At 42.9% G+C, this 65,848-nt stretch overlaps 3 protein-coding genes across 5 annotated transcripts in view; all 3 read right to left on the bottom strand.

The window, feature by feature from the left end:
- The window catches only part of pitpnab (phosphatidylinositol transfer protein, alpha b), a 24,891-nt gene extending 10,280 nt beyond the window's left edge, over window positions 1-14,611 (bottom strand). The window contains exons 1-2 of the mRNA XM_034099947.1: window positions 14,382-14,611; window positions 6,176-6,206 (exon numbers count right to left, since the gene is read on the bottom strand). Of these exons, the coding sequence (XP_033955838.1) occupies window positions 6,176-6,206; window positions 14,382-14,398 (48 nt within the window). The 5' untranslated portion in view covers window positions 14,399-14,611. The remainder of the gene's footprint in view (window positions 1-6,175; window positions 6,207-14,381) is intronic.
- A 2,940-nt stretch (window positions 14,612-17,551) lies between these two features.
- On the bottom strand, window positions 17,552-27,687 carry slc43a2b (solute carrier family 43 member 2b). 3 transcript variants are annotated; one of them, XM_034099133.2, is made up of 15 exons: window positions 27,646-27,687; window positions 26,444-26,740; window positions 24,517-24,811; window positions 24,315-24,370; window positions 24,113-24,189; window positions 22,310-22,402; window positions 22,092-22,225; window positions 21,384-21,574; window positions 21,139-21,282; window positions 20,933-20,950; window positions 20,194-20,326; window positions 19,938-20,070; window positions 19,419-19,492; window positions 19,158-19,281; window positions 17,552-19,075 (listed from the first exon to the last, which is right to left on the bottom strand). In XM_034099133.2, exons 2-15 carry the CDS (start codon window positions 26,601-26,603, stop codon window positions 18,914-18,916), a joined length of 1,794 nt encoding a protein of 597 aa, XP_033955024.1. In that variant the 5' UTR covers window positions 26,604-26,740; window positions 27,646-27,687; the 3' UTR covers window positions 17,552-18,913. The 3 variants fall into 3 exon arrangements, with proteins under 3 accessions (XP_033955024.1, XP_033955025.1, XP_033955027.1); XM_034099134.2 differs by lacking the exon at window positions 27,646-27,687 and adding an exon at window positions 27,075-27,276; XM_034099136.2 differs by lacking the exon at window positions 20,933-20,950.
- Window positions 27,688-29,470: 1,783 nt separating this feature from the next.
- On the bottom strand, window positions 29,471-60,722 carry LOC117458707 (ferroxidase HEPHL1-like). The gene is made up of 20 exons (XM_034099331.2): window positions 60,341-60,722; window positions 58,255-58,499; window positions 53,381-53,593; window positions 52,481-52,699; window positions 51,936-52,190; window positions 51,165-51,330; window positions 50,232-50,368; window positions 49,984-50,115; window positions 49,173-49,378; window positions 48,509-48,653; window positions 48,204-48,416; window positions 44,109-44,331; window positions 43,853-43,992; window positions 38,480-38,605; window positions 38,251-38,357; window positions 37,894-38,128; window positions 37,258-37,397; window positions 36,430-36,583; window positions 36,299-36,313; window positions 29,471-29,895 (listed from the first exon to the last, which is right to left on the bottom strand). The coding sequence occupies exons 1-20, from the start codon at window positions 60,511-60,513 to the stop codon at window positions 29,816-29,818; spliced, it is 3,324 nt and encodes a 1,107-aa protein (XP_033955222.1). The 5' UTR covers window positions 60,514-60,722; the 3' UTR covers window positions 29,471-29,815.
- Between the last annotated feature and the right edge of the window lie 5,126 nt (window positions 60,723-65,848).

A 65,848-nucleotide genomic window follows, 5' to 3' on the forward strand; every position in this document is an offset into this window, starting at 1 on the left:
CTAGTCCATGCATTTGTTACTTCTAGGCTGGATTATTGTAACTCTTTCTTATCAGGGTGTACCAAGAAGTCAGTCAAGTCGCTTCAGCTGATTCAAAATGCTGCAGCTTGTGTACTAACCAGAGTTAGGAAAAGGGACCACATTACTCCTGTTCTGGCTGCCTTACACTGGCTCCCTATAGAACACAGGATATCATTTAAAATTCTTCTTCTCGCCTACAAAGCCCTTAATGGGCAGGCGCCATCTTATCTTAAAGAACTCATTATACCCTACTGTCCTACTAGGGCATTGCGTTCCAATAATGCAGGGCTGTTGGTTGTTCCGAGAGTCTCTAAAAGTACAATGGGAGCCAGAGCCTTTTCTTATCAAGCTCCACATTTGTGGAGTCAGCTTCCAGTTTGTGTTCGGGCGGCAGACACCCTATCCGTTTTTAAGAGTGCGCTTAAGACCTTGCTTTTTGATAAAGCTTATAGTTAGGGCTGATTAGATTCAGCCCCTAGTTTTGCTGATATAGGCTTAGTTTGTCGGGGGACATCTTACTTCTTCCCTCTCTCTGTCTATACCTGTGTACTCTCATGTTCCGATTAACCCAGCTTCCCCAAATGTCTTTCTTTTTGGTGTCTATATACACCGGGATCTGGAGTCATGGATGATCCTGCGGTCCTGTGTCCTGGATCTTGAGTCCTGGATGGATATCCTCGTGGATTCAACTTCCTATTATACACGCATGCATTTCCAAACATTTGGACTACCTATGTTGCAAATGTATTATCTTTTCAATTTACACACGGCATCTATTGCACGTCTGTCCGTCCTGGGAGAGGGATCCCTCCTCTGTTGCTCTCCCTGAGGTTTCTCCCAGTTTTCCCTTTAAACTGTGGGTTTTCTCCGGAAGTTTTTCCTTGTACGATGTGAGGGTCTAAGGACAGAGGGTGTCGTATTGTCATACTGATATTCTGTACACACTGTGAAGACCACTGAGACAAATGTAACATTTGTGATATTGGGCTATATAAATAAAGATTGATTGATTGATTGATTGATTGATTGATTGAACTTGCTCGATCTTCATTTATTGCGTTGGATTGTTTGAATTTAGAAAGAAATCTAAAATAACTTTACATGAATATTTTGGATTGCCGATTGTTTTCCTATTCAACTCCTCTGTAGCTACAATATTTACTCGAGATTTGCAAGTGTTTTAGATGTCGGTAATTCTAGATAAATCACTATTGACTTCTATATTTCAATTAGGGGTTACTGAATTGCGACCTGATCCTAGATGCATGTGCACTGGGCAGGATGCTTACACTTCAATAGTCCCATCCTTTATTAAATGGCAACTGCTCGCTGTGTTCAGAGCAACAGTGACGGACAGTTACTGTATCTTAGGTCTCTTGGATAAAAGGCCACCTTTCAAAGACAGCTCATTTTGGCCATGACCTTTTGACCCTTTGTTTGCATTTTAAAGGTTACTCCTCCACAGCAACATCAATGAAAGATAAACACGGTGATATGTGGACAGGTGAAGCTGCTGACGCTGAAAAGACCAGAACTGTGCCAACTGGTTTAAATGACCTTTGCATAATGTGAACACTGAGAGGTAAAAGGCCTCTGAATTGAATGACTAGAACAGAGAGACTGTTGCTCAAAGTCAGCTGCAGACATCGCCACTGCCAAATAAACAAAAGGGGTGTAGTAACAGCAGAGCCTCTTGGGTCACGGTGTTGGACAAACATAATTCAACCTTGCCTTGTGAGGTGAGTGCTTATTCCGTTATACAAGAACTTCTCTGTTTGGTGAAAAAATAAATAGAGATCTGATAAAGCTCCCGGGAGGAAGTTCACACACAGGAAATTAAATTTGGAATACTTTCCAAGGGTTTTCAACAGCCGGAAGAGCCCTGTTACATGTAGCGTAATCCAAACAAAACCTTTCTTCAAAGATAATAATCTGTAGTCATTCCTAGTGAAGATACAACTGCTTCTTCAATGAATCAGATTTAAATCAGTGAATGTTTTGAAAAGAAAGAAAATCAAATCCATAATAAATTGAACAAAACACCCCAATTGTGATTTTGCAGCAAATAACTGAAGGCCGCTGCTTCAGAGCATGTAGCGAGGGAAACGGAGAATAAGAAGCTCTGGAGGGACAGAGGACTGAGGGGTCAGAAGTGGTTCATGATACAGGGGACGTTTCTCAACTGTATTCAGGCTTCTCAGCACACATTTAAGTCTAATACATCTCTTAGGTATGTTTTCAAGCCTCTCATCATGTCATAGCATGCTGACTGTCACACAACCTCAGGCCTCCTGCCTTCTTATGTAGAGACATGATTAGGATAAAGGCTACAAACACACAAAGTTAATGAGAATAACATGAGTGGCTCAACAGACTGCTTGAGGACATGGAAGTACAAGACACAAAATGTATTTGCTGCAGTTGCTGTGTCTCCTGCAAACCGGTTGTTGTGTCTTTTTTTTAACATTTATATTTTATCAAACATTTTCAAAGACAAAAACATACGGACAAGGACATGGCTGACACACATCACAAATAGGACAGGACAATAACATGAAGGGTGGGGGGGTAGGGGAATTTCAGTGTCAGTTACATTTTATGTATGCATATGGCGTTGTATTTATACACGATTTGCTTCATAATATAGATATACTTCATTGTTTCCTCATTATTATTATAAAACAAAAATGTATAATGGATAAATAAATAGATAAATTGTCAAATAAATAAATATATATATATATATATCTCTCTCTTCCTTTTCTGATTAATTCACCTATTCATCCATTTCCCATTTAATTTCACTTCATTATTATTACCATTCTTTTTCTGTTTCTTCATAGCTTATTTCTCTTTATTTATTAATATTATTATAATTAGTATATTTATTATTGGCAGCCAAGATGGTTTGAGTCCAGAGGCCTGTACTACGAAGCCGGATTTTCGCTTAGCGAGCTAACTTCAGGGAAATCTCTGGGTTGTAACCTGGTTCTGGTCTGTCTTGCAGTAGGCGGGATCCTGGAAGGTTGCCAAAGGACCTGTGAAGGATCCCACACGGGCAACGTTTTGCAACCCATGTTGTGTACTTTGTTTTGGTGCTAATAAACGCCTTTGTTCAACCCAAACCCTGCTCTTTCCGTCCCTCTTTGAACCCTGTGTGAGCGGAGAGGCTCACAGTATCATATATTTCCTTATCTGAGTCAGCTTCTTGAGCCGTATCTGGCCGTGCAACACTCAGTGTCACATACTGTATGCAGAAGTATTATTTTAAGCAACACATTAAGTTGACGAAACACTCGAGTCAAATGTAATTAAAGTCAGATCCACCCAGGGCCGTCCCTCCCTACAGAAGATCACGTAGACTGCGTGGGGCCTCACCTCGCGGAGGGGGCCTCATCTTGCGGAGGGGGCCTCACCTCGCGGAGGGGGCCTCATCTTGCGGAGGGGGCCTCATCATGCGGAGGGGGCCTCACCTGAGTACCTATGCGTTTATGCGGCGCAATTAGTGTGGCGCGGCATGGTTTCGCCACTGCGAGGCTCCAGTAGCTCCCCGTCCCCCGTCGACGCTCGCGAAACAGAGGGCCTCATCATCTAACTTTGCGTGGGGCCTCAAGGATCCACTCGTGTCTAACGGCCCGTCTACACTACAGGCATCGAAAAATGCTTTTAACGCTTCGCCCATTCATTTGAATGGGGTGACGTAGAAGATTTTGAATCTTCGCCGAACTGCATTGTGGGGAGCATGGCATGGCTTTGCAAGCATCGTGAGCATCAAAAGTTGAGCAATGTTCAACTTTTGATGCTCCCGATGCTTTCGAAGCTGGCATCAGCCAATCAAATCCCGTTTATGCAAATCCCGCCAGTACAAGCGCTAGCCAATCAAACCGCGTGCAAGCTGGGAGAGCCAGACTGCAGTTCATTTCCTCATATTCCAAACGAGAAATTACGGTAGCAAATCACCCGGTTCTTTACGACCAGAACTATTTACCGGGATACAAACCGGAGGAACCAGGCATGGAGGGAGGTGGCAGAGACAGTGGGTGAAACTGGTAGGTTTTTGCCTGTTTGGGGATTTTATATCCAGTTTACTTCGTTTTAACATTGCTATTGCTTTGTATGTCGGGGGCGGGAAATTCATGTGATTGGTTGTTGGTCGCGTTGCTCGCAAAAAATCGCCAAGCTTCAGACACTCCCAGTATCAAGTTTTTTTGGTGCCTGTAGTGTAGACGGGCCATTAGACGGGGCAGTGATATCACAAACCTGTTAATGTACGCATTCAAATACTTTTTTTTTTACCAGCTGTATTCACCTTGCAGGTGCAGCTCTGTGGCTTTTATCCTGGATAAAGTGTTTAAGTCATGGATGTTTAAAGTCTTCATAATTTGTCTAATAATATAGTTCACTTTTCATTCAGGAAGTATGACGCTGCGCTGTCAGTGCGCTTCTCCATGTTTGTGATTGGTCAAATGTTGCTAACCCCGCCCCTTTTATGTGAATGTGCACATAACTAGATAGGGCAAAGCTGGCTTGAGTTAACGAGTTGATAACCAGTGTCGTAGGACCGCTTAGTGAGAGCGCGTTTGTTTTGGATTAGGTAAACCGGGTAACTCAAACATATCCAGGTTATGTTGAAGCCCTTATCTTATCCCAAAGCCTGTTGTCTGGCTTAACCAAATATAACAGGGAGCAAGCAGCTTCTTCCATACTTAAGATGTTTAGGAAGTCCTCCAGCCATCTATTTAAATTGAAGCAGTTTGGGCTTTCTGACTTTCCAGTTCATAAGAACAAGGCGTTTAGTTGAAAGGGCTATAAGTTTACTTGCAAATGTTGATGTTATGCCATTGAGCAAGCATGTAGCTGGATTAAGAGTATGTCTATGTTCGGGATCTCAGCGAGTGTATCTCCAACTACGTCCCATAGAGATTTTACAGCCGGGCAGGACCAAAGAAAATGTAAAAGGGTACCCACTTCCGCACAACCATGAAGAATGTTTGATCTATCCTTTTGAGTCTACAGGGTGTGATGTATGCTCTGTGAAGGATTTGTAATTGTATTACTCTAAACCGGACACACTTGGAGATTGATGTTGAGTTCGCCCAGATTCTGTCCCACTCAACTGGGGTAAGGGTGATGCCTAAATCCTGCTCCCATCTTTTCTGTGTCTGCAGATTAGTATTGGCGGTGGAGGTGAGGAGAAGTTTATATATACCTGAAATCATTCCAGCCAATCCCAGTTAGCTTTTTGTCGGTGTCGCTCCATAACCCCATACTATAGGGAATCCGGCATTATATGAGATAATATAAGTATAAATGTGTCGGTTGTCGTGTTTTTGAGAACTCACGGTTGCTGACTTCTCATAATTCAAGCCGTTTATGGTGTGTAATAGGAGATAAGGTCCTTGTTGGCTAGAGGAGTCAATATTTAGTTGTCGTATATAAACAGCACGAGTCAAAAGTCACCACTGAAAGTCAATTACTCTCATGCAATGCATAAATATGAGGGCAACAGCGAGAGGGGTTGCAGAGGGAGTCATGGAAGTAGTTTCAGGTTACTTATTTAAGATTCAGGCCTGGAGAGAAGAGCAACGTGTGGAAATTAGGATAGCAGGGGACACAGAGGGAAAAGGGGACAAAGACAGTGAAAGAAGCATCTATAAAATGATGAAGAGTTTTTCTTCACTGCTGCCTTTTTTCTATGCAATGTTTGCGAGTTAGTGCAAAATTAGGTCTAAAATAAGATAACTTTTGAAAATGTTAAGCATAGGAATAAACACATTTAAGTTGAAAGGCCATTTAAAAAATAACAGCTATAGTGATGGCAGGCCCTTCTATATATCAACCAGAGAATCAGATAACAAAACCTGAGCCTTAAGCAATGTCCACACACACACACACACACACACACACACACACACACACACACACACACACACACACACACACACACACACACACACACACACACACACACACACACACACACACACACACACACACACACACACACACACACACACACACACACACACACACACACACACACACACACACACACACACACACACACACACACACACACACACACACACACACACACACACACACACACACACACACACACACACACACACACACACACACACACACAACTTACCTCTTCCACAGAGATAGGAAGAATCACTCGACTGGAAGAGAAGGAAAGAGGAGGGACGTTACTCAAAGTCAAACTGTAACAATCTCAGACTAATTCCTTTCGAAACAGTGACGAAAACATGACATTAAGATACATATTAGCCTAAAAAAAAGGGATTGGAATTCTTCAATCCCTTTACACCTCTGGATTTAAAGGTTCAAATAAAAAAAATTCCTGTGGTCTCACTGTGTTTTTATGGCTTAACAGCTGTGCTACTTAATTAGTTATTTGCAGTATAATTCGACATGAATCATTATTTAATTTGATAATAATAATAAACTGTATATGTTAACAAGATAAGCCTGCAGAGATCCTGTGAGTGACATGGTGAGAAAATGGACCCACGCTTTTATCCATTCAGCTCCCCACAAGTCTGGACACTAATTATCTGTCATGAAGCTGTCTCTGAAGACTCGTCAGCTGAGCTGGAGAAAGCCCAAGGGAAATGTAATGAGGAAATATAAAAGCTTTACCAACACTACCTGACAATCAAACAGCAATGTTCCTTATTGGAGGAATTTAACCTCTCACAAAGGAAATACTTTCCACAATGTTTTTGTAGTATAAATGATAAGGCTACTTATCTATTTTTTACACGACACGGTTGGAGAGCAGAGTACATAGGACCCACATGTAGAAGACAGTTTCTTTAAATCAAATGTCTTTATTGGCAAAACAAGCCAAAGCAAAACACTGAAAAATATACTCTCTCTGACAATAAACAGCCAAACATCATCAAGGATTTGACAACAACTGAAAGGCAAACAGAACTTAAACACCAGCAAGAATAAGACAAGACACAGGTGGGGAGGGAGGAAAAACGATAGTTACGGCTGTAACTACGGTTCTATGAGTCCCGGATGACCGCCAGAGGCGGTGCTTTAGCACTGGATATGTCCATCGCGCGCATGCGCAGCTCGAGTACCAATAACAACAAAGTCACCTGTGACCCACGTGACACCGGCTATATCAGCCGGTATTGTCAGAGGATCTGTTCCCCGAATCTTCTCGCGAGCACACAAGAATTCTGAGTGACAGGGAACTCTGGCGGTCATCCGGGACTCATAGAACCGTAGTTACAGCCGTAACTATCGTTCTATTTCGTCCCTACTGACCGACAGAGGCGGTGCTTTAGCACTGGATGACCTATACCAACAATGTCATGAAGAATCCAAGCCCTTGCTCACCACTGGAAGCAGCGGAGCTCGGCAAAAGGACCACGCCCAAAGAATGGGGAGTGGCGACATTGACCTGATGACAACTGGAGAATGTGCCAGAAGACGCCCACGACGCCGCGGCGCAGATGGTCTCCAGGGGCACCCCTCTCAGGGCAGCCCAATATGTTGAGATGCTCCTTGTAGAGTGGCATCTCAGCCTGGTGGCAGGGGGCGGCCACTGGCCCCGTAAGCCTGTGAGATGGTATCGACAACCCAGTGGGGAAGCCACTGGTTAGAGGGCCTAACCTCCTTTGGTGCCGCCAGGGCAAACTCAAGAGTTGCTCCTCCTGCCGTATACAGGCAGTAGCCTTGATATACGCCCTTTGGGCACCCCCCGGGCACAGCAACTTCGATGTGCCGTACTCCTGAATGTCAAAGCGTGCCAGCTGGGCAGGCTGATTGAAGTGAGTTTGTGGAAGGACCCCGGGCGGGAATGCCACATTTGCCCAAAGGGCAACGCATGAGAGTCCCACCTCGGGCATGTATTGTTTATGGAGCGGACATGCAACTCCCCGACTCACTTCCCTGAGGCTATGGCAAGCAGAAATGCTGCCTTTGTGGGCAGCCACCTAAGCCCCACCTGGGCCAGGGGCTCGAAGGGAGGAGGTGATAGGGCATCCGGCAGCAAGGGCAGGTCCCAAGCCGGAGCCCTCGGGGTGCAAGGGGGACGCTGCCGTAAAGCCCCTCTCATAAAGAGGGACACCGACCTGTGGCACCCCGCCGTGGCGCCGTCGACCCGAACATGTTGGGCAGAATCGCAGCCACATAAATTCAGAGTGGAGTGAGAACGTCCACTATCTAGAAGGGACTGTTGTCTAAGCAACAATGTACATGCTGTCCCCAAGGAACACGCACATTCTTGCCCCCCAGTTGGGGTAGAAAGTGCGTGAGTGCAAGCTGCACGGCCCGAAGCTCTAGCACGTTGACCCGGCGCGCACTCTGCTGGGCAGACCACTGACCCTGAACGGTCCTGCCCTGCCGCACTGCACCCCACCCTGAGAGACATGCACCTATGGTGATGGTCTCCTGGTGCGGGAACACAGCCTTCACCGGCTACCTGCTGAACCGGAAGAGTAGAGCGGTGCTACTACTCGCCGAACAGAAAAAAGGGATGTAGCTACATCCGCATTACCGGTAGAGGGAGCGGGAGCGAGAGCACTGCCTTCACCTAGCTGGGTAAAATAAAGAAGCTAACAGTATACGCAAGACGTTAGCCGAGCGGCTGCTGCTAACGATCAAGCGAGATCAAGTCAAATAACACACATGTTTAAGACCAGATAACTCTAAAGAATAGAATAGCACAGAGCCGTAGTTACAGCAGTAACCATGGCCAGGGCTCACACGGCATCTAACCGTAGTTACAGTAGTAACTATGGCCAGTACTTACACGGCTTAGAACCGTAGTTACAGTCGTAACTCTGGCCAGTACTTGCACGGCTTGGATACTTACATAGCATAGAGCCGTAGTTACAGTAGTAACTCTGGCCAGTACTTGCACGGCTTGGAACCGTAGTTACAGTAGTAACTATGGCCAGTACTTACATGGTTTAGAACCGTAGTTACAGTAGTAACTATGGCCAGTACTTACACGGCATAGGGCCGTAGTTACAGTATTGCCTATGGCCAGTACGTGCACGGCTTGGAACCGTAGTTACAGTAGTAACTATGGCCAGTACTTACGGCTTAACCCCGTAGTTACAGTATTAACTATGGCCAGTACTTACACAGCTTGGAACCGTAGTTACAGTAGTAATTATGGCCAGTACTTACGGCTTAGAACCTTAGTTACAATAGTAACTGTGGCCGGTGCCTAAAAGTGTCAGCTAACGGCTGCCCACTAGACAATATAATATTGGGAGGATGAAATCCTCCTTAATGGCCATACATGCAGAGCACACGGCACACACAGTGAAGATTGTTCTCTGCATATCGTCCTAGTGCTAGGAGTCTAGTACTAGGAGCAGTAAATACCACGATATAGCGCTACTGCAACCATACCATGCGTTTACCGGGAGCAGCAGCGAGAGCACTGCCCTCACCGGCTGAGTTAAATAATTAAGCTTAACCGTACATGCAAGGTGTTAGCCAAGCGGCTGCTGCTAACAATCAAGCAACCAAGTCAGAACACAATGTTAAGACCAGATAATTAGCTTCTAAGAAAGAGAACAGCCCGCATAGAACCGTGTCTGGTTACAGTAGTAACCGCACATGCCGAGCACACAGCACCCGCCGTGAAGATGTTCTCTGCATATCATCCTAGTGCTAGGAGTCTAGTACTAGGAGCAGTAATACAACGAACTAGCGCTACTGCAATCAAACCCTATGCTACAGGGAGCGGGAGCACTGCCCTGAGTTAATAGTTAAGCTCAACAGCAAGGTGTTAGCCAAGCGGCTGCTGCTAACAATCAAGCGACCAAGTCAGAACACAAATGTTAAGACCAGATAATAGCTTCTAGAAAATAGAAAGTACTTACCTTACTTTCTGCATCTAAACGAAAAACGGGTTTAAAGTATGACACTCTTGGCTTTCCATACTAAATCGAATGAGGGACGCAGCCAAAGCTGGGACTCAAATGCTAATGATAGCTCGGGCACAACGCCACAAGCAGAACTTTCAAAAGAGCATAAGGGCAACTTTATGGGAGAGGAAGCGGGAACACTGTCGTCACCAGAAAGTCTAAGCCACAAACAATAAGACGGTAATCAGGACAACTTGGCTGGGAGTGGGTGTGGAAACACAGCCATCACCAGCAACAAGCTGACACAAACCTGTCTGTCGAGGCTCTGCACAGCCGGCGCAGCTCCTGGAGGACGCGTCTAACGACCCGTAGCCCCGACTGTCAGTCGCGAAGCTTCACGCGGCCAGCTGTTTGCAGAGAAATCCCTCCGATCAAACATTCAAACCTGAACGCTGTAGGCTACGAAAACGTAGCCACGGTACCCTCGCGCAGCGAGAAGATGAAAAAGGAACAGATCCTCTGACAATACCGGCTGATATAGCCGGTGTCACGTGGGTCACAGGTGACTTTGTTGTTATTGGTACTCGAGCTGCGCATGCGCGCGATGGACATATCCAGTGCTAAAGCACCGCCTCTGGCGGTCAGTAGGGACGAAATAGAACCACAGGAGCACCAGGTGAACACAATCAGGTAATCAAACAGGAGGGAAACACAGAGACAGGAAGTAACAAAACACAAAAGATAGGGGGTGAACACCTTTCAAAATAAAACAGAAAAAAAGACAGATCGCGAAACCCCAAAATAAAACACAGAAGAACACCGACAGATCGTGACCTAGACCAGACCTAGAATAATAAAAGAATAATAAGGATAATAATGTGGATTCAAAACTGAACAAAAAATCCCATTAGGTATGACATTTACATATTTCACTTGGTTGCTCTAACACTGAGTCATCAGGAGATAAAAGGTGATATATTATTTTCTATTCTGAGGAGAAGACGAGAAGATGCTTCACTGAAGCAGGAAAACAGTGAGACAAAATGCAAAAACTGAGCTAAGTTAAGGAAGGAACGTTTCTATTAAAGGTTATACCTATGAAGATATGATTTTGAATATGCTATCATTATTTATATCGACATAAGGGGCACAAATATCATATTTTTTACATCTCTGTATTAGGGTGTGATACCAAAAAAGGTTATTATTATTCAACTAGCCTAAATAGAGCTAAATGTTACAGTTACCTGCAATGTCTTAAAGATACATGTATTAGAAACGTTTTTTTTAATGATCCGATGATTCAGTTAAATTACTGACGGATAAAGGGAGGTTAATGTGTTAATGTTTCATGTAATGTATATGTGAAATGTTATCTTAAATGTAAGCTAATGTAATGTTCCTGACGCATGGTATACATTACAAACAGTTATGAAAAGGGTTGTTTAGCTTGGTCACAATTTGACAAATATATAATAATGGGGATAGAAACAGGCTGCTATAAGTTATTGATGTTGAGGGAGTGGGTTACTCAAAATAAGAAGGACTCAAATGGTAACTTTATCTCTGCCTATTAATTGCCATTCCCAGTACTGCACACACACATACAGTATCAACATGTGAGGAAAGACTACATGAAACAGCTGCTGAATACAGCAATGCCTTCTGTCTCTGACACGTGTGCACTTTGTACCACCTCACACACATACAGTGTGCAGTTTTGTTTATTGTTTTGTAACTTTGTGATGTATGCCCAAATTCAGATAATCCTGCGTCCCATTTGCCACAGAGTGTAAACTGGGTCTGAGTCGCAGCCAGACATTGGATGGGAAGCCAGATGCTGCAACCAAGGCAGAGACAGTCTGTCGTGTCAAATGGCAATATAGTTTTAAATACAGATCTCCCAAAATAAGTATTTTTATGTTGCTTAATTTGAGGTGAATGCTTCTAATTTGAAAAACACACTTGAATTTACGGTTAAATAAAACAAAGATGTAAGACACCTTAATGGTTTCTCTCTCTCTGTAAATCTCCTTGGTCTAAAGGTCTTGGCAGGAAGATCAGGTGTCTCTCTGTTGCTTCAGAAAACCCAACACCCGTTTTCTTTCCTGCATGGTTTGTCTTTTCATCTCATCCTTTCTTCAAGTAAATTCAATTTCCTTTATATAGCATAATATCACACATTTGCTTCAGGGGCATTAAAGAAAACGACACACTGTCTTTTACAAATCTCTCCAAGGTTAAGAAAACCTGTAATCTTTTGTTCTTATTCTCTTATTCTCTACATCACACTGAACAAGGTGCTGGCTAAGGTACCAATGTTCACCTGCAAAAGCTCATGATGGGGGGGCCAGGGGGGGGGGGGGGGGGCAGTGCCCCCCTAACACTGACAATTATTATTTATTTATTTTTTAAATGTATATTTTCTGGTACTCGGTTTGCCAAAAACCGCAGGATTTTGTTGCTGTAATGTGAGATTATGCAGACACCCTTATGTAAAGTAGAGATGTAACTGTTCATTGCCTGTATTTTTATATAAATATGGTGTTAGTGCAAACATTGCACTATAACTTAAGCTGAAGCTAACAGTAATAACTATAAGATCTATCTGAAATAAATAAGTGTACTGAAACAAATACCAATAACTGTATTGCATTGTTTGCACAATTACTTCATACTGTCTAGTTCTCTTTTTCGTCCTGCATTTATTGTGCCCCCCTCAGAAAATAACTGGCCCCCCAGTGGCCCCCCCAGTCAAATTGGTCTAGAACCGCCACTGAGCAGGAGTGATTTAGGTCAGTGGTTTAGGTGAGCAGTATGGAGTAAAAGAAACAGCCTGTCTGTACTACAGCAGCAAATGGGTCATCTCTATACCCCTGTGATACCATCTCAGTGTGTGTGTGTGTGTGTGTGTGTGTGTGTGTGTGTGTGTGTGTGTGTGTGTGTGTGTGTGTGTTCATGTTGAAGTTTCTCATGTGTCTGTGTGTTGACAGAATGTGTAAGTGCATTCAGCATGTCATCGTGACCACATTCATTTCAAGGCAGACTGCTGAGAGCCAGACTCCCTGTAATCACCTCAGATTGTCAGCCATGCCATCACTCTCACCCTGAGCTTAGACTATAGGGACATTCATTGATTGAAGTCTTATTGTGAGAAATCCAGAAAACTATAAGTGCTGATTGATGCACAGCCATTTATGTTCTGATCAGTTAAGCTGTTCTAGATCATTGTTATTTTTAGGTGCTGAAGCTGCCAGTAGCTCAACATGTGTGCCAATTTATGGTAGCATAGCTCTGACCTTGCCATAGAATTGCAATAAAACAATTATCATACATGCTTCTTAAAGATTCATGTATATATTTTAAATAATTTATAGAAAAGAGGGTGCAAAACCATCTGAAACTATACTGTAACACTTAAAACGTGGAGCAAACCACAGTGATTACTTTTGTACACAGGTGGGTTGCTCTGTAAGGCAAATTGACTATAGTGTACAGAGTGACAGCATGCATAAGAGCTTGAACATGAAGGAACTAACATCCCGTGTGAACTCGAAAACAATGAATAATATACGATTTTCTTTAGTTGCCGGCCAAACTCATCCCAGTTCATCTGCAATCCACCGGCCTGTCCCTTATACTAACCACCAGCTGACTGTGAGCAGGCCTCAGTCTGTTATCCTCACAGAACACTGAGGCCTGCACATGCAACGTGTTAAAGTAACGTGCTAAACTATTCCCAAATCTTTTCGTTTGCACGAACGACGCCGCTTCGTGTGCTATCCTGTCCCTTTGGCCCAGCTGTCAAATTCTCAGAAATGTCTTGACTGGTGCGTCAAAAACCTCGCCATTTGACATTTGTTTGCCAACCCTTTGCAACCACCTCCGCTGTATGCTACCTGCTCACTCCCACCTGTTCTCCACACCCAGGGATCCTAAACACTATCTCCATTCCTCCAGAGGTAAATGCCGGAATGCTCCATCAGTGGTTTCACCTTCACCGCGCATCAATAACATGGCCACAGCAGGCTCACGGGGATGGACGCTGGCACGGCACGGCGTGACTTATATCAGCCATTTCTCCCTCAGCTCCACTCCTCTAGAGCATCCGTCATTTTAGCACCCCAGCAAAGGACATTCATGTATCTGCTAAAGTAAAAGCCTCATGATTTCACGAGTGATGCAAAATGTGAAGGGCACAGCCTGCACCGGCTGCTGAGGCGACCACAGCCGCAGCTTCATCAATCTCTCGGTTTATTCGGTGAATGCATTATGGTGATGGGGTGTCATGCATGAAAAATGATGACGGACACGGAGTCCTACATATACGGTATGTCGATCACCCTGGCCTCTCTCTTGTAATTCCACTCTAGGGCAACTGGCCACAATGTCAGCGCTGCGAAACCATACGGATAAACGCACACACACACACACACACACACACACACACACACACACACACAAACACATGTACACACACACACTACTTACAATTCCTTTATGAGCATTTTTTTGGCGGTGCAGTATCTCCAAGAGGGGAGCAGCTCAATACAGGGTCTAGAAACAAGGGTCGATCCCTCCCTCCGTTAGTCTCTTGTATCTCCGCTTGCTTCTCTCCCACTTCTCCCCCTCTATGTCACTCTACCTCCACAGTCGCTTATTTCCCTCAGATTCACTTCCTGATCAGGACGCGGAGCGGCGTTGCTGTTGCGCGCAGTGGCCTTCTGCAGAGCAGACTGAGGGAAGGAGGGTCGCCAGGGGGTGCTGTGTGACTGTTGTGGTGGGTCTATAAACCACCCAATTGTATGTTCAGTTTCTCAGAGAATTATTTAAATGCTTGACAATACACATTCTGCTGATTATGAGACACCTTGTTATGACCATGTTTACAAAAACAACAACCAGACTTTGGAGAATAATTGACATCGTTTTGCCATTCTAACTTATAAAGCTATCACTACAATTAAAAGTGATCCCATGAATAAGGTAGCCTATATAATAATATAATTAATATATATTAATATTAATATAATAGCTTGATTGAACCCCAAAAGAACATTGCAGGAAAAAAAGTCTACTTATGTTTTACAAGAGTTTTAAAACAACAGCACCAACAATCTAAAAATAGATTTCAAAGCATGAATGAAGTATAATTATTCGACAAAGCAGAAGTCAAACACAAAATACACGAAATATATTTTTATTTTACATTTAAATGACAAACATCAGAAAAACCACCAACAATCACTACATGAAATAACATACTCTCTGAGTTTTGCTGGATCGTTTTTCTTCAGTGCTTCACCCTCTGCGTCATCATCACAGTCCCTCTGACGTAGCAGAATAGTTATTCGCCACCAGAGTATAAATGCTCGTGACACAGGGACCACCACCGCTGGCACAGACGCACGGTGCGTCATCTCTGTAAACCCTTCCAACAAAGTCCCTGCATCTAATGTGATTATCTTCCTCCAGAAATGCCCAAACCCACCCCTGTCCACTATAGATATCTGCCATTGATGTTTTACATACTCTACATTTCAAATACATGTATGACGTGGTGTTTCGTTAAAAAAAACGTGGAGCTCGTGCCGTCATCCTTAGACATCCACACAGGATTTTCTCGCTGCAGGTCCCTGACCACGATAGTCCACCACCTACGGGTCTGTAAAATTGTGTTGGCGCGTGATGTGATGACAGGGCATCACAGGTCCCTAATCCAGCCCCAAGTCCCGGAGATAGCGGGATGTGAGTGCGTGTGTGTGTGTGTGTGTGTGTGTGTGTGTGTGTGTGTGTGTGTGTGTGTGTGTGTGTGTGTGTGTGTGTGTGTGTGAGTCTAACATTATGTAACAGTGCACTGCTGCTGTATTTATAGCGCATCTGTATCCGTCTGCCAATATCCGCTTATCATTACTCTTCTCTTCTGGATAGGATGCTGACCTGTTACCTCCTGAAGTGTAGGCTACAATCCATCCATCCATCTATCTATCTGTCCATACCTATCTGCACGCTGCATGGAAAAGCAGCGTTTAGTTATGATGCTCCAAATATCTGGAACAAACTCCCAGAAACCTGCAGGTCCACTGCTACTACTTTAAAATCCAGACTAAAGACTTTTCTTTTTGCCGCTGCTTTTAATTGAACTATTCACATCTTAAACTGCACTGTAACTTTTATCCATGTATTTTTTCTTTTACTGTTTATTTTATTATCTTTTCTTTTTAATGACTGATTTTAAATGCCATTTTCTTAATGTTTTCCGTTTTTTTGTAAAGCACTTTGAATTGCCTTGTGTTGAAAGGGGCTATATAAATAGCCTTGCCTTGCCTTGCCTTGCCTTGCCTTGCCTTGCCTTGCCTTGCCTTGCCTTGCCTTGCCTTGCCTTGCCTTGCCTTGCCTTGCCTTGTCTTGCCTTGCCTTGCCTTGCCTTGCCTTGCCTTGCCTTGCCTTGCCTTGCCTTGCCTTGCCTTGCCTTGCCTTGCCTTGCCTTGCCTTGCCTTGCCTTGCCATAACGCTGCTCCACTACTGTCTGACTAGTGACTATATGGCAGTGGTCTCATGTTGCCCCTTTGAACTGTGTACCTGAACAAATCACAGGGGTCTGCCAGCCAGCCAGCCAACAGTTGCTTCACCATCAGCAGCAGCAGAAGCATCAGATCTCCAGGAGCCACAGTCCCTGATGTGTGTGTGACATTGTCAGATATATTCTCATGTGTGTAGGGGTATCAAATGATAACCATCTGCTGGAGTTTTTAGTGTCAAATGTCAGAACGGAGTGCTGGCAGGTCTGGTAAAACCAAATATAGTGAGAGTGTGCCGGGAACATCTGGTGGAAAAACTGCTCTGAATTACTCCAGTAATCTCACCTCTGAACAAGGTTCCTGCATGGGGACATGGAGACAGGAGACACCCTGTCCTTAAACACTGAGGTTCAAGCAAATTAGGATTTTTATATGTGGGGGATTTCTGGATAAACTTAACATCATGAAATGGTGGAATTATGCAGGAATGTGTTGATAACATAAATGAGTCTCAAGACAACATCATTGTCTATATTCCTACAGGTGTGGTTTAAATGTGTGGATAATTATTTTAATGTATATGTCAGTGTGACTAAAAAATACTGCTGTTTGTTTATCAAAAGTTGAAAAAACAATTCTGTTTTAAAAGTAAATAAGGCCTAAAAATAAGGCAAACATTTTTATTTATTCAATAGTGGTGGCTCACAATACTGGCCTCTGCTGGTTCGTAGCAGGAAGACCTACAAACTGAATCAGCAATTATCTTTTTCTTGAAGCTTTTTTTCTAAAATGTCCTATAAACTTGGCCTTCAAATACAGGCACAAATTGATCATTTTAAAAATCTAAAAGTGTCACTTGTAAAATCGGAATTTCAAATCAAAAGCTTAATTTGTTATAATATCAAGTTGCAACCTGATTTATGACTACCCAATTTAGCAGGCATTGTTTAGAATATTGTGTAAGGGGTAGTTTTAGAAGCAGAAAAACAATCATCTATAAAAAGGGTCCTGTAGATTAAAAAACAAACGAATCGCCCCAGGCCCTAGATTACTTTGTTAATAGCTTTTTCTGTGAACCGTTAAGAATATCACAGAAACAGCTTTGTATGGAAAGCAATGAAAAAAATAGAACAAAAAGGAAAAGATATCAAGTCATCTTTATTAACCCCCACACTTTTCCATTTTAAAACAGGAACACCTGCAAAACAAACATCTCTACATAATCTAGCTCTACGCGAACAACACCAAACGGGACATACTGACATATAGCCTGCACAGCACATTTTAAATACATGATGAAATGTATTGTGGAAAAATGAGTGTAAAATGAAATAAATACACATGTGAAGGTTGGAGGAGGGACTATTTTTGTAGAGAGGCATCATGAGAGAAGTGTTGAAATGAGATGATGTGTGTGGAATTTAAAGAGGTTAACAGGGTATAAAGTGCTGAAAAGTAGGTAGAAATACTGACTCAAGATAAGGCATCTGAATGATAAACCTAAAGAAGAAATGGAAAACTATTTTTACTGATATGTGTAAAAATGTTCGTCTCTCTTACATGGACGTTTATTTAAAAGGCATCCTGGTAAACTTAACTTAAAAAAAGAAAACTAAATAAAGCAGGCAATAAAATAAATACTCTAAACATACAATAACATTTTGCATTCAGCAAAACATACCACAGTTTGTTTAAAGTCCTTCTTACAGAATACAGCCCATAAAATACTGACATTCCTCCTATTCTCAAGTATACTCTAAGCCACAGTAGTGTTTTACTATAATTAGATGCATTAATGATGAGTCTCTTTTGTATTCGCCCGAGAAACATCAACCTCTCCATGCTGTCGCTTATTGATGCCATTTAGTCCACACTTATCTCACACCATCTCTCCAAAAAAATCCAGCTGATGAAAAGACAGGTTATGGAATTTACAATCAGGATGATTTAAAGTCAACATATACAAAAAAAAAAGATTCATAAAATTGGAATCACTCACAAATAATGGTGACAACAAGCTGTCTTGTTGGTGTCACAGGGGGATATTCAGGAGCTTAAAAAAACTCTGGTTCATTTTTTCGCTCATATAGGGAAAATGAAAGCACTGTTATGTGGAACAGAGGTTCACTAATGTGCCGCTCAGAGAAGAGGGAATACAAAGAAAAGTCAGAGGATTGGGGGGAATACAGAGGGATTATGCCTCTTTCCTTTCACAGTCTTTCCTCTTGTTTCTTCTTTTTTCCCTCCACGTTTCACTGTCCTCCAAAGCGACTGTCCAACTGAATTGTTAGTTTGACGACTGCGGCATCTCTTTATCTTCATGGGAATAACAGATGTGTCAGTCTGTTTGTATGTGTACTTGTTGTAGAATATGCAATTGGTCGACATTTTATATTCTAGAAGTTAAGATTTGTAGTTGTGCTTTTGCATGTGAATGTATGCACGTATTACTGGGCTGCAAATGTTTCTCAGTAAAAATCATCTGCTGTCCTTTGCTTTTCTCTAGACGTAGGCCTCGGGTATGTCGCTGCCGTTGATCCTTAAGTAGATCTTGGCGTTGTCCTCTCTCTGCAGCTGCTCTTTGTGCAGCGTCCGTCTGTACCACATCAGGTAGAGAGGCAGCAAGAAGCCCAGCATGCTGATAACAAGGAGTCCAATGTTGACCTGTGGGACAAAATCAGAATTAGCCATGCCTGAAGGTTTCATTTGTGAGAGTCTGAGAGTGTGTTTGCGTGTCCATTCATACCCAGAAGGGGTCTCCCTCCAGGGGTCCCATCATCCACAGAAACAGGGGTTGCTGCAGTAAAGAAAACACAGCACTGACCAGGGACTGCATACCCGTTAGACTGCCAAACTGAGAGGAGGGGTACCTGCAGAGATAGAAGCGAGGACATTTTGTTTTTTAGTTTAAAGCTACATCCGTATACAGAAAAAAAAGTGATGATGATGAATTTGTGTTTTGTGTGTGTCTGTGTGTGTCTGTGTGTGTGTGTATTATGAGACTTACACAGCAGCATAGAGGCCACCAACAGCAGAGTGAATGAATCCTCTCACCACAGTGTGTAAAACGAATGAGACAATCTGAGGAAAGAATACATGGTATAGGGATCAATATTTATTATCCTTCAGTAAAAAGGTTGAGGAGGGTCTTTAAGGAATAGTTCAACCCTTTGCATTTGAGAGGGAGAGGAGAGGCTAGAACCAGGTAGCTTAGCTTAGCAAGAAGACAGGAAACATCTAGGACTGGTTCAAAGGTAACAGAATTTAAGTACATACTAAACAGATCCAGACTGGTTTCCCATTTGCTGTTACATTCACAAAATACTAAACTGAATTAAAACACTTAAAATATTCAAATACTAATATTTCTAAATGTTTGCAAGTCTGAAGCCCATTTGGATTTGGTGTTTCTCTGACAGTTTTTCGTATTCGGCATTGTGGGGAACGGTATTTCGATCTCTCTGTCTGTACACACAAACTGAAAGATTGACAATAAAGTTGACTTTGACTAAAGTGTATCACTCACCTGCACGGGGAGATTGGGTATCAGACTGGTAATCCCGAACCCTACTAGAAGGACGTTTGTGAGGACGAAAGCTCGCAGGGCATTGGTCACCTTCTGTGTCTTTTTGTCTCTTCGCTTTTTCGTCTTCTCCCCGCTAATGTTCAAAATGAGAAAGAACAAAAGAGAAATCAGAAAATTAGGCGTGATACAGGGTTCATTTTGTGGTTCATGGAGAAGTTTCTGGACCATGGAGAGAGTTCAGGAACAAGTGACTCACTTGCTGCAGGGCTCCTTTTCGTCCACTCCTTCATCGCACTCCTTTAGCTTCCAGTCCATAATCTGACCAATCACAGGAGTGGTCATCAGGCAAAGCAGCTGCATAATACCGAAGATGGAGGAGTACAGACCCACTGAGAGAGGGTAAGAATGAGGACAAACAGGTTTTAAAAAAAGAGTGCAATGAATGATAAAAAGTCAGAAAAGATTAAGTTGAGGTTATCGAGGTAATGGTTGAAATATGACTAGTTTATGATGTCTACAGGACCTTGTTCTACCTGGTTAATCACTATGATGGTACAGTTAATCATTAGTCATAGGTGCTGGAGCCATATGAAATGAAACAACAGTGGATATGGAGAAAACAGCTTCCTAAAAGTCAATACGATGCCATTATGAGGGGATTTATGGCCAGGGGAGTAATGATAAATGAAAACGAGTCATGTGAAACTCATAGGATGAATGCTTTTTGCTGTTGCTTCGGGGAAAGCTAGTTAATGAGTAGAACAAATGGTAGTTTCAGATTAAAGATGAATGACAGCTGAAGGACTGGGTTATTGACATGGGCAACAGGCAAGGGCAAATGAAAAAACAAACTAGCTATGAGAAAAGCAAGAGAGTAGTGGATTTATTATTGTGATGCAAACCTACACAATTCTAGAGGTTAAGTTCTAATTATAGTCAGTTTATTAGTAACAATCTGCTAATCTACTGATACAACTATACGCTTTTAGTCTTACCGACTTCCATTCTTTCCACTGAAAATACAAATAAAACCATTGAAGTCCAGATGCATTTATGACATGAATAAGAACCATATAGCATATGTCATAAGGCAAAGAAAAAACATGATTCAAGATAAAGAAAAATCAAACAAAAACGTTTTCTCGTACATCGAAACACAAAGACATAGAGAGATACTCAAACCATAAGCAGAGCCACATACCTGTGTTGAGGTCTCCATCACTGAGTGACTCCAGGACGCTGTTCATGGCTCCCATGTAGAACAAGAGACGGAGCTGAGTGACACACATGGTCACCAGACTGAGCATGAACATCGTGCTGGTGATGGTTTTCAAGAAGGACTGGGCTGCCGAGGAGAAATGGAAAAAACACAATTGTTAACAATACGCAATCGAGTGAGATGCACAAAATATGGGGCAAACATTGCGTTGATTTCTGAACTCTTACACTCGTCTTTGCTTTGCAGTTCCAGGTCCGTGGTAGAGAGGCAGAGCTTGTTTCCGTCAGTTATGGCCAGTTCCTTCTGCTTGATGCTGTTGCTCACGCTGAGACGCCGGCCCACGGTGGTCACCTGTTTGTAGAACTGCTTCCCTGTGATTTTATGGTCGAAGCCCAGCCAGCTGAACTTAATCTTCACACTGAGAAAGCAGAGGAGAAGGGGATGAAGAGGAATAAGATGAGAGAAGAGGACAGTGTGAGAGCGAGGACAGAGGAGAGTCGAGTAGGAAATGGAGGAAAAGGAAAGAAAAAAGTTAATATCATAAAGACAAAATGGTGACATGCATGAATCACTCAACTGGAAACGTTTTATGCTGAACACGGTCTGATTTTGATTTACAAGGATTTAAAAAGGAGTTAATCATCAGCAGACTTTAACCTGGCAGCATTACACTGCACATCTTACATCATTATTTGTCAAACAGTGTCAATGATGTCGAGAACTCCATATTTTAGCCTGCTGTCACTTATGTCCGACTATTTTTGTTATACTTAAACAAATAGAGACTTGCCAATGTTTAAGTTCAATGCATAATGTTACCATAGATGGCACCTACACACAGTAGAATTGGTGACACATTTTTGCAAATGTTCGTGTTTTTAAGGGAGCGTTTATGTTCTCGACTTTCTTCAGTCAATTTGACCTGTGGTACTTACTTGTAGTCCATGTCCTCTGGTGATGGGAACGGCTCCAGTGGCCAGTTCATGAAGCAGTTCAAGAAGACCAGTCCAGCACAGGCAGCCCACACCACCAGGATAGTGATGAAGGGTATGCCGAGGTCGTAGATAACCTGTGAAAAGCAGAATGTTGCATATAGTAAGGAAAGCAGTATGGAAAAGACAAAATCTTTACGAAAAATGGTTATCTTTGTTACCTTGACACCAGGGAAGGTGACCGCGGAGGAGGCATAGGAGCCAATCATCAGGGCGATGAAGGTGGAACGGAGGTCACCAAACATGTTAGGAAGCTAGAGGGAGGAGAGGAAAAGAGACATCGTTACAACCTGTTTATACTCTAGAATTAAAGAGCTTTTAGCAGTGGTTGCCGATTGGCCTTCTATCGAGACAGTCCATTCTGGGCTACTTTAGAAAAAAGACAGCGGTACAATATGGCGGTCTACGTGACAAGGACCTTCACATTATGTAGGCAAGAAGGGCCCATTCCAAGCTCATTAAAACACTCTCTTAGCTTCCGGTGATTAGGATATTCCATTTCCGATAAATCCCCCTAAATCATTCACACTGGTTTTTCAAGTTCGTGCAGTGATTTGCAAGCAGATTATGTTTATTCCATGACCGCAGTGGTCTCTGCTGCAGAGTGACTGCACTGAGACCAGGGACAGAATGGAGACAAATGAGGATGGCGCCTACAGACACTGGGGCAGAGAGGACAGCGGGAACCAATTAGCAAGCAGACATCAAAGGAAGTAAAACATGAACAAAGTGACATGAAGCCTACGTAAAAACAACATGAAACAGCATCACATTACACACACAGCTGTTACATTACACGACAGAAACACAGCGCTATTGAGACAGAAGGGGTGACTGAGGTGAGGTGACATGTTCTCTGTTTTTTGACACGCTATGCTCCCGTTTGAGCACAGCGAAAAGAGAGCTGCGAGGAAAAACAGAGGACGCAGGAGACAGTGGGTGGAAAAACATCCAAACACAAAGGCCTCCACAGGCTGTTCGGTTTTCAAGAGACTGAACAACAACAAGCACATCCAATTACAAGAGTGGGGAAGCGAAGGAAAAGGTATGTGCTGTGTGTGTGCTAAATGAGGTATTAAGCAAGCACATTGAAGCACCCAGTTTATATTTCCCAGCAATATCTCCAGGAGTTCTGAGAAAAAACGATTGTTAGAGATACCAGTTTAGCAGCTGCTGGAAACACATACATGGGAAAGGTGACCTGACATCTGACATTGGCACAGAGCCAGCTGATTATTACCTAACAACGGAGAATAAATGCCTGTAGGTCTGAGGTGCAGTCACGATCAAGGACTCGAGGAACAGCATAGTGTCTAATGATTAACCCAACGCTAAGACTTTCCCTATATACATTATCAGGTTGTGAAGGAGACGGTATGGAAGTTGGCGGGGGGAATGTGGTTTAATGTACAGACTGTGGGAGCAAACAAAGCCCTACATTATGGTTTTATTACATCACTGACATTTAGGCCTAATGGGGGCTTCAGTGTGATGCAACACATACCACATAGGAGATGTACATCACAGTTACAGCCTGTGGTGGGATAGAAAAGGGGCATTTATTGGGAGATTTACTGGATTAGAGCCCCTCTCTAGTGAGCAGCATCACCATGGTACAGCACAGGACTCCCATGTTAGTCACTGTAAGGCTGAGCTGATGACAAGAGGAGGGGACAGGAAGATGAAGAACAACAACGGGGACAAGGCAAAGGAATGTTGAGGGGTTGTTTGTTCCTGGGAATCATGAAGAGCATCAGTTGTCTCAACACGTAAAGGTCTGAATCTAGGGTATGCAGGGTCTTCATGGTAAAGTGAAGAGCGTAGCACATCCTCAACAGTTTCGATGATGTTCTTATTAAGGCACACTAATGGATGCAGTGGAAAGTGATAATGAAACATTGAGTTGCTCCCAAAGGCTCTGCATCAGGAGTATTACAAGACACACACAACATGTATACACTTACTGTGAGAGATGTGAAGGTCATACACATGCCCCCAAAGCCATTGAAAGTCAGGGCAATGAAGATAAGGACCGACAGTTCTGCAAATGAATGACACATAGGTTAGCTCACGAGTGACTTTCTCAACATCCAAACTACTGTTCATTGTTTCAAATACAGTGACGGAAAATACACATCAGCCCGAGTACTCTTCCGGCCGACTTACCATTTGGATTGTAGGATCCATAAGCAATGAGTAGACAGGAGAACGCGAAACACATGCTGAAAATAAATGAAGAAAAGTCACAGCATTAAGTCAAATTACCAGAAAACCTAAGTTAATTATAATTAACCTGTGTTCACATAATTACTGTAACAAAGAAAGAACATCGTGGTTAGTTTGCATAGTTTCCGCTCTCCTTTCTTACCTGCCCAGCAGTCTGAGATTGCGAGGCCCGTATTTATCCATGACGATCCCCAGGGGCAGGGTGATGGCCGAGAGCAGGAAGGAGCCCACTGTGAACGCCAGGTTCAGCATCTCATCCTGTTCTTTACAAATCAGCCAGCCGTTCATTTTCAGGGGCCCATCCATAGGCACCAGGGGCCTCATCTCCACCCCGTCTCCCAGACCGACCACGCCAGCCTCAGTCTCAAAGTATTCAGCATAGTCATCGGGTTCCGAAGTGGCAAGGGGAAGGGACAGATTGGAGATGGAACTGTTGCCTGTGAACAGAATGAAAATAGGTAGAGAATTGAAGTGGAAAATTGTTGTATTTACACCTACTCACTTAGGTTTGAGAGAAGTTAAATAACCATGCTATTTAGACTAATTAGTACGTTGGAATGCAAGGGACAAAAGGTGATACGCTAGCAGTGGCAATAAACACATTATCGTCAGTCAGAACCTGCCAGGAGATAAAGGTGCAACAGTCCAGGAGAAGTCCGTGTGAGGTAGAAAGGGAAGCAGCAATTCTGCCTGGATTATAATCCCTTGAACCTTTCAGCCAGCAGACATCTTTGTTGTCACATGAGGGATGTATATGCACGACATCCCTGTGTGAAACACCCTGATGTGCTTCCTAACTGGGTGTCAATCCTATTTCAGAAACTAAGACTTGCTGATGCTTGCTGACTTGCACATTTACTTGATTTCCTCTTTTTGTTGACTTAACATACGTCAACGTTTAACCATAACTCATTATTCTCTGCTGCATGTGCGCAATGCCTCATGTATGCTTCATCATCATTTTCTTTCTTTGTCAATCATATTTCTTACTGCCAACCCCCCCAGCGGTCTAATTTACTACTATTCATCACTTTTCTATCAGTCTTCACTTCCCTCCCTGCTCTTTATCAGTGGACTTTAGGCTTCCATATTACCGGTCATAAAATCTGTTCCTCTATCACATGTCACATGCTTGAAAAGCGCTGAGCTGGTGCTGCGGTCCTCTCCCTGTTATGTCATCAGAACAAGATAAGACGTCTGTGGCACGAGCCGGGAAGCTCAATTATCACTCACTACACTATAGTTGAATAGCCTGTAAACGTGACTCGAATTAGCTGTGAGTTATTGAAGGTTTACGGATGCATTTTGAGTGACGCTGATTGGGTCTCAAGTTCAAGCAAGAGCAAGTTGCATCACTTGCAGATTAAGTTGAATTGGAAGACAATGCCAGACAAGTTATACAAACATTCTCCTACTGGTCAAATCCATGTCCAAAGGATAAGTGTGGCCTAATTCCTCTCTCACGTTCCCTTTTTTGCTTACTCTCTTCTACAAGACCTGACTGGGGCCATTGTGTGCATTGTGTGGCCTTTGTACTTCAAAACACAAAGCAGCTGCATGACTTTGCTCAAAGAGAGGAATAAGAAGAAAAAGAGAAGACGAAGGCGTGAGGGCAAAAGGACAGCCGATTCCAACCTGCATCCCTGCTCTCTTTTTAATTTAACTGATCAGGTTTAGTCTCCTGAGGCCTCAAAAAGCAGCCTGGGCCCCTTTCAGATAAACACTTATTCTTTAAAGAGAATAGAAGAAGCCAAAAAGCAGCCTATTAAGTTACCTATCGTGAATAAAACCTTGCTCACTCTTTTGCTCTTAGTACTGGTGATGACACTGAAGGACTGTAAGGGCAGCCCTCACTGGCAATCCACATTTAACAGCTCACTGTCTTCCATAAAGAAAGACAGGACAAACGCAAGCTCTGCACTTTAAACTCATGTAGGCAGATGCTCAAGACTGTTTGCCTTTGCAAATGAGGGTTTCCTTTACTATCAAGGCACATGATGAAACACATGACAGATAAGAAATGTGACATACTTGTGAAGAGAGAGGAATGCAAGCAGCCTGTGACTCACCTTCCTCGTTGCAAAGGTAAGAGTAGAAACCCTCTGACTTCAGCATGATGAGGAGTGATCCCCATCCCAACAGCACGGCAGAGAAGAGCAGATTCTCAATGATGGCCGTCACTGCCATCCACCAGCGCCTGGCGAACGCCGTGGCCAGGGACAGATTCATGGTGGCGGTTGAGAGAGAACACAGGCCGGGAGAAAGAGGAACCAGAGGAGAGCAATGTGGAGTTGTGAGAGTCCACCACCACAGAGGAAGGAACAGCCCGGTCTGACGCTCAGGATGAACAATCACTGATCACTTATCTGTGAGGGGAAGAGAGGAAGGGGGAGGTTTTACTGTTGCTTGTAACTTAACGACAGGAACGTTTTTATAAGCTCAAATGATAAAAGCCTCTAAAGCTAACATGATATGGTACCGGTTGCACACATCTGACATGAAGAGAAAATGAACCTGTGATATCTGTTTCTTAACTTTATGATTAATATGTCATCAGACACAGGGGAGAGCAAATGTAACTGTAACAAAATGAACTAATAGTAGCAATGGCTGGTGAATGATTAACTCCTCTGCTAGTACCACGATCATTACATCACTCTGCTGCATGAACAAAGAGCTTACATCACATTAGGCACTCACAACTTAAGAAGCATCCACTGTGGCATTACAGACATTCAGTTGTTAGCTGGGAAAAAATACAAACTGGTCCAAACTGGACTTGAAAAGAAAAATGGGTTTCGCTCCCTGAGCCCTCACCCCACGGCCCCTTCACTCTACAAAAACCCCTAATATGTCCTCTCAGGCCCATCCAACCGAAACTCTGCAATTACTGTGGTGCATCCAAAACATAAAGGAGCAGCCAGACAAACAATACACAAATCAGCTCAAACCTCCAACCCCTCTCCCTCCCCCTCTCTCTCTTTCTCTCTCTCTTTCTCTTTCTCTCTCTCTCTCTCTCTCTCTCTCTCTCTCTCTCTCTCTCTCACAATACTGTACATGTACATACACACACAATCTGCTTCACCATTAAGAAATAAAAAAAGTTGTCTGCTGATTTAAAAGAATATAGATCAGCAAGAGTACACAATATAATAATGGATAGCTTGTTTCAGAATATTGGTGTCTTATTAAATTAAATAACAGTTTTCTACAATGCAATACTTAAGTGAATCACAGGTAACATGTCTAAGCAAATCACAAACTTCCTTACCTCTCCAGGCAGCACCCTCCAGCTCCAAACCGCCTGTTGCTCTCTGGTTATCTTTGAAAAGCAACTTTTATATACCCAAGCAATCCTCACGTGGCGCCCCCTATTGGCCGTTGGCTGTCTGATGTATGCACCTCAGCCAACCAGCACTCAACAGCCTTGAAAGCCTTGATGTTACTGTAACAATAAGATCTTGAATGGAGGTCAGTTGATGTGCCCTTTATAGTTTTTCCTAATAGTTCATCAAAAAATGTTATTAATATGAATGACAGGCTTAAAAAAAAAAAAACGTATTATCAAAGTCATTGTGCAATTGGAGGTCCGAAAACACAACAAGCCAAACAAAGTCCGGTTGAAAAACATAATGGATTTTGCAGATAGGGGAGGATGCGTCACGGCTAGCTATCAACAGTTGTCCGGATCAATGGCTGCTATTGATGGAGAGGAGACAGGAGCAGTCTTAGTCGTTGTGTAAGATGTTTACTGGTGTTTGGTTACTGTGTTGTGTGTGGTTTTAACCAGGAAATGATCTGCTGAGGTTGAAGTTTGTTGCATAAAAACAACAACAATGAGGAATTTGAGGAAGAACTTCGTTTGTTTACCACAGAGCAACATCGATTTGATTAGAAAAAAACTTTAAAAAGGCAGAATTCTCAGAATTCCTGCCTCTTAAAAGACGAATATCTTCTGGTATCTTTGTTGCTTTATAAAAAAAAAGACATATCTTTGAGAAAAGACAAAATAAGAGTATTGGGCAAGGAAAACACTTTTTGTTCTTACATGCCGAAGACAGTTAAACGTGACTGACATTAATTAATTTATTATAAAATATACGTTTTGCAATCGTTTCTCAAAATCTTTTAGATTAAATCATTTTTGCTGCATTGACATTAACTCAGATTTGCATGATTAACAAAATGTCTGTTGAATGTCCTTTTAAATCGAAATAATTCACATGAGCTTTTATGTTATAATGACCTTCAGTTTTTAAATTTCTATTTTTCATTTGTGCCCTCTCTTAGACAATTTTAACCACTTTGACCTGTTTTTAGGTCTGGAAGAAAGTAGATCATGTTTAAGTGGGGATCGTATCATCAGTCAAAACCTGTTTTCCAGGTGGCCCACTCTTAAACTGTAATCAATATGCAAATAATTCACTGAGTGAGCAACAGAGACCCAATCTGAAGAAACACTGATAACGTAAATTGTGCTGTTACAGTGATCAATCTCTGAAGGTCTGTGATTCAAATTCGCTTTTAATCTGGCATCCTGTGAAACTTTTCATGTTAATGAGCATTTGATGAGCATAGATGAACCAATCACAATGGTTGAGTATCAGCCATTAACTGATCAATGATCTCCAACTGTTGCTACAAGTGTTCAACCGAATTTGTCAGTTAGTGACACATTCATTACAAAACAGTAACACACAGATCACATAGTTAATCACTAGTGCTGTGTTCATTTCCTGCACCCAATCAAAAACTGTTAATTATATAATCAGATGCATTATATGAGGCAACAGATATGAATGACAAGATTTAGTGAAATGTTATTAACTACGACAGTACATCACTGTATAATACTGATTTTTCATATTTTGAATACATTATATATATGCTGCCAACATGTGGAGGGTTAAAATAAAGGGTTGTAAAAACATTTAAAAATATTTGAACCAAGTTTAGTATTTTCCTGTGAGCCACAGAAAAAGAAAAGGAGTTGTCATTGATCTCTTCTCTTGGCAACTTATACATTATTAACCCCACCTTGTGGTTGTTGTTGAGCCTTGCACTTAAAATAAAAAAGGACACATGTCACACCACAGTTAAAACAAGGTGTTTATTGCACATTCATAAATGGATCACACCTTTGGTACAGCTATGCTTTAAAAAGTTAACATCGAACACAGTGCAACACGCCGTCAAATTGCAACATAAAAACAATCCACAAATATAAAATGCTTATACATCTTAATTCTAAGAAATAAAATAATCCTTATCTTTATACAGGATTTTACAGCCCTTCAAATATTTAGGTTGGTCTGATCATTGCTTGATATTTACATACATAACTTCAAACACAACAGTGATTTTGTCCCTGGATATTTTTTTGTTTGGTTGCATAAATGACCAAAGTTACACACAGAGTAAAGCATTGTTGAGTCCCTTCATTATTGCAGTCCACCTCCAGCCATGAGGCAGAGAGCCAGCGAGAGCAGCAGTGTCCTTAAGGAGCATTCAGTTCCTATTGCTGCAACAGAAAACACAATGTAAGTTAAACAGGAAGCCAGAAACAAGATAGTTAGGTCATGATGAGTTCACGATCAAACATTTCACACCCATGACATCTTGCTACAGAGATTTACTGGAATATCTGTTCATTCCCAACCTCAGTAACCATCTTATCTCTGCAATGTTACCATAGAATTCATATTTGACTCAACTTAATCAAATTCACAATAACAAGCCTACCATGTTTTATAACCAACTGTTTTCAATCGCAAATTCATATTGTTTGGTCTAATTATGGCTTAAAACTAGTTATAACTAAAACAATACATTTCCCATGGAATATCATGCTTATTTCAGTTTATATAGTTAACAAATGCTAATGTAACAGTTGACAAAAGACACATTTCTTTCCCTACACCCAATACAAACTAAGCAAACATAGATAAGATTTAAATCTGTGTATCTACCGTCCAATTGTTTTTCTTTATTAAACATGTAAACGGAAGAGCGTCTGAGAGGCCTTTTTGCTTTTTTTTTGCCATCCAATCTCTGTACTCCCAAAGCGAGAGCTGTGTCCGGGTCCTCGGCAGTAAATCGGACCCATTTCCGGTGAGGGTTGGCCTCCGCCAGGGCTGCGCTTTGTCACCAATCCTGTTTGTAACATACATGGATCGGATTTCGAGGCGTAGTCATGGTGGTCTGCAGTTCGGTGGACTAAGGATTGCACCACTGCTGTTTGCAGATGATGTGGTTCTAATGGCTTCATCGGTCTGCGACCTTCAGCACTCACTGGATCGGTTCGCAACCGAGTGTGAAGCAGCTGGGATGAGGATCAGCACCTCCAAATCTGAGGCCATGGTTCTCAGCAGGAAACCGATGGACTGTCCACTCCAAGTAGGGAATGAGTCCTTACCCCAAGTGAAGGAGTTCAAGTATCTCGGGGTCTTGTTCTCGAGTGAGGGAACAATGGAGCGTGAGATGGGCCGGAGAATCGGAGCAGCGGGAGCGGTACTGCAGTCGCTTTACCGCACCGTTGTGACGAAAAGGGAGCTGAGCCAGAAGGCAAAGCTCTCTGTCTACCGGGCCATTTTCGTTCCTACCCTCACCTATGGTCATGGAGGATGGGTCATGACCGAAAGAACGAGATCGCGGATACAAGCGGTCAAGATGGGTTTTCTCCGCAGGGTGGCTGGTGTCTCCCTTAGGGATAAGGTGAGAAGTTCGGTCATCAGGGAGGGACTCGGAGTTGAACCGCTCCTCCTTCGCGTCGAAAGGAGCCAGTTGAGGTGGTTCGGGCACCTAGTTAGGATGCCACCTGGGCGCCTCCCTAGGGAGGTGTTCCAGGCACGTCCAGCTGGGAAGAGACCAAGGGGTAGACCTAGGACCAGGTGGAGGGATTATATCTCTTCGCTGGCCTGGGAGCGCCTTGGGATCCCCCAGTCAGAGCTGGTTGATGTGGCCAGGGAAAGGAACGTTTGGGATTCTCTGCTGGAACTGCTACCTCCGCGACCCGACCACGGATAAGGGGGAGAAGATGGATGGATAGATGGTAGACTTGATATCAGCAATACTTCCAGTCAGTACTCCGGCAGCAGCATTTTACACCATGGAACATCTATAGAGTCTGGCCTGGATAGCTGGTCCCTATCCTTCAGCACACTGACACACTGTCACTCTTGTTGGCCTCTTATGAAGCTGCTGTCTTTTACAATATGATTATTTCTCTGCTCCTAGTTCAATCCTCTCAGATTGTTCCATCAGTCCCAGTCATTGCATGTCAATCAATAGAGATTTGAAAAACGTGTCCAATTCAACAAAATGTTTTTATGTGAGTGAAGGCCAGAGCTAAATTATAGATTGTTTGATTGTGTATTTACAAGGTGAGAGAAAACAAATCCACATCCTCCTATGAAACGTATTTTATTTCCTTTTCCATGTTATACTTATACTTACTTGCATTAGAACATTTGCATGTTGAACTGCATGATATCTTCCCCAGCTTCAAGGTAATACAATAAAATGAATTGATTCATAATTTTAAAAAATTGATGCAAATGTATAAATTAATAATGTTGTGTGCAAACATTTCAAATATAAAATGAAAAATAAGTTTACTTTTCTAAATTATAATAAACTATTAAAAAAGGTTTCGTCAATATACGTTTTTCTGCCTAAAATAGTTGAAATTGAACGCAAACTATATCAAACACCATGGCATGGCAATTAACCCATTTGTGCCCGCTATTTAAATTGACTTTGGTTAGTTAATACAAATATTGATATTATATATATATATATATATATATATATATATTTATACATATATAATTGATGCAGTCTTTCTGATTTTTTTTTTTTTTAAATACTGCAAATGAAGAATATTTTAAATGTTCTGCAGAGAGTGCCCTAACTTACAGCAGTTGAACAGATTTGTGGAAGGATACATTCTTCATGGGCTTCAATGGCTCTTGTAAAGGGTGTTTTATTGTTGCTTGTATTATCCTCAGATAGTGGTTTGTTTAAATAAATGACATTTCAATAAATATTGCAAAAAATGGCTCCAAAAAAAGCATATAACCTGGCCGGCTTAACCAGTGTGTAATTCACCAAGCACCACAAGATTCAGAGTTTATAAAGTACAATTCTGGGCCATTGCTTGTGTCATTTCTCCAAACACATACACTAAAAATGCCTGTTTTGAAGCCTTAAAATGGTGCAGGAAAAATACTTTACATTGTATTATACTTAAAGACAGGGCTATTCAGTTAAGAGAAGAGAAAAAAGGAAAGAAAACTGTTATAATGGGTGATGTAACATTAATGACAGACATAATATGAGGTCCTTGGCAGTTGGCACTCAGACTTTAGAGGGGTCATTTTGTGATCATGGGGCATCACCCTTACAGCATCAGGACAATATCATAGGAGTCAGACACTGGAAGTGTGCTGGAGGCGTTGACTGGGCCTGATGGAAGGATGAGGCTGATGAGACTGAAGAATCTGTGACGAACTAGCGGCTGAGAAATAATCATATATTAAAAGACAGCAGCTTCATAAGAGGCCAACAAGAGTGACAGAGTGTGTCAGTGTGCAGTCTACCATCCTCTTAAAATACTCTGTCCAACAATATCAGTCTCATGAAGAAAGGTTTTTTAACGCTTATTCAAAATAGCAGAGAAACATGCATTCTTGTTCTCAGGAGGGGACATTGACAGAGGATTGTTGGAAAAGTACACAGTAAGTACTTCATAGTACTTATGGGGGTAGTTTCACTAGTACTGAGTCCAACAGGATCAATCTCACGAAGAACTAATGGCAATAAAAAAGAATTCCCTCATCAAACTTAGCAGAAGTGGCTTGATTTTGTTCTCAGCAGGGGACTTTGACAGAGTATTCCTCAAACAATACACAGTAAAAGTACTTCAATGTATTGTAAGTAGTAGGCTAACTAATACAAAGTCAAACAGATATCAATTTCATTAAGAACTAATGGCAAAATTATATTTTTATCATTCATCAAAGATAGCAGAAAAACATGCATTATGTACTATGGAGGGGACTCTGACAGAGGATTACTCACAAAGTACACAGCAAAAGTACTTCATTTTATTTCTGGTAGAAGTCAAACTAGAACTGAGTCCAACAGTGTCAGTTCTCATTCATAACACTCCGTTCGATGTCTCACTATGGGATGCGCCTCATCGCGGATCAAACAGAAGCATCAATCTCATTACGCCAATCCTGATTGGCTGGTGATCTTGACGTCAGCGTCAGGGAATTCACCCCCTATAAGTAGCTTGCGCCACAATGCATGCGTCATTCAAACCCCTCTTCTCGCTTCAGAGCACATCTCTATAGTAGCCGGACAAGCTTAACGGTCCACAGACTGAACCCAAATATAACCATTTCGGTCGACGGGCGCTCGCCGGCTACTCCTTCTGCTTTGCAGGAAGACGGTAATACTAACGCCAGTTAGTATTGAAATCGACCTCGCCCTTCTCTTCCCCGGAAAGTAAGGTAGGTCTGATTTTTTCTAGCTTCCCCTTACTACCGACACCACGGTAGCGAGGACGCTTTTCTTTTTCTCTCTCACGGAGGAGAAAAGGATTAGAAGTATATTGACACACCAGTCAATATTCTTTGAGAACAAAGGACCCACACCGTCCCTTTTCTCCGGATTAAGGACGGGTTGGTAACACTTTTTCTCTCAACGACGTACCTGTTACGAGCGGGTCCTCTCCACGCCACGAGGCGAACAAGATGGACGCCTCTCCCCCTCACACCAGAGGAGTCAGGGACTCGGAGGCTCGGTCATGCGGCTGCAGGTTGAAGATAGCAGGCACAGACTCACACCAGGTCTGCTCGTCCTTCCTCGGGCTGGAACACGCCCAGGAGGCTATCGACAACCCCGGCTCGTGCGGGTATTGTGCCCGTTTCACCCGCCTCCACCGACGGCTAGCACACCAAGCTAGCTTGTTGGAACAGGACTCCCTCATGTCCACTGATTCGCCGTTTGGCAATCAAGACACGGGGGCGTCCGCCGCAGAGACTGAGCCCCTCACTGTGTCGGTCTCGGGCTCACTAACAGCGGCAGCTGCGGAACCGGGATCCCACGCCGTGTCAGGCCTGGACCCGGTGGCGGCAAGAGACACGGGAAAGGAGCCCCACGCCTCACCACAAGTCTACGGTTCCCCAGCTCTAAATGTGTTCCCGCCGCCTCGAGAGATGCCTCAACACCATCCTCAAGTCCGCATAAACACACTTATTGATTTTTCTGTCATAAAACATTTTCCGCTGAAGCATCCAGGCTTCGAGCCAAGGGCGCAGCTCGAAAAAATTAAAAGAAAAACAATAAACAGTCCGTCAACTGTTCCCATTCTGAGAGCAGCTACAGCCTCTCTCAAAGGGCGGACAATTGACGGGTCTGTGAAGGCACCACCGTCACGTGCATGCGCAGTGCCGGCTGGGGTCGTGAAGGCGCCACCGTCATGCGCAGTGCCGGCTGGGGTCGTGAAGGCACCACCGTCACGTGCATGCACAGTGCCGGCTGGAGCTGTAAAGGCACCACCGTCACGCGCATGCGCAGTGCCGGCTGGGGTTGTGAAGGCACCACCGTCACGCGCATGCGCAGTGCCAGCTGGGGTCGTGAAGGCACCACCGTCACGCGCATGCACAGTGCACAGGAGCTGTAAAGGCGCGCATGCGCCATGGCGCGCGGAGAGTGATGGTTACTGTGGAATGCGTAATGCCACTGGTTGCACCCGACTTTTCTAGTACGAGGTGTGCCTATGGGTGCTGTCCTTTCACGGAAAGTGGTCACCACGGACGCATGGGGAGGTATTTACGTAACCCCAGTTCTCAGAGTAACATGAAGTGAGATGTCTCACCAGACGGCCCTCCTTGCTATGGTGAAGCGAGAAGAGGTGCTTATTTTGAATGACGCATGCGTCGTGGCGCAAGCTACTTATAGGGGGTGAATTCCCTGACGCTCACGTCAAGATCACCAGCCAATCAGGATTGGCGTAATGAGATTGATGCTTCTGTTTGCTCCGCGATGAGGCGCATCCCATAGTGAGACATCTCACTTCATGTTACTCTGAGACTGGGGTTACGTAAGTAACCTATAGTTTCCTTAAGAACTTGTGGTAAAACATATTTGTATCACTCGTCAAATATAGCAGGAATAATGAAGAGCAGCTGATTTGAAAAAAACCCCGCGAGAGACGGCGGAGTTGACGACAGTGCAGAATCGCTGCATAGTTTAAATCTCCTAACAATGTTGTCCATTTTAGACAGAGGCTTATTATATTTACAGCCCTTAATAACATCCATTTTCTGGGCTCAATATGTGTCGTGGCCGTTTTCGTGGTGGTCGCTAAATTCCCCTTGTTTATAATAATCACCGGTCCTTCAGCAGGATACTGGAGTGATTACAAGTGTGATTTTAGCAAACGAGTGCTTATGTTTTGAAATCACTTCCGTGAGTTTCGCCCCGCCCCTCGCTCCAAGGACCATTTGACCATTCAGTAAGGTAAAAAGCAAAAAGGCCTCTCAGACGCTCTTCCGTTTACGTGTTGAATAAAGAAAAACAATTGGACGGTAGATACACGGATTTTCCAGACAGCCATTGATTTTATTTTTATTTTGATATGAAATTATAATATTTTTGTATTCTCTTGTAAGATAAGATAAGATAGAACGTTATTGATCCTAATTTGGGAAATGTTTGTGTTGCAGCAGCATAAAAAGACATGGCATTACATGCAAATTAAAAGACAAGAAATAAACAAGAAAGTAGAAAATATACATGTTTTGACAAATGAACAAGATATAAAGCAAGGTATTATATTTACATAAATATGTGACAGATGGAATATGAAATATTAGACTGAATATTTGTATTGAAATAAGGATAAATCTTACCATGCGATGAGTTTTCTGGAATTGAAAGAATATATACATACAAATGTGAGATTTCAATGTACATGATTACATTATCTTAATGCACAAGCATGTGTGACACCATTTAGACACACAATGCATGCTTTACATACCATTGATGGTGAAGATGGTCTCCATGCCAGCGCGGATGTGGTCCGTCACGTGACAGTGAAGTAACCAAGTCCCCGGGTTCCCAGCAACCATCTCCACTGTCTGGAAAGTTCCGGGGAAGAGATCGAAGACGTCTGCACGGTGCACACGGTCCGTCTATACACACACACACACACACACACACACACACACACACACACACACACACACACACACACACACACACACACACACACACACACACACACACACACACACACACACACACACACACACACACACACACACACACACACACACACACACACACACACACACACACACACACACACACACACACACACACACACACACACACACACACACACACACACACACACACACACACACACACACACACACACACACACACACACACACACACACACACACACACACACACACACACACACACACACACACACACACACACACACACACACACACACACACACACACACACACACACACACACACACACACACACACACACACACACACACACACACACACACACACACACACACACACACACACACACAATACAATACAATACAATACAATAAAGGGGAACAGAAAAAAAGGAAATAGGCACTGAGTAAAGAAACTTTCTGTCTGGGCATGTCGAAATGTTAAACCCAAATACAACAACACACTATCATCCTTTCATTATTGGATTTAAACCAGAGCAGTATATATTGTGTGTCCAACATTTACAGAGACATAATGGGTCTGGTAGCGTTTTAATTTAGAGTAAATATATGATCATATGTTGTGATGTTGGTGGTTACCTTGTAGGTGAAAGTCTCAGCGTGGAAGTGCACAGTGTGCATGTCCACTTCGGTGCCCATGCCCAGCAGATACCAGTCTACTTTCTGGCCGCGGGTCATCACCAGTCCATGGAGATTACCATACACCAGGCCATTGATCCCTTCAGTAGACATAAATATAATCTCTTTTATCGTATGGAATCAGAGAGACATGCAGAGAAGTGTGATAAGAAAGTGTCAGGAATTTGAAACACTTTGGAGGCAAATTTCATAATAAATTATTTAAATTGGATCAAATATTGTATTACATTTAAATACACAGACTTGGTTGGCATAATTAGATGGTGACTTTAAGCATTAATTTTTCATATTATTAATTATAGGATTTATGTTTAAAATCTTATGTTTGTTCAGTACAGTAAGTGCACTATATCTCACCTATCTTTCATAGAATTTTCCCCATGGGCAATTTAAGTCCAAAAAGTACACATTATCAGTTCTACAATGTATGCTGCCCACATTTTCTTCAATCTCATTTTAATACTTGTTCTGCTTACATATACAACGTTTTCTCACAAGGAGTCAATAAACCCAGACGTAAATTCTTTAACGACTGTTTAAGACACTTTTACTCTCCGTGCTTCTCTTATCTCTTACCGTGCATCTTGTTGCTCTCCTGAAAGTCTTCATCTCGTGTTAAGGTATCGGGGTCAGCACCGAGGTATGTTTTGATGTTCTCGTCCAAATACCAGGACTGGTTTTCGTCATGCACCATAAAGAGCAGAGCGAACTCCTTCTCCACGTCATCCCTCTGTCTGTCGGGCCCCTCGCCTCGCTGCAGAGTCCCCGGCCTGCAGATCACCAGAGGCCCCAGAAGACCACTGTACAGATCCTGAAGATAAATAGAGGAATCTGCCCTGTCAGAAACATCTTCCACTCTTCAACATGTCCATTAAAACACACACAAACAGTGACTTATTTGCTTCCATGTGAATGTATACAGGAAGTATGTACCTTAATGAAGTCCACATTGGAGTAGTATGCATAAGATATACAGTTAGGATCGGAGACCCCTGGACCAGAGCTGTTAGGAACATCCCATGTCAGCTCCAATATATTACCTAGAGGCAAAGGAAGACATAAAACCAGACAAATCATTACTTCTGAGAAAAGGCCAGTGTTTCCACCCTTTAGTTTGAGAGCAGCAGCAAACATTGTAGTTTTCTTGTCAAATGTGACTCACCAGGTTTGACAGGAATGTGTGCACCGCTGGCCTTCACTCCATGTGCACTTATCGAGTACGGCCTGCTTGCGTTGTTCTTGAAAGTGATCACGATCTGCTCTCCTACCTCTGCTTTGATTATTGGACCTACAGGGGAAGAGAACGATAGTTACGGCTGTAACTACGGTTCTATGAGTCCCGGATGACCGCCAGAGGCGGTGCTTTAGCACTGGATATGTCCATCGCGCGCATGCGCAGCTCGAGTACCAATAACAACAAAGTCACCTGTGACCCACGTGACACCGGCTACATCAGCCGGTGTCGACAGAGGATCTGTTCCCAGAATCTTCTCGCGAGCACACAAGAATTCTGAGTGACAGGAAACTCTGGCGGTCATCCGGGACTCATAGAACCGTAGTTACAGCCGTAACTATCGTTCTATTTCGTCCCTACTGACCGCCAGAGGCGGTGCTTTAGCACTGGATGACCTATACCAACCATGTCATGAAGAATCCAAGCACTTACTCACCTAGTTGGAAGCAGCGGAGCTTGGCCACAAGACCACCCCCAGGGGGTGAGGAGTGGCGACATTGACCCGGTAGAACCTGGAGAATGTGCCCGAAGACGCCCATGACGCCGCGGCGCAGATGGTCTCCAGGGGCACCCCTCTTAGGGCAGCCCACGATGTTGAGACGCCTCTTGTAGAGTGGCATCTGGCCCCTGATGGCGGGGGGCGGCCACTGGCCCCATAGGCACATGTGATGGTATCCACCACCCAGTGGGACAGCCGCTGCTTCGAGAGAGCACGACCCTTCCTAGTGCCGCCATGGCAAACGAAGAGCTGCTCTGACTGTCGTATACAGGCCGTAGCATCAATATACGCCCTCAGGGCACGCATAGGGCACAGCAACTCAGGTGTGCCGTTCTCCTGTGGAATGTTAAAGCGTGCCAGCTGGATAGGCCGATTGGCCTATCCAGCTGGCACGCTATCCACTATCCACTATCCAGAAGGGACTGCAGAAACTCTAAAATGGTGGCCACGGAGCAATGTCCCGGATTCTCAGCCTTACTCACACACCAGTGGGAGAAGAGCCTCCATTTGCACTCATACTGTGCCCGAGTGGATGGAGCTCTGGCATTCAGGATAGTTTCCCTGACAGATGCCGTGACACCGCTCAACAGTGGGTTGGGCCCTGCAGAGGCCAAACCCAGAGCTGAAGGCGGCGAGGGTCGGGATGCCAGATTTGACTCTTGAGCTGTGACAGGAGGTCCTTCCTGTCGGGGAGACGCCACGGTGGGCTGCCGCAGAGACTGCGTAGCAGTGGGAACCAGACTCTGTCCTGCCACACCGCCCCCCACCCCGAGAGACACGCATCCACAGTGACAGTCTCCCGGCGGGATGGGATGGTGCCCATGGGCACACCCCTCAGGAGATAGGCCCTGTCCCTCCAGCGGGACATAGAGTGGAGGCACCGCTGAGACACCCTGACTCTCTTGTGCCTGTGCCGCTTGGCGTCCAAGTGATGGCTGTTCAGCCACATCTGCATGGGGCGCAGTGACAACAGGCCCAAGGGCACAATGGCTGAGGCAGCTGTCAGTCTGCCTAAGAGCTGGAGGAACTGTATGTAAGGCACCCTCTTGCCTAGTCTGAAGATGCGAAGATGGTGGGAAATGTCGTCCACACGACGAGGTGTCAAGTAGGCCCTCATGGTGACCGAATCTAGGACCATCCCCAGATAAGTGACCTGCTGGGAAGGGTCCAGGCAACTCTTCCCGGTGTTCACTGTCAGGCCCAACCGGGCAACGTGGGATGAGAGGCGCGCCGTATCCTGGGCCCCTTGGGCCCGGGACGGCGCGCAAACCAGCCAGTCGTCCAGGTATGGCAGGACCTTCATGCCCTGTGCCTGCAGGGGAGCGAGTGCTGCCGCAACAACCCTGGTGAACACCCTTGGGGAGAGGGAGAGACCAAAGGGAAGCACCCGAAACTGATAATGTCGACCCTGAAAGGCGAACCTCAAGAACCTCCGGTGATGGGATGCAATTGGCACGTGGAAGTAGGCGTCCCTCAAGTCCACGGTTGTGAACCACTCCCCCTGTGTGACAACACGAAGGGTGTCTGCTGTGGTTAGCATATGGAAGGGTAGTACCCTCAGGAATCTGTTGATTCCTCTGAGGTCCAGAACTGGACGGAATCCGCCAACTTTCTTGCTCACAAGAAAGTACGTCGAGTAGAACCCCCCGCTCTGACGCAGGGGGTCCACTGGCTCGATTGCGCCTTTGGCCAAGAGGACGGACAACTCTTGGGCTAGCGCTAAGGCCTTCGCCGGGTCCTTGACAACTGTCATTCTGACCCGGCCGAAGGCTAGGGGCCGGCGTCGGAACTGCAACTCGTAGCCCCGGGTTAGTGTGGAAACCACCCAGGGGTCGGAAATACAGGCAGCCCAGTAGCTGAGCTGCTGCTGGGAAAACCAGCCGACGACCGGCCCCGGGACTTCAGGGCCTAGCCCCCCGGCCCCTGGAGCCCCTTGGGGGGCGCCGGTAAGGCTCTGAAGCGCGAGGCCGCCTGGAAGCCAGGCGACCTGGGGCACGAAAGTCATTGGCCGGTTGAGTGGGCCGCTGGGAACTCTGCCGACCACCCCAGTAAGCCGGTGGCTGAGCGCGGCTGCTAGAGCGGCCCCTGGGCCTGCCGGGAGCGGCCGCGGGACTGCGAAGACCCGAGAGCTGCTGCCTGGTCTGCCTCGCTTGGGCAGCGCGCTCCAGTGTCTCCAGGGCAGCTGACCCAAACAGCTCCCCTGGCTCGACTGGCACGCTACGTAGGACCCTCCTACATGTCTCCGTCAGTGGTGACTGGGCCAGACAAACCTGGCGACGAGTCTGTACCAGAAAAGACATAACTCGTCCCAATTCCCTAGTCATTAGGGCAAAGGCCTGCAGTGATGCATCGCTGAGGCCCAGCAAAGAAGGCTCGGCCGGAGCCTGCTGCAGCGAGGCGGAGACGGCCAGCATTAGATGGGAGAGGGAGTTCCCGATACGACCCATGCGTGCCGCTGCGTCGTAGGCCCTACAGAGCAGCCCATCCGTGACCCTGCACTGAGGCTGAGGGCACCTGACCTCAGGCCTTAAAGCCTCGTCAGGAGCCAGAATCAGGGAGGCGATGGCAGGCTCAATGGGTGGCATGCCACCCAGCCCCGCCCTCGCCGGGTCCTGCATGGCAGCCAAGGTCCGGGCATCGGAACCAGTGCGGCTAAAGGCCCTGGTGTCCCTCCAGCATGCCTGGAGCTCCCTCAGGTACTCCCGTGAGGGGGACACGGGCTGGGTTACGCCTGAAGAAGGCACTAGCCGGAGCCAAGTTGGCCTGCGGAACCGGAATCTGCAGGTGCGCCAAGGCTGTACGAATGATGGCCGCCATGGAGCCGTCCTCCCCGTCCTGCAGAGACCCCTGAGCAGAGGAGAGGGAAAACTCCTCGAGCGGGACCTCGTCCTCCGTCTCTTCATTGAAGAGGTTAGCCGAAGCCGCTAGCGACAAGGCATCCTCGTACAGAGGTGCGGCAACCGAAGGAGGGGCGGCAACCGAAGGAGGGGCAGCAACCGAAGGAGGGGCAGGCGGCCCGCTAGCAGCCCCTATACCGGGCCCCGGCTGAAGGGCCACGAGGAGCGACTTCATCGTGTCCATGTCGGTAGCTAGCTGATCCACTCTAGAGGACAGCCTGTTCCTAGTCCTCTTATTGGGGGGTGCACCCATGGCCATCGCTCCCTCAAGTCGCCAGGGACGGTCGAACTGATCTGGGGGAGGATGTGACCAAGAGTGGTGTCCGTTGGCTGCCGCCAGACGTTCCACCTCAGTGATTCTAGCCACTCTGAGTGCCCGGGGCATGCAGCTACAGTTCATGCAGGCCCCTACTGTGAGAGCTTCCCTTAGATGCTCGAGGCCGAGGCAAGAGGGGCAACGGTCGTGGCCGTCCTCGGGCTCGAGAGAAGCCATACAAGCGCTACATGAATGAGCCATTCTGTAGGTAGCCAGATGCAGAGAAGCCGGGAGCGGGTGCGGGAACACAGCCTTCACCAGCTACCTGCCCTTCACTGGCTGAGCCGAGGCGAGTGCCAGATGCAGCGTAACCGGGTGCGGGAACGCAGCCTTCACCAGCTACCTGCTTAAACCAAAACACAAGGCAGTTAGCGTCTACCAGGAGCGGGGGCGAGAACACTGCCTTCACTGGTTAATTTACAGACGAATGCCTGATGCAGCGTAACCGGGAGCGGGTGCGGGAACACAGCCTTCACCAGCTACCTGCTTAACAGAAAACACCAGGCAGTTTAGCGTCTACCAGGAGCGGGGGCGAGAACACTGCCTTCACTGGTTAATTTACAGACGAATGCCAGACGCAGCGTAACCGGGAGCGGGTGCGGGAGCACAGCCTTCACCAGCTACCTGCTTAACGCAAAAAACCAGGCCGTTTAGCGCCTACCAGGAGCGGGGGCGCAAACACTGCCTTTACTGGTTAAACTGAAGACGAACGCCAGATGCAGCGTAACCGGGAGCGGGTGTGGGAACACAGACTTCACCAGCTACTTGTTTAACAGGATAAACACGGCAACTTTAGCGTTAAATCAAAGGCGAATGCCAGCTGTAGCTAAAGAAAAAAGAACGGCACGGGAAACTCCGGTGCTCAACCCGGCGTCCGCCGAGTGGCTGCAGCCGCTACTGCTAACTAGCCAGTACAGCTCAATGCCAATGAAGTTTAGCTCAATGCTAATGAAGTTTAGCTCAATGCTAATGAAGTTTAGCTCAATGCTAATGAGGTTTAGCTCAATGCTAATGACGTTTGGCTCAGCGCCGCGGCCAAAACAGTACAAAAGCACAGCAATACTCCTGGGAGAGGGAGCGAAAACACCTCCGTCACCAAAAGTCTCAGCAAACAGACAGAAATCAGGACAACTAGGCTGGGAGAGGGAGTAGAAACACTGCCGTCGCCAACCAAGCCGACACCAACCTGTCCGAACGAAGTCTCTGCGCAGCCAGCCGCAGCTCCTGGAGGACGGGTAATCCCGCGGCCCTGACTGGATGAGTCGCGAAGCTACACGCAGCCAGCTGTTTGCAGAGAATCCTTAACAAATGTTCCGAACGAACGAACGCTGTAGGCTACAAAAAATGTAGCCAAGGTACTCTCGCGCAGCGAGAAGATGAAAAGGAACAGATCCTCTGTCGACACCGGTGTCATGTGGGTCACAGGTGACTTTGTTGTTATTGGTACTCGAGCTGCGCATGCGCGCGATGGACATATCCAGTGCTAAAGCACCGCCTCTGGCGGTCAGTAGGGACGAAATAGAACATCTGTGTCTCCTACGGTCGTTTCTTTGGTTGAAAAAAAAGGCATGAAGAACAGCTAAGCTTACCCATAATTCCCAAGTGTTGTTGTTCTGGCTGTCGTTTCTTCTTAACAGTGAAGCTTTCATCGGTGTATTCTCTGTACACCACCTTATTATAGCGTGAGCCAATTTTGTTTCCCCCCCTCTCAACAAACATATTGCCTGGACTGGGAGACATGTAACAATTTGCTTCCATTAATAAACAGTAATAAGTCACACCACTAATCACAGGCTCCAGCATCCACTCTGAAATACATCATCCTACAATTATCTTACGACATACCTGTCTTCTAATGTGCCGTGGTGTATCTCCATCTCCCAGTCTCTGTTGGGTGAGAAGTCCCACACTATTTCATCAGCACTTATAAAATACTGCACAATCTTGGTCGGCCCTCCTCCTTTGTATGTGAGCTCTAGTTTGTGTCGGGGACAGAGGTCCACTCTGTACTGCTGCCTCATGCCGGCTGAGAAGTGGTCCGTCACTCTGCAGCTCACCTCGTGCACACCTGAGAAGGAATAAAGGGGATCAGAGATGGCAAAAGTACACATATCCTTTACTCAAGTAGAAGTATAGATAATCGTGTTTATCGAAATGTACTTAAGTAAAAAGTACCCATAACTATCAGCTGTTTTAAAGAGTAACTGACCTCGCCGTCATTGTTAGCTGATGAATATTTCGATGCTGAACAACGGCAAAATGGCAGCGTTTTCATTGGTCCCTCTTCTTTAGAGAAGACCAGGAAATGATGGATACACGGATCGTGTTAAAATCAATAGGCAAAATAATACAAATAATAATGATCACACCACCAAACACAGATTAAAAACTAAAGTAACCAGCCTGTTTTGATACTGATACCAGAAAAATATACAAGAGCCTGTGACAGCCTCCCAACAACTGTTGTGCAATGAAATATTGGGCTACTAGTAATCTCGAACCGTCAGTTTAAAAAAGAAGGTGCGATACCGTTCCGATAAATATCAATAATTTCGAACATCGCGGGGAAATTCCGTCGATTCATTTTTCAAGTTTTGGGGGAAGCCAGAAGTGACGTCAATGCGGGAACGCTTCACTGTGCGGCGAGAGAGCCAAACACGGACAAAGTGTGTTGACATGCGTAGAAATGGTGAATTACTGAGTTTAGGCACGTTAATAACGTTTTAATGAAGTTGACTACAGTATATTCATATTTTTCAGTGCTTTCATTTCAATTCGGCGAACATAAACATAGATGATCGTGGTGAAGATGATGATTACATTAGGATTACAAATCGGTAGTGAGAGCTGCTGAATTTCCTCCCGTAGGATGTGATATAAAAACAAATCGATTATTTTTGTAGTGGTAAACTCAAGTGGATTAAACTACATTTACTAGTGCTTTCATGTCAATTCGGCGAACATATGATACATTAAATCAGGGATGGGCGACTTTGATGGTGGTGGGGGCCACATAATTGATGTACTGGCCACCAGGGGGCCGCATATTCACTTGTAACACACACACAAAAATTCCATGTGTTGTATGTAATTATTAACAAATATACTAAGTCTGACATCTTCATTGACATTTTACAATCAAAGGGAACATCCCCAATAATGGGAACATCCTCTAATAAGCTCACTAAACAAATATCAGTTCACAGAAATGTTATTTCATTTTTACAAGTGGCATGTTTGTATTGAACAGGTTATTAAGCAGTGGAATAAAGCTATTTTAAACTATTGGAAAGCACGGAAAATGTGTGTGTATTGAGATTAACCATTAGATGACATACACATGAAGTCATGAACACTAACCAAGACATTAGTTGTCTAACTTGAACCTAAAACACTTGTAGCCAGTCTCTGCATTCCCCTTATTCCACAATAAGGGGAATGTCAACACAGACACCTGTCAGCCCGCACTCTGCTGTTCCTCAGCGCCACTCCCCCTCCCTCCCGCTGAAATTATGAATGAAAAGCGTAGTAATCATAGATAACACGGCAGGGTCCATGACAGTTTGTTTTCATCTGATTTCAAATAAACAAAGTCTTTTTAAGAATATTAAACTTTTTTCGCCAAATTCAGATGATAAAAACTACTTTTAAGATTGTAAAGGCATAATTACAAGAGGCAACTTAACGTCACAGCAGGCATAACAACAGCCGGTGTTTCTTGTGAGGGTTTCCCCGGGAAACAAACACAATACACACAAATGCGTCACAGATTGTTTTGCGGTATTTGAAATCATGTACGCAGCTCGCGATGTAACTAGGAGTCTAGTGGACGGTAGCAGTACTACAAGTAAAAGAAATGAAAAAAATATAAAACATTTTTTTTATTAATTACGTTGTTTATAAATTAATCTGAGGGCCGCAAAAAGAGGAGGTGGGGGCCGCATGCGGCCCGCGGGCCGCCATTTGCCCATCCCTGCATTAAATGATCGTGAGGATGATGATTACAAATCGTTTGTTTGAGCCGGTCTGCATTTCCTGATGAGAACAAAAACCGATGCTTTTTGTAGTTGAACACCAACATGGATTAAATGTGTGTGTTTTTTTTTTACCACAATGTTGGGGAAATTAATGGATAAAATGCACGGATTATGATTATTATTATTATTATTATTATTCCCACTCCGATCGAGACACTAGGTCCACCGTTTCCCCGCAGCGAGGCTCCCCCCGTTGACAGTTTACGTGGGCTGGGCTGGGTGCAGTGGTGGACTGGCCATCGGGACGAATCCCGATGGGCCGGTAACGAAGTGGGCCGGTCGGATAAGTCACTAGCACATCCCCCACTCCCCTCGTTGACAATGTACTAGCGGTACCGAAGTGGGCCGGTCGAGAGTCTCGGGCTGATGTTTAGTCCCATTCCATCACTGGCTACATGACCGTATTATCGCCCATATTGACGCACCTAATTCCTAAACTTCTAACAGATAAAACATAAACCGATCCTTCAGCCTCATATGAGTTCTCAGACACGTTCAAAATTAAACTGTCATCGCTGTCATCGCTTGCTGCTGTGTGCGCCATCGTGCGTTTGCATGCAGATGCTGGGATCCTGAACCGTGCAGCTGGAGCGCTGTGCCCGCAATGACGTCACACATACTTTGGCGGGATTAGAAGAATCCCCGAGAAGATCCAGAAAATGGTCAACATTGAAGGGCAGATTAATGGTTATCAAAGTACAAATATCCAAAATCGGTTCAGTAACGGTTTTCAAGGGGACAATATTTACTCAAATTGATGGGTTTGGATGATGGGGGAAACTCGTGTCACAGGGTCTTTAAGTACAGTAACGAAGTTTTTGTACTCCACTACTTCCCACCTCTGAAGAGGATATGGTTTGGACCATGGTTTGGACACATGAGGATGGATTTGTTTGTGGCTTGACTGTATGGATTTTCAGCTGAAACACTCCATTATGCCCTTAACATTTATACTGTAGCTCTCTCTATACACTTGAGTGTTACACTTCCATTCCATTTCTTGTTTTGCTATATTTAGCAGTTTTGGGTAAGCATGTGTGCAAGACTGCATATTTTCACACTGATTTTGCACAATATTAAATTATTCTGTGCTATTTGGGCTATCTTAAAGTCACCAACCATTTCAAAATGGGTTTCATTCATCGTTGATGTTTAAGCTTAAGTGTGCAGAATTATGTTTGTTTGAAAAAAAATATTTCTGAGTCTGGTTTATTTAGCCTATGTTCATTTGTTGACTTAACCCTTTAAAGAAAAAACACATCAGACAGATATTATTATTCTTATCAGAATATATTAGATATGCCTAAAAAACATGACGAGGATTTTAAAAGGTGACTTCAACATTCAATATGGCCCATCATTTTAACCTTATTGATCTTTGGACTCCATTCTCAACTTTCTATTGTATACATTAGCATACAATATCTTAACGTCAAATGCACAATTTGTTTATTTGTATTGGAGGTGGTAACAGTACAAGTCATATTATTATTATTATTATTATTATTATTATTATTATCATATATTAAACTTTATTTACCTATTCTGGTGAAAGACATTTTGAGAAACTATTTTTTTCTCACAATTATATATTTATTACTACTTAAAGTAGTCTTGCAAAGTACTGTGGAATTGTCCTTGAACTTGGCCAGGGCTGGAGCACTGAAATTCCTCCTTGTATTCTAGATATTAATGTTTCCTGCTGTGAAGTGTTGGGAGTGGTGTACACATCAGAAGAAAACATTCACAGAGGGTCCTCTAAGGATGTTTGTAAAAAACAAATCTGTCTTTCAAACAAAACCTAAAATATGGATGAACTCTTAGAATCTATTTGAGGAAAGGAATAGTGTTTTTAAGTGGCAGAACAGTGTGTGTTTTTGACCATGTGTGTGATATGACTAACCAGGAGTGTTCGGCTGCATGATGGCAGTAGCAGTTGTGTGAGGGAACAGGTTGAGAGTGTCTCGTGTCGTGCTCTGCTTCTTGAAGGTGTTCCCCTCGAAATAAACACCGTGGATGTCCGCTTCTGTACCTAGCCCAAACGTGTACCACACAACTTTGTCCCCGGCGCACATCTGCAGTCCCTGAAGGTTCCCATACATGCGTCCGTTGACAGCTAACATGGAAAGGACGATTAGAACAAAAAATGAATCTACAATCAATTAATTAAATTAAAGACAAAATGTGGTTCTGCTACTCGTTCTTTACCATGCATCAAATTGCTCTCCTTAAAGTCTTCGTCTTCAACATTTGTCTCGTTGCTGCCAAACTTCTCGATGTTCTCGTCGATGTACCAGCTCAATTGTTCATCCATGACAGAAAACAGAAGGAAAAACTCCTTATCCACACCCTTCTGTAAAAAGAAATGCACACAGCTAGAGTAATGATGAGTCGGGATGCACTTAATTGCAGTCAACGGCATGAAAACTTATATTTTGTTCTCATCTTATAGGCAATGGCCCAATTTCCCAACAAAGATCCTTCAATCACCTAATCACAACAGAGCTGTGGCTTTTCCTTTATTTATTTCAATTCTTGTTGTAACAGCTACATACATGTATATCATTTTAATTTCAAATGTAAACGTTATCCTTCATTTTATTAATCTTGTGTGAATCTGTACTGTACTTTCGCTTTCACTCTGTTGCTGTTAAAACTCCTGAATTTCCCCACAGGGATTAATAAAGGTCCATCTTATCTTATCTTATCTTTAATTGCTTAATTGATTGAAAGAAATGCTTTAATGACTGTCATTTGATGAATTTTAACAAGGGTAAAACTATCAAAATTCTGGTTATAGCTTCTTTAATTCAAGAATTTCGAGCATGTTTCTGTGAGAGAAAGTGTGAGTGGATAGAAATGAATGCAGCACCTGGGTCCCGTTCTCCCCCAGCGTTCCCTTCTTGCACACGAGCAGAGGTCCCACCAATCCAGAGCTGGTGTCCCTGATGGGATCGGTGGCAGAGTAGTACAGGTAGGGGATGCACGCGGAATCAGATGGAGAAGGACCCTCTATCACCTGCCAGGTGTAGGTGAAGTTTTGCCCTGGAGCCACGTGAGAGCCTGGCTTATCAACACCTAAAGCATTTCACACAGAGAACTAACGGTTTGAAATTTCTTAAGTCAAAATCTGTTTTTTCCTTTTGCATGAAAATCCTTCACTTCACTTGGCATGACTTTTATTTTTTAAGTCTTATTTTTGAAGGTGCAGATATTTGCATCCCTTTATGTCTTAACCTTTAAACAGTTGTTCAGGCAGGGATGTATTCTCCAGTCTGGAAGCATTATTCATGCAACAAATGCCTCAGTCAATCTGAACTGTTAATCATCGGATATTGCTTAAAAAATCTTCTTCCCGGAAAGGGTAACCCTTGCATTGAGACTGCAACAGGGAATCTTTTTGTTGTTACACCAATACGACCATCATTTGTCTAGAAGGGATTCTTTTTTTTTTTGAAGGTCAGTGAGGCCTGCCTCTATTATCCACAAATATGTATGTTCGATTTGTGATCTCACTGTTAACTACAGAAGGCTTACAGAGAATATTGTATTGTCTATTGTCTATACATGTGAAAAGCTGAATAAAAAAATAATCTTCTTTTTGCTACTCAAGTAAATTAAACAATGTAAAGATGTTATAGCAGGTAAGGTGCAGCCAGTATCTGTGTGCAACGCTTTCTCACCGTCCTCATAGCTTGTTCCCTGGAAGTGTTTATCGTAGTGCAGGCCATGAGGCTGGATGCTGAAGTTCCTATCAGCTTTATTCATGAAGGTTACTCTGAGAGTGTCTCCTTCCTCTGCCCTTAGGACTGGACCTGGACAAATACAGAAGAACATTTTCATTAGGCAAGAGTTGTTGTGAGGTGTAAAGCAAGACACAAGTGTACCAGTAAATAACAAACTGGATTTGCTAAAAAGAAAGAGACCTTACCTAAGAATCCTAAGTGTAGAGACTCAGGTGTTGGTTTCAACGTGGTGAACGTATCGTCTGTGTATTCCTCGTATATAACTTTAAAGTATTCACCTCCAATCCTCCCGCCATCTGTGCCAAAAAACACCTCTGATGCACTATGAGAGGAAAAGGTGGGGGGTGTGGGCAGAAGGACATTAAGCACAAAACATTGCATTTCAGTGGCCAAAAAGGGAGTAATATGGGTTGCATTGTGGCTTGGAAAAAAGCATCAAAACATGTCAAGCACAAAAGCTGGTCGGGGGGGTTTACACTGTGTCAGGTCAGAGAACAATAACGGACACAATAACAACTGAGTCACTGTATCAGTATCGCCCACGTTTACTCTAGACACCACAAAGCTGCCCCCCCACAGGGTATACGAATAATCAGCCCTTTCCAGCTAGCCATACACACAGACAGGCGACTTTCTTCAGAAGCTTTGTAGGACTTAGTTCAGCGATTCTCTGCAGACTCAGTTAGCTCATCTACTTCCTCCTCCAAAACTACTGAGGTTGTAATTTTAAATAGCAAAAAAGAAATTGCCAAGGAAAACATACTAGCCTGACTGTAAAACACATGTTCTTACAATTATGCTTGCTTCAGTTGTGTCATTGAAACCCTTAACTAAAGATTAGCTCATTAAAAAAGCTAATTAAAGTACACAAGGCACTATTAGATCAAGACAAAACGTTAGTCTCAAAACTATACAGGCTTGAAATATATCCAGAATGAAAAATGTCTTCATTGGCTAAATTTGGTTTTAGCAGCTCTGAGCAGATTTGGCGTTAAAACAAGCTTACACCTGATTAATAAAACAGTGTATGCAATACAATGTACCACAAAACGCTGTTAGCATTGATTAGCTCGATTGCGACAGTATGCCACTCCTAATTTGATAAGGTGTGCACCCACCTGCCGGCCTCAGTGAGGGACACATTATTAATCAGATCCCTTCCTAAGGGACCGTAGCTCCACATGACTTTGCTTGCTGCCAGGTAATAATTCCTCTCAACGCCGCCCATCGCTGAGACGGCTTCACTGCCACATGACTTCACCTCATAAAAGGCCTGCATCCCAGCTTGAATAAGGAAAAGAAAACACAATCATTACACAGACAATTACCCACAAAAATTAAGGTGAAACTAGACCTTCAGTTTATCAGGAAATCTCAATAGCTGAGAATAAAGTCTAAAGGTTCATATTTAATGGTCTATAAAATAATAACAATTCCAGGGTTTCTGTTAACACTTTGAACTTCCTTATCTTTTCCTTTAACACACCCAACACTGAGGAAACGGAACCTGTAAAATTCCAAAACATGTGATTCGAAAATATACTAGCGTATGTTTCTTTAAAGGCCGAGTGACACGATTAGGCTATTATGGAAAGTCCGGTATGACACAAAGGAAAGGTATTTCAGAGTAAGCATTTTTCATACTTGATTGAGTAAGTATGTCTCATTCAGTTCTAAGTACAATGGACTTTGGACAGCCTTAAAATACACAAGTCCTGCCGTGTTAACAGTAGAACCACAAGCTCTGCTGTTAGAAAACATCTAACATCATGCTTTGACTAAAATACAGGGATCACAAAAAGACATTCCTCTCTGTCAGCAACTCAACAGTCTCAAAACAGAGAGGTGAGAGGTCACGCAGAAGTTGAAGGTCAGGTGACGTGACCTACCCTGCAGGTGGTCATTGACCTGGCAGGTCAGCAACCACTTTCCTGTTGCTTTCGGGACCATCTCAGCTGTAGCGAACGTGGCGGGGAACAGGCTGAGGACGTCGGTGCGGTGGCCGCGGTCCAGCAGTGTGTTCCCATGGAAGAAGGCAGAGTGAATGTCCACCTCGTTACCCATGCCAAACAAATGCCAGGCCACTGCACGGTGCTGGCATAGCTTGATTCCAGGCAGGTTTCCAAACATGTACCCATTAATTGCTGTCACACAGAGAAAAACACAGATAGGGGTTAGAGTAAAGGATAACGGGAACACATGTGTCCTTCAAACCTTCTTTTATACACTTTATTAAAGGTAAAAGTTGTTTAGAGTGACGAGTAACTCACATAACATGGTACATTTAAGAATGTAGAGGGGAAGAGGAAATCGAATCATTTTTACAATACAGCATTTTTTGATTTAGTGAAAATGTCCTTTTACATTTCTTACATTCTGTTGTCAACCAACTTTATGTGTGTGCAGCTGTCTTAGTTTGAGAGCTCTATATTACCGTGCATCAGGTTTGACTCCACAAAGTCGGGGTCCTCTTGGTCGACTCCAGCTGGATCAGACAAGTTCTTAATGTTGTCCTCCAGGTACCAACTCAGTTTTTCGTCCACGACGTTGAACATCAGGAAGACGTCCTGGTCCACATCATTCCTGGCTGACTCTTCAACAGACCCTGGCTTCGTCAGACCTTGGGCTGGATTGTTAGTGTCTTTTAAGATTCCTGTCAGACAAAGAGAGAAAGATGCATGATGGGGGTTAAATTGTTGCATATTTATGTTGCCAAGCACAGATAAAGAAAGATTTAATCTTTGTTTTCCCTCCATCTCAGTATCGACTGAATGCACGATAGGCTGGAAACCAGAGTAACTTTCCCTGTGGTTTCCCACCAAAGGCTTAAGGTTAGGGAATGTTGTTGTAATTGACCTTATAAGCAAGGGTGTGGAGACCTTGTTGAGACTTTTTAAGATATTGTTGAGTACGGATATGAAATGTCAAATTACATGTTATTCAAGAGCTTGAGTTTCCTTTTATTTTATAAAAATAAATTGTCGCAAATTGGTTTCATTGGATTGTTGTCTATGGAATGGTTAGTTTGTTTGCTCATTTTGTATGGTTCTTTTTGTCTTTTTTTAGATTAAATTAGCTCAGTTTTAATTTCTATTGTTCGTTCCTTACATAGAGGAGGGGTCCTCTTGACCTGTCCTCTCAGATGTGTTATTATCTTATTTTCTGGATTATATTAAATAAGTTGTGTGTGCAACTTGAAATACAAATAAAATGAATACTATAACTACGATAAAGGGACATCAAAATAACTGGCATTTGGAATACATATAATGCAGATGGGCAATCAAAATACATCTGTACTTCTGATAAAGCATATGATAACATATCTTCAGACCTTTCTTGCAGGTGAGCAGCGCACCGATCAGTCCAGAGGCGATGTCCCTGGGGGCGTCAAAGTGGGAGTGGTAGACCCAGGTCAGGCAGTTGGCATCGTCATCTGTGGGGGCAAATTCTGGTCTGACCTCCCAGCGGTAAGTGTAGCGCCCCCCCGGAGGAACAGAGTCGTCCTCCTTCAGCTTGTTTGATGTCCCATCTGGATAGAGCGCCCCTGGTAGACAAATACGAAATGTTTATGCTAAGATCAATGTGCTTACTCTGAAGTTAAGTAAGCATTTGAGCCTTACGTTAAGTCGGTAACAATGCTATGGTCTTAACAAGCTCAATTTAACTTAACTGTTAAAAACCCTGAACTGAGTGCAGTAGAATTAAATCGAAAACAGTTATGAGTTAAATGAATGATTACTCAAGTACAAATATTAAAAAGACACCATTAGTAAATACAGGTTTCCTAAGTCAAGGACATATGCATTTCTTCTATGAGTCTTATCTCTGTTAAGCTTCAGCCTCCACGTGTGTAAGTGATCCATAAAACACCTAAATGACCTCAGCCTTAGTGATAGATGTTACAGGTACAGTGACCTCGGTAGATATCTGCACCCGTCACATAACATCATTTGACCCAGAATTAGCTGACTTTTGTATGTGTTAACATCACTCCCTTCTTTCACTTCCCACTACTCTATCAGTTTCCTGCCAGACGTCCTGTTCATAAAATCTAGTAGGTCACAAAACTTTTGTTTCAGTTTCAGTTCCCGTACGGCCTCTGGAATTCCTGAAAATAGTGGGGGGTGGAGGCTTGTTGCATAATCTGGAAAGTTCCCAATTCAGAGGATGCATATCTTCCATAAAAGTCACCCAGGTGGAACACTCACGGCCTGTGTGAGAGATCTGTTTGTACTCGCACATGGGCCAAAATACACCTATGCAGTCCGTACCACATATTCTAGTCTTTTTATTTTCAGTATCTTGTTCTCAGAGAGCAAAACAAGCCTAGATGACATACTTTCAGACGATTATATCTTGATAATGATTCATGAATGGCATTATTTTTTTATACTTTTATCTGGGGCCTTGCCTGCCATTAGCTTTGCCGATATCTGTGTTGATAGGTAATAGATTAAGAGCGCTGAATCAGTTTAGAAACAGGAAGCGCTCAAACGTTTGTGTGAGTTTATCACATTTAGCAGTGATTCCATGTCAGCCACAGCTTGTCAAAAAAAATCTGACTGATAGTGTGTTTAACAAACTTAAACTAGCTTTATTAAATGTCAGGTCTTTGGCAGGAAAAACATTTTTAATCAATGATTTTATCACTGAGCACAATCTCGATGTTATGTTTTTAACGGAAACTTGGTGCTGTTGTTCTTATCGAATCATCCCCTCCCAACTTTAGTTTTATGAGTCAGGAAAGAATGCAGAACTTTGCTTCTTTTGAATATGTGGCCCTTCAGCTGAAATGCTCCTCTCGTGCTCTGTTCCTAAATATCTATAGACCACCCAAATACTGTGCAAGCTTTTTTGATGACTTTACTGAACTGCTGTCTATAGTGTGTATTGACTTTGATCGTCTAGTGACTAGACGATCAAAGTCAATAACCAACAATGACTAGACTCTAGTCATTGTTGGTGATTTTAATATCCATGTTGACAACCCCCAGGACAGAGGGGATAAAGAACTGTTTTGTGTTCTTGATAACTATGGACTGACTCATCATGTGACGGAGCCCAAGCACAATAAGGGGCACACTCTGGACTTAATTATATCAAAGGGTCTGAATATCTCTAAGGTTGTGGTGACTTATGTTGCACTCTCTGATCATTCCTGTGTTTTCTTTGAGAGCTCTATTTCTGTTCACAAAAATGTTCAAAAAGAGAGTGTCAAAAAGCTGAACGCAGGTGGCGAAAAACAAATCTCCAGGTTCATTTTGAAATCTATAAAGAGAGACTTGGCTTTTATAATTTCGAATTGAAAATTGCACGACAGTCTTTCTTCTCTGACATCATTACCAAAAACAAAAACAACGCACGTGCCTTGTTTGCTACCGTCGACAGACTAACTAACCCCCCAGTGTCAGTAGCCTCTGAATTTCTATCCACCCGGGCCTGCAATGACTTTGCCTCCTTCTTCACTGACAACATTCAGAAAATCAGACAAGCAGTCAGTGCCTCTGTATCAGGTATAGCAAATGTTTTCTCCCTGTGTCCACCTAAAATCAATTCAGACATCATGACACAATTCCATCAGATTAATGATAAAAACCTAGAGGACATTATACAACTTCTGAAATCCTCCTCCTGCTGCCTTGATATTATTCCAACAGGATTTTTCAAAGATGTTTTGCCTTGCATGGCTTCAGATCTACTTCATATAGTAAACAAATGTCTTCACTCAGGTGTTTTTCCACAGGCCCTGAAAACTGCAGTCATTAAACCGCTCTTAAAAAAGAATAATCTAGATGCTTCAGTAATGAACAATTACAGGCCCATATCAAACCTACCATTTCTATGTAAAATAATTGAAAAAGTTGTTTTTCAAAAGTTGAGTAATTTCTTGCATTTAAATAATTGTTTCGATGTGTTCCAGTCAGGCTTTCGACCAAACCATATCACTGAGAATGCTCTTGTTGAGGTCTTCAATGACATCCACTTAAACGCAGACAGTGGCAGAACTTCAGTGTTAGTATTATTAGATCTCAGTGCTGCGTTTGACACTGTTGACCACAACATATTACTAGACCGACTGGAAAACTGGGTGGGACTTTCGGCAACAGTTCTAAATTGGTTTGAATCCTACTTAAAGGACAGAAAAATATGTGTTTCTATAGGTAAATACACATCTTGTTGTCAAATATGACATGTGGGGTTCCTCAAGGCTCCATGGGGCCCCTTCTCTTTAACATCTACATACCACTGGCTCAGATAATGAAAAACAACAAAATAAGTTACCATAGCTATGCGGATGACCAGGGCCGGTTCTAACCAATTTGCTGCCCTAGGCGAGATTTTAACTGGCGCCCCCACCTCCCCCTGCCAGAAAACCGTACAGTAGAAAAGCTAAAAGGAACACACAATAGAATATATAAAGAATAAATGAAAAATCTCTACAAAAGACCAATACACTACAAAAACAGAAACTTATTGGTTGAATAACCTACCATAGCCAATAACAAATAAATGTAACTTATTTTATTTTTGTTGTTCATTCATATCTTATTTTACCTAGTTAAAATTTATTTATGCATATTTTCTTATCTCTCAAGGTTTAAACGATATTTTTGGTTTACTGTCCTATAGTATACATTGAAATGATTTCAAACCTGTTTATCCCAATAATTATAAAGGAGTGACTTGGAAATATTTGTTTACATAGATTGCATTTATCTCTCTCACTGGCTCCCACGCCCACTTTGGCTGTGAGCTGCGGACGCCAAAACCCCCCACTTTCATCACAGCGCCCATCGTACAGGGCAAATGAAAAGTGTAACCGAGGTGAAAAGGGTGTTACATTTACTTAATTATGAATATTGTTACATCAAGGCCGAAAAAAAAGAGCGCGACAGTCAAAAATATTTTTCCCTCCCAGAGCTGCCAGCGCCCCGCCCCCCCAGATCTGACGGCCTAGGCGACCGCCTATGCCAAAAACCGGCCCTGCGGATGACACACACATTTACATAACCATTTCACCAGGAGACTATGCTCCAATTCAAACACTGAGTAAGTGCATTGAACAAATCAATGACTGGATGTGTCAGAACTTTCTCCAATTAAATAAAGATAAAACTGAGGTAATGGTTTTTGGAGCCAAGGCAGAACGTATAAAAGTTAGCGCTGAGCTTCAGTCTGCAATGTTCAAACCAACAGATAAAGCCATAAATCTAGGCGTAGTCATGGACTCTGACCTGAGTTTCAACAGTCACATTAAAACAGTTACTAAATCAGCCTACTATCATCTAAAGAATATATCTAGGATTAAAAGACTAATGTCACAGCAGGATTTGGAAAAACTTGTCCATGCTTTTATCTTCAGTAGACTCGACTACTGTAATGGTGTCTTTGCAGGTCTCACTAAAAAAAAATATTATAAATCTGCAGCTGATTCAGAACACTATAAGAAAGTGGATCACATCACTCCTGTTCTGAAGTCTTTACACTGGCTTCCTGTGTGTCAAATAATTTATTTCAAAATACTGCTGCTGGTTTATAGCACTGAATGGTTTAGGCCCAAAATACATTTCTGACCTCCTGCTAAATTATGAACCATCCAGATCTCTCAGGTCTTCAGGGACTGGTCAGCTTTCTATCCCCTGAGTCAGGACTAAACATGGAGAAGCAGCGTTCAGTTATTATGCTCCAAATATCTGGAACAAACTCCCATAAACCTGCAGGTCCGCTGCAACTCTGACTACTTTTAAATTCAGGCTGAAGACTTTTCTTTTTGCCACTGCTTTTAATTGAACTATTCATATCTTAAACTGCACTGTAACTTTTATTCATGTATATGTTTATTTTATTATCTTTTCTTTATAATGACTGTTTTTAAATGCCATTTTCTTAATGTCTTTCATTTTTGTAAAGCACTTTGAATTGCTTTGTGTTGAAAAGTGCTATATAAATAAACTTGCCTTGCCTTGCCTTGCATCCTCATTACTGTCATTCCTGAGACGTGATTGTTGTTTGTGTATCACATTATTGCACACACTTCTGTTGATTTAAATAGGAAACTAATATTGTCAGTCTACTTATTATTACAGCAACTACTGGGTTTTGCATTAAGAAGAGGGAAATCACAAATGATATTTCTGTGTGTGAATTCTGCATGTGTGTCTCACGCTATATGCTTATACTATTATGTATTATGCAGCACTATACCCTCTGAGTTCTTCTCATAGAAAACTCCATGAGGATGCATGGTGTAGTTCCTGGTTGCAAAGTTATTCAGGTGGACGACAATAACTTCATCAACCTCAGCTCGCAGTATCGGCCCCAGGAAGCCCAACCAGGCCGGTCGAGGGGCCAAGACGCTGTATGTGGCATCTGTATACTGTCTGAACATGGCTTTCTTATAAACACTGCCAATACGGTGGGGTCCTCTCTCCAGGAACACAGATGCATGCCTGGGATAGGAGTAGAGAAAGACAAATGTCAAAACAGAAGGAATTATGGGAATCGTTGTTATATTATACAATATAGAATTGCACAACTTTATCTCCTTAACATGGTAAATACAAGGTGTTGCAAAAATAAAAAAGCATTAAGAGGCGTGATTAATTTGAGTTAAAAAGAAGAAAAAATACTTGTGATCTAGTCCATAAATACACATGGGAAAAAACACCATTCATTACGCATAGACTCATAGGATAGTCTGCAGGAGTGTGCACAATAGTCACAAAATAGCAAAGCTTATATACAAGAAAGGGCGGGCAGACAGAGTTTGCTCAGACATCTGCTTTCACACGGTCTCATATTGTTATGGGAGTTCAAACTTTTTGTGAGACACCCGTGTCCTTGAGCCGTAGCAAACTTTGTGTGAAGAGGAGTAGTTTCAACAAATCAGCTCTGTGGCCTTGAAGCGCTTTGGAATAAAAACCCTCATTGGAGTATGCAGAGAAAACAGCACATATCAGGAAATGGTATAGTTGTGTTAGAAAATGCTTTCGAAGCATTTGGTTTTACCATATAAGGTAACATAAGAAATTGCCACTACACTAGCCAGTTATACAACTATATATTTTTAAGAGAAACAAAGAAGTATCACCAGTATAAAAAGTGAAAATATTGTGGGAAGGCGATATAGCGCTATCTGTAGGATTTTAAAAAGTGCTCTGATTTATCTTTTGGATTATTTTAAACCATCAACTACAGATTAATTTTAATTACTAAATGTCCATCAGCCAGGGGATGACTGCAGATGTAATTTCTGTAGAACAAATTGCATCTGGTTGCACCTCTCAAGCAATTAGACATGTCATTATTGTGATTACATGTTTCTGTGTGCAAATAACGTGTTAGAGCAGAGGGAAAAGCAGTTTTGATTACGTAGCAACAGAGAGGATGAACATTATGTTTACATAATTTAAAAAGCGGATATTCTGACAACATTCTCATAAAACGGGGTTCACTGTAAGATCCACTCCCTTTTTATTTAAATGCCATGCACATGAATCACAGTTATAATAAAATTAAGACATTTTGAGGTCGACCAAATATATAAGGTTTCTTCAATACAAGCTACCTGTCAATGGAGGCTGTAAATGGGGAAACTGAAACAAAAATCTACAATATAATGTACAGGATAAGAATAATTGTTTAATACTAAAAGAGCTTGACTGATTTTGCTGGCCTTGAATGTATTGTGCATTGGTTAGAGACTGTTGGGTAAGACAGCTGGCTGATGAGGAAAGGTCAGGAGATTCCAGCATGAGTTACTAAACTGTCTTATATGAAGAGATGACAGTCAAATTAAAAACTGTAGGCTCAACTATCCAACACTTAAATCCTCCATAACATTCTCATAGCAGACTTTTACATCTTTCTGATATTGTAAAAACACAGCAACCTTAACATATATATAAGATCACTGGTGGTGTGATGCAACTACTCAATTGTCATTCAAGCAGCATCTGATTTTGAAGCCACCATCTGATTTTGAAGCCACCAATCTCATGAAAGCAGACACTCATTCACTGTTAGACACTAAATACCATCATCTTTCCTGTGCATCTGCCAGACTGCCAAAAATAAGCAACACTACCCAGGTCTAGACATTGTCACATACTGACGCGATGACAAATGCTACTCGAGCACTTTTGACCTTACAGTTTTTAATTTGAAGTTTGTCATAGCATTTATGACAAAATTACATCAGTTGGTAATCTCAACAGCCCATGTGTTGAGATATATGTGATGAAATGTAGCCTACACTCAATCTATACATAATTTCTTAATCAAAACTCACTCATCATTTTCCACGTCTTGTCCGTTAAGCAGGTTTTTTCCACTTGGTGCGTAATCCCAAGAGTCCTCAATGATCCCCACATAGTAAACTCTCTCCCTGCTGCGCTTCCCTTCCGCACCCGCGGTGAGAAGAATCAACAAACAACTCGCAAACAGCCACAGAGTCCGAGACATGATCAGCCGGTCACTCCGTTAGACGTTGGTCCTCGAGGTTTACCGGGTTGGAGAAGCAACAAGTGAAATCTCTTCGTCAACTCTCCCATGCAGGCGCGCATTAACACTGTGCGCTGTGGGGCTGCGGTACTTATGAAACCGGGAAAAGGAAAACAGTCGGTCTATTCAGCCCTATGATTCATCCACAGAGCGAGCCCGGTGTTACCACCTCCAATGGTATCAGAGTACAGGGATAATAACCCTCAGTGTTCTCGCGTTCATTATTGTCAAATGTTGTTAAAAGTGCCAGCAGGGAAATCAAGGTAATTGTTCCACTTATGCTCAGAATGCAAACTCATGCAGTAAGGGTCGTGTATATATATATATATATATATATACAAATATATACTCCTTATTAGCCTGTGTTGCTACGCATGGAATATTTAAGTGATGCCACTTAGGCACCAATGTTTTTCCTCTTTGATGGTGGGAAAAGTGTGATTTGAATATTATATGATTCTTGGTAGCTGTTATCACATCATTTCTGTTTCTCAGAAAAAAAACGACACATTTATAATTAATCAAATGATGCATACTCATAGGTTTCATATACTCATGGACAATAGCAAGTGGATTTTTGAAATTTTTCAAATAACAGCGTTTTTCCTATTACTTAAAGTGGACCTATCATGCTATATTTGAAATATACATTGTAGGGCCATACCTATATTTGAAAGGATCAACATCCCAAACAGATCACCCATTGTAGCCATCCCACATACTGCTCAAACGCCTCTTTTGAAGCTCTGTTAGAGAAACTCAGATTTTGGGTCCTTAGCTTGAACAAAAAAAAGAAGAGGAGGCGGAGCTAATGCCTAATCAGAATTCTACCGGAGATAAAGTTAAATTCGGTTGTGATAAAACACCATCCTGTTTAAACCACGTCAAGGATTATTTGTGAAATATGGAGCTCAAATGCCTTTTCTCTTACAGGTTTATCACAAGGTGAGTTCTTTTTTTATTTCCTGCTTTTTAAACACATGTGCTCTTCAGTAGGCAGTAGAGTGTTAGCGAGGCTTGCTAATGTAAACAAAAACGAGATTACGTCCAAAATACGTCAGGCATTGTTTCTCATAGCAACTTTCTCTGGGTCCGCCGCCAATTTGACGTCAAATAGGCGGCACATCAGTATCCGCTCGTTGTACCCATAGGTTGTACCCCTGTTTTTAAAAGATGTGGGTACGGAGGAAAAGAGAGGGTTTTATTTTCTGACGCTGCGTGAGTTCCCCCACGCACCGGGGACACATATTTATATATAAAAGACATCACAAATTGCATTTTGCATGATAAATCCCCTTTAAAACTGATCTATAATGCATTATACAATCATGTATTAAACATGCAAAAAGTAGTGTAAAGATACTCCCTTTTAAACAACATTTAAAATCTGCATGAGGCCCTCTAACTTAGCTGTTTAGTTATGTCAGCACATTAAATAAAGTTGTGTTGTGATTTAGTTGCAGAAATAATGTCCAAACACATTTTAAGTTTCAGAGCATTCTGATAATGCACATTCCCCTTAATGTCCACACCATGGATGTATAATAAGTCCACACCCCTGCATCTTTCAACGTGAGGCTTTGTATCAGATACCTCAAAGGAGGGAGCCTGACACCTGCTGACCAACTGTGAGCAGTACAACCACACTGAGGTCTGATCGCTCTGCCTCTTCAAAGTAAGTGCATGATTTGAAGTACACAAACAGCAACACCATATTCTGGTCACTCTGGTCATGTTCCTCTCATTTGGTTAAGTGAGTGTTATCCTTGAGCTTCCTTTTTATGATAATCCACACAAATCTCTGAGTACAATCTGCACCCAAAAGTGCTTTTGGTATGGTTCCATAGATAAAAGAGACCTTAAAGCATGTCTAACAATGTTACATGTTGTTATTATTCCCTTATGTGGTTGTAGGTTATCAGGGTCAAATTTGGCTCTGGGGTTGAGGGTTTGCTGTTTTCCTGAAGCATGATTATGCCTGATTTCCAAGACCATTAAAGAACACGTGGTTTCACATGATCACCTATTATCTAGAAATTCAATTCGTTTTCTTGTAGTGGATTTCAATATTATTTCATTAGAGCAATGAGTTGCAGCTCAACTGTCTGTCAGGTCCCCATGATCGAGTTTGTTTTTCCATCTGCAATGTTTGTGCTGTTAACATTTTGTTACTGTGAGAAAAGAGAAAATATATAAAATATGCTAAATGTTGTGTGTGTCTTCACTGTCTCAAAGAACTAGTCAGATATTGTGTACATTCAGACATTTTACAGCAATGGTTAACAACTTGTGTCAGATTAAGCTTAATCTGATTTTAGATTTAGGTCATTAGTTAAAGAATTAGGAAGATTGACGTATTTAGCGGAAGTTCTACCAATGGTAATTAAATGGGGAATTGAACATGTGACGTTTTGCAGCAAAGAACACACCTCTTACTTCATAAAACAAAGCAACCAATCTATGTTAAACAAATGTATCTAATTCTGGTTTTAATACATAATAGGCCTTTCCATGTCTCATAAATCTACATTTGGAGAATTTAGTTTTAGAAAACTATTATTGAAAGGACAAAAGCATTAAAAGGCTGAGCTTCCAAGTAATTCAAATTATAGCTATGCCAGTTTACCCTATTTCTTAGATTACATTGATGAATGGTGATTAAGTAAATATGTATATCAATGTTAATTCATACACAATCACCTACAAAATCTGAGGGGATGAGCAAGTGCTCTACTGTAGAGAACTGGACACGAATAACAATCACTAATCTCCAATAAACCATTGATCAGTATAGAGTGGCCCATCACCCGTCACGCCCATCTACTTCCGGTCCATGGGACCTTATTTCGGAAAAATAATGTATTGAAGTCAATGGAGAGAGAAAACGTATCTTTCGATTCCCGTTTGAATTGTGCCATGAATTACACATATGTTTGTCAATCTTAAAAAATTATTTCCATGTCAAAAAAGTCACAGTTTGTCGTAAAACTGTTGTAATATAAGACTATGAAAAATACGCAATTAGAAAGACTACAAATCCCAGAGTCGCGTAAGTGATTTCACAATTGTTTTCCTCCACTAAGAGATAGATTATATCTATATGGCGCTGATTTGAGCTATATCTATATGGCGCTGGCTAAAATAAGATAACTTTAACAAGATGCCTGTGTGCTTAGTATCAGGTTTTTATCATACCAGCAATGGGTCTTGCTCGTTCTTTCGCTTCCCGTCTGATGAAAGGACCAGGAGTGGCTCAAGTTAGCTACCTAGCTAGTAGCTATCACGTTAGTTAGCATTACAGCCATGTCATTTTTATTAGCCTTAATATGAAGTAACATTAAGTAACCCAAAAATGTTAAACAGTAAGAGTAGTAGTCATATTTCGTGAACCCTTTGATGAGTACTGTCACCGGTGTGATCATTCTATAATACACAATTTAAGCCCGGGGGAGAAATGCTAACGCTAGCATCGGCGATCGCCGATCTTTTCTACTTCATGCTATCTGCACAAATGGTTAACATTACACATTAAAAAGACCAGGCAGTTCAGAGAGAATCAAAGGAAGGCAGGCAGCTTTGCATGACATTCTTCTGGACGTGTTTCATTGTGGTGATTGTGAGGGTAGTCAATCGTTTTGTTGACAAGACAGTAGTGACGGCCATCTTGGTGATGTGTGTTGTTCTGCGAGACCAGAGATGTAGTTCATTGAGCGTTTCACACAAACAAATGTGTTACTTCCATAGACTGTATATATAAAGGTTACTTCACAGTTTTACAAAAATTTTTTTTTTTGACAAAATTATCTTTTAAATTGACAAACATCTATGTGTAATTCGTGTCACAATTCAAACGGGATCGAAAGATAATCTTTCTCTCTCCATTGATTTCAATACATAATTGAAGTCCAAAATAAGGTCCCATGGAGGTCCACCGGAAGCGCCTGACCGCGCTCCCCTCACAATGAACGCGCGTAGGGCTCTAGTGTAGTTTTGAGAAAACATCGTAAAGACAAGCTTGAACTTCGCTCGTTTGCACTTGAGGACTGAGGTCAAGTTTCTGCATATGCACATACTGGGTGATAGAGCAAATACATTGCACGGACTACGTTTTCCTTAGAAAACACGACGCTGAAGTTGGCTTCCGATTCAGAGCATCCGATTCGGCAGTTAAGGGGAAAGTTAAGGGACATTTACAGTGCTGAGCGAACAATCCTCCGTGTTTGAACCTCTTAAATCGCTGCATAGCCGATTTATTTGGACTGGATTATCCTAGAGAGTCTAAAGATTCTTTATAACACAGTTTCAGATTTGTGAAACCTTCATTCTATTTGTGGAAAATACAAAAAGGGAGATTTCAGTGCTTTTTTTTTTACATGTAGACCACATTAGACCAGGTCCTGATCTGAAACCACTAGACCTACACTCATCAAATCGGGACTGGATTATCCCACGGAGGCTAAAGATTCTTTATAACACAGTTTCAGATTTGTGAAACCTTTATTCTATTTGTGAAAATACAAACAAGGGAAATTTCAGTGCTTTTTTTACATGTAGACCACATTAGACCAGGTCCTGATCTGAAACCACTATACCTACACATCAAATCAGGTAAGTATGGACAGCTAATTAAGGAAGAATAAAGTCTTTACTTCTCAAATGTATTATAATTTTTTTGTTGCAAATAAAAATTCAACAGATAAGTAGGTATACTTATATAAACTTACAGTAATTTACAGTTGCAGGCAAAACATTTCAACAGGAAATTAAATATAGTCTATAACTAGCATTGTTCAAGTTTACTTTAAGCAACAAGCTTTGTTTGCCTAATTACAGTATGTCATCTTGAGTACTAGGATTGCTTGGAATGTGAAAAACATTGCAAGATTAGAAAATAACACTTTGGTAACAATGGTATGAGAAAGTTGGTTCATTGTAATCCTGTCTTCTCTCTTAGAAAAATAATTGCTATTCATATTTTGCTTTAGGACAAAGCAGCAGAAGCTGTTCAAAGTGGATGAAAGACTGAAGATTAGCCTTTTTCTTTATCTCATGAACCTGAATTCCTTTAACATCTTTTTCATTTTTTTGTTTGCTATGAAACAGTATTTAAGATACGAAAACTTTGTAGATAAAGAATTATCACCTAAATGAGGAGCATACACTTATTTGTATTCATTTGTTTAACAGGGACAGTGCACATTAATTAACATTCCTGTAAATGTGCCAGAGTTAGCCAAGAGGCTATTTTTCATCTGTTGTCCCTGGACAGATTTGATAAGTGAACCTAAAACAAATT

The sequence above is a fragment of the Pseudochaenichthys georgianus genome, chromosome 14 (genome assembly GCF_902827115.2).
Source record: "Pseudochaenichthys georgianus chromosome 14, fPseGeo1.2, whole genome shotgun sequence".
Classification (NCBI taxonomy): Eukaryota; Metazoa; Chordata; class Actinopteri; order Perciformes; family Channichthyidae; genus Pseudochaenichthys; species Pseudochaenichthys georgianus.

Coding starts and splice junctions, on each gene's coding strand:
- LOC117458707 (XM_034099331.2), bottom strand. CDS start 60,513: ATGTCTCGGACTCTGTGGCTGTTTGCGAGTTGTTTGTTGATTCTTCTC. Junction 52,191..52,480: donor GGAGTCAAACCTGATGCACG/GTAATATAGAGC, acceptor TCTGTGTGACAG/CAATTAATGGGTACATGTTT. Junction 48,417..48,508: donor GGAGAGCAATTTGATGCATG/GTAAAGAACGAG, acceptor TTTCCATGTTAG/CTGTCAACGGACGCATGTAT.
- slc43a2b (XM_034099133.2), bottom strand. CDS start 26,603: ATGAATCTGTCCCTGGCCACGGCGTTCGCCAGGCGCTGGTGGATGGCA. Junction 20,071..20,193: donor GAAAAGGAGCCCTGCAGCAA/GTGAGTCACTTG, acceptor TTTGAACATTAG/CGGGGAGAAGACGAAAAAGC. Junction 19,493..19,937: donor TACCCAATCTCCCCGTGCAG/GTGAGTGATACA, acceptor TTCTTTCCTCAG/ATTGTCTCATTCGTTTTACA.